The sequence below is a fragment of the Glandiceps talaboti genome, chromosome 1, assembly GCF_964340395.1.
Source record: "Glandiceps talaboti chromosome 1, keGlaTala1.1, whole genome shotgun sequence".
NCBI classification, from domain to species: domain Eukaryota; kingdom Metazoa; phylum Hemichordata; class Enteropneusta; family Spengelidae; genus Glandiceps; species Glandiceps talaboti.
In genome coordinates this window covers 2822275-2894363 of record NC_135549.1, presented here as the reverse complement: position 1 = coordinate 2894363, position 72089 = coordinate 2822275, and the positions used below count along the sequence as shown (strand labels likewise).

Here is a 72089-nt window from a genome sequence, read left to right as displayed (position 1 = left end):
CCATTTTAACTGGGACACATTTTATGATGTGAAACTGAAAAGATTTCATAGATTTTCTACAGATATATAATATATTATTGTGAAATTGTCTTCAAGGTGACTGCAGCGTATGATGTAGTACTAACAATGTCATTTATTGATTTATAAAATATAGGTTAGAAGCCATACTGAATTGTCGGCAGTGAGTTATCTGGGTTGTTTGTAACTGAATATACAACTATGTAAAACTTTGAAATATTTACACATCGTTTAGGTCAGTACATAAGTAAAATCACACTTTCTACCACATTGTGGGACTGTGGTTAAACTTTCCGTCAGGTTCCCTGGGATTTTCCTTCAAAGATTGATACTTAGACAGTTTGGAAATTCAACCAAGTATCATCTTTTGGTTACAGGCAGTCACAAACCTGTGTAAAAATACTGATGCAATAACTATCAGCTGATTGGCTAATAATAAGACTGCCTCATCTGTTCAAGAGCCAACCATGGTTTTGTTCACTTCATAGAAGCTATTTGTAAATGTTATAGTAATTCAGCACTTATAGGTATGTTTGAAATGGTACTGTTTCAGTTGTACTGTACTGATACGGAGCTTGAATTTGGATTGCAGTTTCATTTATTCAAATTCTGAGTATAAATTATATACTTTGATTTAACTTAGAAGGTCAAGTTAACCCACAACTTGTGTTTTGCCAAGTCAATATCAATATTGATGTGAATGTCTTGAAATCATGGATACTATAAACACCTTGAGCAAAGTGCATGTCATTTGGAATATTACCAAAGTTTCATTTGTTTGTAGTTTGTAGTTGGTTGTAATATGCCATTTAGTATTATCTTGGGTACCAAGTGTGGGTAGACATATCTTCAAATTTATTACTTTGGTTTGAAATAGATGACGAGGTTTAACTAGGGTTACCATCCCAGGTTCTTGTATGTATAATTTTATCAGTGGAGTCATAATGATTACATAGGATTGTTCTTTTAGCAGCACCAACTTTTTCTATACCTCTGAAAGACATCAGTTTTTCACACATCAAGTTCAATCAATATCCAAACTTGGCCTTTAAATGACAGGTAAACAAGGAGCTCACAGATAAAGTTAAAATCTTTTCAAGAAACTTGTAATTCTTGGTAGACCTCATGATATACACTTCATAGTTTTAGGTTTGTTACTCTCAAAATGTTTCATTTGTAGGTGCTAGTATTGTTCAAATCAGTTATACTATATGTTGTATTCTTTGCTCTAGAATTTGAACTTGCTTCAGTAACTTCTAAAAATTGATATATTACATTTTGCCACTGACAGAGATCAAGACTGATATCACATCTTGACATTTACAGCATACAATATTACTATAGTTATGATTGACAAAAAAAGAACATACAAAATAACTGTAACGTGTAGACATGTAGACACTCTGACACCTTGAGCAACTGCACATAAAGTTAAACTATTTTCTACATATAATGTATATTTGTGACTTAGGATGGTACAAAGGAAAGCGTGCAGGGACATGCTTTATTTGTTGTACCCCTATCAAAATATATTCAACATACAAACTACATGTTCATGTACATATATTATAGACATGAAGAGTCCATGCTGTGTACTTACTTTACTTTAATACTCATACATTTGATTTCACCTTAGTTTGTGGTTATGTGTTAGTTTTGAATGCATTTTGTTTTGCCTTCAATGTTATCTGTACAAAGGAAAACAAGGTATGTAAGTGAGCTGCTATGATGTCAAGATTTTTATTTTAGATATTAGACTGCTGTGTGAATGTACATTTATATTAATATATTCATGCTATATACCAGTATGATCTGTTTTGTATGTCCTCTCAGTTTGTATTTTTAGTGACTTTTAGATACATAAAGTGACTAGTGATTTTTTTTTTTTTTGTGATTTGACAAGATTGAGATATTCAGCCAATCTGTTGTCCAAATAGTCCAATGTTCATTGTATTTTTTTAGGATATACAATCAAGTACATGCATCTAGTGCAGTCATTCTGCACTATTCTCTTCTGCTTAATTTCTATGAAGTTAGAGGAGCTGATGTGTCAGTTTTTGCAACATTGTATTTGAAGTGTAACATTGTAACTTTGTTGATATAAGGTGACTTAAGAAGTTGTTAACCTGTTGATCTAGGAGGATACAAAAAAAAAAGGTCAAAGAAAAATAAGAACAAACCTGATAACAACAAAGTAGTTACAGCCTCTGAGCTTTTTGACAAATGGGGGGATAAAAACTGTGTACACCTGTTTAGTTATTAAAATGCTAATTGATCACTGAACACGAACCCACAAACCTCCTTACATTGCATAAGTGTTATCTCTGTTGATTGCTGTTTTTGATGTCAATATTTTTTGGGGCAAAGCTAATGTCTCAGACATGATATTTACAGAAATTGAGTTTTAAAACTTATGTTAAAGTTTATTTATAGAATTATATACATGAAAAACATAACATGCAAATATGTAGTATGTTTTGGAAGAGGTTCTCCCATATGTTACATGAGTGTTGATTCTTTTCCATAAAGTTAGGTGTTCCAACTGACAGGAATTGTAGAGCTAGGTAGCCTGATATTTACTATATATACATATGTTTATCGGGTGTCAGTGTTTTAGTTTGGTATTGCAAGGCACCCTTGTGGATTTGTTGTATTGTAATTTAATGAAATCACTGGAAAGTATTTCTTTTACTGACGTTTCTGCCAGGTTTAAAATACACGTAAGGTAGCATGGTTTGCTGTTATTTTATTCAAAGAATCTTTCATTTAACTGTTTTTTTGTTCAAAGCAAACTCACTTGCGGAAAATAAGTAAATGCATTTGACAGAATGATATGAATATTTTTATTCAAAACGAGTTTCATTCAAAATGGCCTCCTAGTTAACCATGCATTATATTCCAACTAAACGCTCTTTCTGAAAAATAAATCCAGCTTGTAAAAGTCTGTAGGAAGAGAGAAACTGCACACTTCCATGGAGTGAGATGGTAAACATCTTGGTGGAGGAGTGCTACCTGTGGTCAGCCTTGGTAGGGATGTGTTGCTTCAATGTAACATTGTGAAATGACTGATAGATAACATGTTTTGGTTTTACCAGTGAACATTATACTTTCCTTGTCATGTATTCTTGTGACTTTATGTTCATTGCTGTATAGTAGGATTTTATGATGAAATCTGTATTTCTATGCATTTCAACAACAGTTTGACTTTGATTGGGTTGCAGGCTGGTTTCCTGCTGGTTTCCATAGCAATATAAGATTGTCCAAATATTGCTGTTTACTTGACTGTTCTGTATGTTTTGAGTATGACACTGTGATTGACATTTGACAAACTGTATTGCTGGCATTAAACTTTTTAATAAATATTACAAACATCTAATGTTGTTGTTATATATTCTGGGGAAACATCAAATACAAATACACACACACACACACACACGGCAGTCAAGAAATAGCTGCACTGACTGTTGTAGTTTCATCCTCCAATTTTACTATAGTAATCGATCTTGACCAAAAAACTACATCGAAATTAAAATTTTGTTGTGTTTGAATTACCCATGCTTGTTAGCGAAATTTCAAATGTACCTTTTCCCGGAATATTTCAATGAAAAACACACTTTTTAAAAAAAAGTGAATCCGGGAGAAAATCACTGCAAAAAACACCACCTTATTTCGGAAATCCGGGAGGTTTCACCTTCAAGGACACCTAATCCATATCCATACACTGCACATCACAGACACTTGTTTCCCTAGATATGTATCAGAATGTTTAAACTATCAGAATACAATAAACTATTGATAATATTGTCGTATTTAACCAACTGTATATATTAAAGGGGTAAAATTACACTTGTTTCACAGAAACGTCGATATTATCGACAGTTTATTGTATTCTGATAGAAACATTCTGATACATATCTCGGGAAACAAGTGCCTGTGTTACACGTACACTGTTTGAATACTATTGTTTACCATAGCAAGTACCCCTTTTTTATGATTCCACGGACCTAGATGGCCGACGAAAAAAAAACTTTTCCATGAAATTTCTAACAAGCATGCGTACCCGCTTCGTCTGGGACTGCCACCCACCGGGGAAACCGTGTCTGAGTGAAAATTATCGTTTACTGTTGAAATTTGGGAAACAAATTGTTCAAAGATTTCTTCTGACTTTGTCATTTCTAAGTCACTCAGACTTAACGTGTGATTATGAATGAAAGTACGTATCGCCAACCATAGATCAGGACCCCTCCAAGATCTATGCACCAACGTATCACATACAGTGTATACACTTACTTTTTTTTAAAAATTAACAGAGCAAGTGACTAACCCATCATTTTCAGATAGGTGCTAATTGCTAAAACAGGTGTCAATTAATGTTTTCTAGGCTTGCTTCTAATATACATCAAGGAGGTTTCCCCTGGTAAACTGTTCTAAACCAAACTCTGTAATCGCACAAAGATTTGATTGGTATGCATAGCCATGTCTGTCAACGCCCATGTCCTTCCTGCGTTCTTCAGAACGTGTGTAGTCATATTACACGGCCGCCCTCTATCATAACACGTCTACGCAGCGCAGGTGGGACCCCAGTTAGAGCTGACTCAACTGTACATCGAGAGAGGGCGATATATCGTTCAGATGAACTAGGATATCCCATTCACTTGGAGGATATCAGCTATAAATGGCGTCGATAATGGCTGGGGATATTTCGGAAATTGCCATTTCTTTACTGGGAGGCCAAACATTAGACTGTGGATTAGACTAACAAACATTACAGGCTATAACCCACCCACCCACCCATCCACCCACCCACCCATCCATCCATCCATGCATGCATGCATGCATACATACATACATACATACATACATACATACATACATACATACATGTACATCACTCCACCATACACTATGTTGCGGTTAGTCAAGTGAATAACATTCCAAAAAGTGAATGCAGATGTGCCTAGCAACAAGACTACGCCCATAGCAACAGAGAAATGGTAATGTATATTGCAAAAAAACAACATGGATGGTTATGCAAGTGAATAAAGCAACAAAGATACCGCTAATACCAACAGTACAATTATGGTGTACACAGACATTTAAAAAAAACTGACACATATGACGGCTACAACATCAATGATGCTATTATTGGTTGTCTCGTACATCTCTACGTGGAAGTTGACCACTGAATAAATTCCTCAGGAAACGGATATCCGAATAAAATAAAGTCGCGCTTGTATACGTCATACAATTTTAGAATATTGTCTTTGCTTATACTGGAGTAATATCGACGAACTAAGTCAGCATTGGAGCTGTTGGTAGCACGCGTATCGAATTTGGGAAATGAAACTGTGTCATCATCGACTCCAGCACGTTTTAAAACATAGAGGGTGTCCTCTTCCAAATTCTCAAACTTGCCAATGACATCAAAGTTTATTGAACACACAGAGCAAAGTTGATTAATCGGTTTCCAATGACCATCAACTTCTGATGTACCTGCCGTGTCTATGACATATTGAACAAACTCTTTGAACTGTACATACTGACGAAGGTTATTTACCTCCTCTTCTGGCATCTTATGTCCCCCTGCCCGATATCGACGTATGATCTTTGTTCCATGTATCTTAACAAAGTTTTCTTTCAACCGATTTGCCGATTCGAATTTGTCTCTGAAAGCCGACAATAAACGCTTGAAGGGATGGCGAACAAAAATGAATTTAAGATAATTTTCCAAACGTTTGTTTTTTTCAGTTTTGTTCAAGTTTTTTAGAAATGGAATTTTTTTGGAGTATTTAGGGCGAACTATGCTGTGGTGCATATTATTAGCCTGTGTGGAATTGATAACACCCAATAGAACTAGCCAAAGCTTGAGCCAATTTGTACTGCCCACTTTAGTTACATAACAGTAGATAAGTTTGGTATTGTCTTCGTACAGAAAATATCTACCATTTTTGGAATTCAGCTGAAACTTCAAGTTTCTTTTGGTATCATTACACCCACTCCTATAAACCTGTAAACGTTGCTGGTAAACATCCTACAAAAAACAAAAGTATTCGAAATGACTGGTTGTGTTTTTATGATGTTACATAGATGACATAGATATTGCTCGATTGCCAAAAAACACCAAATTGAAACTAGTTTCCTTCTCTATTATACTTTCACTGGTACCCTTCAATTATTATTATTATTAGACTTTATTTAATCTCGATAGACTGTTGAGCCAGTGGCTCTTCTCACACAGTGTCGAGAGTGGATCTAACAGACATGCATATTTAACAGATGTACAACAAATTCATGACTTAGTGCTTATTTCCTTCTGATAAGAGTTCTGAACACGGGTTTGCAAAAAATGGAGAAAAGAGGTATAAAGGGTATGATCTCAAATAAAAGAAAACATGTTTTCGGCCTTAATGTTTTGATTACAGTTTAATTACCACATTCACACTAAACATTTACCTTGGTTTCGTCTTCTGTAGAACTCTCTTGAATTTCTTTACTCGGTAGAAGCCGGAACGGTCCATGTTTATTTTTGTAGGAAACTAATACAAATATATAAGGAAAGTAAGTTTACAATAAAATAACAGGATGCGAAAGTACTTTTATAATAACAATGAATAAATATTTAATGAAGATAATGTTGACTTGATTTCTATCTTGTCATTATACTAATGACGCCATCTTTATATATCAAGACGTGACAATCGGTTTTGTATATGACAAAAAAAAGTAAAAAGTAAAGACAACTTCAGAGCCAATCATGAACAAGCTAATGACATCTGCCCCACATACACACTTGCTCTAAAGTAGTAAATAAAAAGAACAGTAAATGCTATAAATAGTAGACTGAGTGACAGGTTTGTTGAGAAAAAAAATTACGCATGGTCGCACCATTTTCGACAGACTGTCCTGACCAGAAAAAAAATCTCTTTTTTGGCAAAATCTGTTCATAAGATACTGCCCTGTCTAATTTGTCAACTAACCGAAATAATCAACCCATCTACGAATCAAAACATACATTCATTTTATATTCAAGAATCATTCCATCTATATATCGGTTGTTCAAGTATCATTCCATCTATATATCGGTCAGTCAGTCAATCAACCTACCAACACTGAGAAGATAACTTAAATTCACTCACTCGGTGTTATATATGCTTCTGAATGCCAGTGACCTCCGTATACAAGAGATAACACTATCCACCCCAGCAACAATGTACCACCAATCACCATGTATTTCAATTGCAGTGGCGTCATCGCAAATCTCTGAGAGTAAAAAAAATTTTTTAAATTTTTTTAAATTTAAAGTTGATTCATCTCACACAAGAAGTTATTCAAATTGTATGATCTATGAATATAATTTATAGAATTGAATACATGTAATCAGTCACTTATCGTTAGACCTAAAACAATAATTGTCTGCTTCCGGTTACCCGACCCCATCTATTTTTTTCACTGAAAAACTAGGTGGGCTTTCATAGGGGTCGGGTAACCTTTTTTATTTGGATTGCACTTTATGAACATAATTTTATGATAAAGCTTTCGATTCTTTGATGTTTTTTTGCGATTTTGCAAAATATATATGTACTGGTTTATTATGACTATTTTGTCACAGACCAGTATAATAAAACATATAAATGTACGCAATGAAACGTTTTCGTTTTACTTTTGTCATGTCATGTCATGTCATGTTTGTTTGTTTGTTTGTTTGTTTGTTTGTTTGTTTGTGTTTGTTTTGTGTTTGTTTGTTTGTTTGTCTGTCTGTCTGTCTGTTTGTTTGTTTGTTTGTTTTGATTAATTAATTGTTTGCTTGTTTGTTTGTTTGTCTCTGTCTGTCTGTCTGTCTGTCTGTCTGTCTATCGACGTTTGGTCAGAGTCAAGTCCTGAGTTCCTCCGCCTGAAGTAGGACAACATTTAATATAACAATACTTTGTGTCGATTTGGAAATTGAGTCAGATTACCTGCAGTACAGTTTGGTTACGAATCTGTAAACACTAGAAGTGTCAATAAATATAATGTTGTTTGGGTATGGAAAAGATGTACCACTGTTTTTCCATCCTGGAGATATATCGCCATTTTGTACAACAAAAAACAAACGAGGTACATAATATGAACATGACACAATTTAGGAAGCTCATCTCCTATGCGTGATTTCTTGTGATTTAATTTTTGTAACAACCGAAAGTATACTCGATACTTGGGTTTTGACCATGGACATGTGAGCATCTAGCACATGATGTTGCTTGGAATGAGGCCATGAGGCCAAACTCAGGGCTTGGACTCAATAAAGGCTATGGTTTAGTTGTACAAAATACTAACATTGTCTCGTATGCAGTTTATGTTTTACTACACACACATGCTACTGATCCTTTCACACCACAAAGGTATTATAGCTACATGAGATTTGGGCTTTAATTAAATTAATTTATTTTACAAATGTATTTAATTCTGTCGATCGTGACAACGGTTACATGTACGTAACAACATTTGTTGATTTATGTGACATGACCTGCCAAAATGGCGCAGAAGTGGCCAACGAACTGTTTTACTATACACATTATATTGAGACAAATATAATACTAACATGACATTTTTGTTATACGTTATCATTTTCAGTCGAATCTATAGGTTATTATAGGGTTATAAAGTTATTATAACTTACCTGAGTTTTGGCTCACGTTCTACACTTTTTGTCATATAACCTTAGCATTTGGGTGTTTGAGACACACACAATTCTTGTTTGAGACACACGCAATCCTTGTTTGAGACACACTGAATCCTGGTCATAAGACCTTAGCATTTAAGCAATAACCCCCGCCGAACTTCCGGGCGGGTATACACGAGATTTTGGTACAATTCGCGACATATAGCACGAGCCGTATGGCGAGTGCTATATGGAGCGAATTGTACCAAATTCGAGTGTATACCCGCCTTCGGCGGGAGTTATTGCTATTATATTATATCAAAATGTGTGTATATTTCTTCTAAATATGATTCTGTGGTTATTTATATGCCCGAAAAGGCGAATTCGCACGTACAGAAAAAGATCGTCGGTAATAGATCGTCGGGAACGAGCATATTTTAATGAGTGGATACGTTCATGTAGCCCCCACACACACACTGCATGAACACAACCATACACTGCATTGCAATGCATTGCATTGCATTGATAAATTACTTTATTTACATCATATAATGCATAACGAAAACGCGTTGAAAACTAGCAACAAAGAAAAGGGGGCAAGAGGTCAAAGAAAGTAACAATTTTGTTTGGATATTTTCATAAGAACAATACAATCTTGTACACTGCTAAAAATAGATGTCTCGGCGTTGAATCGGAGAAAGCGCGAGACAGTAAATCAGAGACACGACGTTACAGTCTACTTTAATTTAATGGGTAACAAATTGAACATTGACCGAACCTGAAAATGTACAGTTTCGAAATAATCCTGACGCACCTTGACTGATGGTTAAAAGTTGAATCGGTGTTGCTTGATTCAACGCGTAACGAGAGTAGGACGCTGAGACGGCTCGTTGCATGGGGAGAACTTGTACCTTATCAGTGATGTTGCAGCCACTGATCGATCGTTGCTTTCGATCGCAAGGTCATCAGTGGAATTATTTGGACTACTGTAACCCAAACTATTGTACAGGATACCTGACACACCTTATTACTCTGGGGAAGTGTTAACTTATTGGTATAAGAACGAACACATTCAGCTTGTATGTACTATTCATATGCTAGTTTAGGGGCCCATTTTACCACTGCCAGCCGTGGTAAAATGGGATTTTACCACAGTTATTATCCAATCAGAATGGCGCATAGTAGCATGATATAATATAATTGACGTTTTATGCTACAATTTACTCTAACACAGAACACATCAAAAGATGCGTTAGTCGGAGGTGACTTCTTCAAAGCATCCTGCTTTACACACTGTTACAATTTCGTGTGGTGTCTAAGACCCACTAACTTCTGGTCTGTCGAACAGAGTAAATTGTTGACATTAACTCTCAAATGCCGCTTTCAACGTTGAAGAGAGCGCTCGAGCAGTCAGTATAGACGTCTACTACGCGATGTCCAGTGTTTTCGGTGACCATCCCGCTTTCCACTGATGTTTCTCGTGTCTCCTTTTTCACCCCTCTCTCGCTGTGTCTTTTCGTAGAGTACGTACGTCCAGTGTCTACATCAAATTTTAAAAAGTGGTGTATGATACGCTCAAACTTCAATGATTCTTCATCCAAATTAGATGGTACTCTGCCGTGATAGTAGTCCTGCTTGCATACGGAGTAAGTCGTCCCTTGAGCGAAACGCGTACACCGTCTGTGAGCATGACTACCGTGAAAGTGACTCTTCAGAATCGCAATATCACAATTTACGACCTGTTTTCTTGGTCGCGGTCCAATGGATGTTTCGCATCTCGTCGGCCATCTAGGTCTGTAGAATCATAAAAAGGGGGTACTTTTTCAGATCACCCTCCGAGAATATGGGTACGATGCCCCATTTCTCTCTCTCTCTCTCTCTCTCTCTCTCTCTCTCTCTCTCTCTCTCTCTCTCTCTCTCTCTCTCTCTCTCTCTCTCTCTCTCTCTCTCTCTCTCTCTCTCTCTCTCTCTCTCTCTCTCTCTCTCTCTCTCTCTCTCTCTCTCTCTCAGTGTAAGGATTAGGTGTCGTTGAAGGTATAGCTCTGGAATTATACGCTACGGGGTTTTGACACGACGTGTCGAAACCCCGTAGCATAGAAATCCAGAGCTAGTTGAAGGTAAAACTTCCCGGATTTCGGAAAGAATGGGGTTTTTGAAGTGATTTTCTCCCAAATTCACTATATAAAAAAAGGGAGGGGGTTCTTTTTCATTGAAATATTAACTGGAAAAGGGGTACATATGAAATTTTGCTAACAAGCCGGGGTACCCACCAATCCATGATCGAGCGACTGCCACTGCTGGGGCGTCGCGACGCGTCGGAGAGTCAGAATTGTACGGGGTGTTGGTCACCGAAAACACCCGTCCTGTAGACTACCCGAACTGTCAATCCGTGTTGACGGCCCTTTGATATGTGCTGTTTTAGAGTAAATTGTTGCAGAAAATGCCCAAATGCTAAACTCTTATGACCAGGATTCAGTGTGTTTCGAACACCTCAATTCTGGTCATAAGACCTTAGCATTTGGTTGTTTTCTGCAACAATTTACTCTAAAACAGAAGACATCAAGGGTTCCGTCAATGAGAGTTGATGCAGACACAAGTTGGTGTGGTTTCGACTGGAGTGTTTGTTTTGTCGCCTGGAACTGACGCATCTTTTGATGTGTCCTGTTTTAGAGTAAATTGTTGCGCAAAACGGCAAATGCTAAGGTCTTATGACCAGGATTGTGTGTGTTTCGAACAAGGTTTGTGTGTGTTTCGAACAAGAATTGTGTGTGTCTCAAACACCCAAATGCTAAGGTTATATGACAAAAAGTGTATCAATTGTGGTAGTAGTTTACAGCAGCTTTCTATAACAAGACTAATACTAATACATGGAGTACATGATTTATTTTGAGACCGTTGACCTTTGAGATAAGTGGCTCAGAAGTTGCCAACGAACAGTTTTGTTATATTATCACATCAATGTTACATCAAGTTATAGCTCTTCATTCCTAATTTTCAATATTTCATAGATAAAGAGGCCAGTTGCCGAATACTAACAAACTCGTTGTCACAGGAAATTAAATCAATGAATTTGAAAAAGTGTGGTTGTCTCCAGTAATGCTATTGAATGTGTTTATGTCTAATTGCTTCGTATTTAGGACATATTACAATAAAATGGAATTCATCTTCGTCGACTTCGATGTCTTGACATCTAGTGCATTGCCTTTGTTCCAGTGCCTTTCTCGTCCTAGCCCATCTGCCTGACTCAATTTCAAGATTATTTGAGGACACTCTTAATCTAGTGAGGGCTTGTCTAAAGCGTTGTATTGTAGTGATATTTAGATAAGATTTAAAGTGCTTGTAAAGTCTAGCTCTGGTCGAATCACCTAGCCTAATATTCCAATTTTGTACAAAATTATCTGACAAGCGCTGCTTGATCGATGAGTGCTAGGAACCTCACCCCATCACCAACACCCTGTTGAAACCAAGCGCACGTCACCCCTAACTCAGCAAAAAGATTCTTAAGATAGTGACCAGTATTTTGTTAATGAATAAGCTTATTATCACGTGATCCGTTTATAAAGCTGATATTCTGTGTGATTACATTTGATATTTAAAAACAATAATAATAGAACAACAGTACGTTCCACCATTTCCTTGTAGAACAGGGATAATATTTCACAAGCTCGCACCTTGCACCATTCTTTCAACCACAAACGCCTTCTGGAGGTAAACTTAGGAGATGTGCCGACCTTGTTACCTTTCCGCATTTGTAATACTGCAATAGCACCTTTGTCTATATTGTACTTATATGCATGTATGTAAGTTTGAAGAAGCACAGTGTGTAAAAATGATCAGAAAGGTTAGGTGTTATGAGTTCAATAATAGTAAAACATGGAATCATATAACAGACGTTATGCCTAAAAAAAAACTAATCCAAATTTGATGAAACAGGTGCCACTCTTTTCCAGGTTTGTTTGTACCATACACGCCTTGGAGTTTCGCCTCGTAAACGGTTCAACTAAACCAATCTCTGTAAACACACAAATATTTTCAATATAGTCATTTGTTGGTATGCATAGTCAATAGGCAAGGATAAAGTTGAAGCCCAGAAAGTCACAATTACGAGAAAAATATTCACTTGTGATCATTATGAATAAAATACAGTAGTGTAAAATGTTCTGATTTTCCTACATTGACAAATTGATTTTTCCCAGCTTTCAATACAATTGCATGAATATTTTCTTTTAAGTCAATATCTTTTCTTTATTTCTGTAGGTCTGAAGGTCAGTCAGAAGAAACGTAGTGTAGCATGATGTAGGCTGGTACACCGCCCTCTATATACTCGGGCGGGAACAAGTTCAGCTGACTCAACTGTACATCGATAGAGGAATGAAGTTGTACATTATACCATCACTAGGATATCCCATTCACTTGGAGGATATCAGCTATAAATGGCGTCGATAATGGCTGGGGATATTTCGGAAATTGCCATTTTGTCCTGGAGGGCAAAATACATGTAGTAGACTGTGGATAAGACTAACAAACATTAGATTGTACATTCATCCATCCTTCCATCCACCTCCCAACCCATCCATCCATACATCCATCCATCCACCTACCTACCTACCTACCAACCCATCCATCCATCCACCTACCAACCCATCCATCCATACATCCATCCATCCATCCATCTACCAACCCATCCATCCATCCATCCACCTACTTACCAACCCATCCATCCATCCATCCACCTTCCAACCCATCCATCCATCCATCCATCCACCCATCCACCCATGCATGCATGCATCCACACTGCCAGTCGCAACGTCAGTTGCTGGTCAAAGTAAAGGTGATCAGAAAAAGAGCAAATATTAACTACCTATGGATCTACTAGGGCAACATATACGTAAAGAAAGAAATTCAGTATGAACATAGTAGTTCTATAAATCACGACGCGATGCAGAATTATTCCATAGAAACTTTGAAAGTGTACGATATCTGTGAATGTAAAGATGTCAATGTTTGTGCAGTTTTCACTGAAAACGTGCACCAATTATTTGTCGCAATATTAAGTAGTCCAGGTGTAACAAACCAGCATTGAACCGTCGAGCTTTAAAGAAATCGATAGATAGGAAACAGAAACTATATATCAATGTTATCAAATCAAATTTTAATCCAGTTGTTTTCAGTAAGTATAAACACTATAGCAATATTTTAACTTCTCTATTTTCAGGAATACGGGTAATTTATTTTATGAGAATAAGGGTAATACTAAGAAAAGGAATATAATTAATGATGTTCTTGGAAGGGGTAATAGAAATGTCAATAGTGTAGTCTCCTGACAAACTTAAAATTTCTTCAGATGAAAAATGAACCTGAATATACCCCACCGCACGCTATCGTGCCGGCTTTCAACGACTTCTTTGTAAATATTGAGCCAAAGCTAGCTTGTAATAAAATAGAACATAATAATTTTAAAAATTAGTTAACAGACCCAATCCCCAATTCATTATATCTTTACCCCACAACCCAATATGAAGTCCAACATCTTTTGCTGACGTTAGATGTCAACAAATCGTGTGGCTTTGACATTATCCCTACCAGACTTTTATCAGATGCTACTGACATAACACAATATCTACACAATATCTAAGCCCTTAGAATATATTTTTTAATTTTTCCTTTTCCTACAGGGTGTCCAGTGCTATCAAAATAGCAAACGTAAAACTAATATATGAGAAAGGATCTGAACATACCCCAGACAACTATAAGCCATTTTCTATTTTTCCCTCTATGGATAAAATTTTGGAAAAAATTTAGTTAGTAATCGCTCGAGGTCATTCATGGATCAAAATAAGATTTTATATGAATTGAACATCAATACGGCTTCCAGAAAAATTACAGCACAAACAGTCTGTGATTAATTTAGTAAACTACCTCCTTAAATAACCATGATGTACTTTTGTCTATGGTATTAAAGGTTTACCCTTGCTGTTTGTTTCAGGGTTATGCAGGAATGTTTGTTCTGACAGTGTCAACTCGATGTATTTGCCAATAAATTGTGGCGTTCTCAGAGCTTAGTTCTGGACCCTACATTATTTTTGTTGTACATTGAATGATCTTCCATTCTTTTTCGACTTCTAATTCTTATTCTTATTCTTTACTGGAATCCAATCAGCTTTCTACAAAGTAGTGGCTGTTTTTCATGGAGCCATAAAATATCTTTAAGAGTACATAAAACACAAAGTAATAAGTAACTCGATGAACAAAACAAAACAAAACAAAACAAAACAAAACAAAACAGAGTATAAAGTCGAGTACTGTCGCTAAAGAGTTCAAACATGTATACAATTCAAGAAACGATTACGAAACATTGAGTACGTGTCGGGCACATGTCTGTTTAAAACCATTCAGAGATTCCAGATCTCTTGTAGATCTGGGAATCCTATTCCAAATATTGGATGCCATATATTTCAAAGAACTTCTATGGCAGTCATTGTGATAGAAATCTACTCCGGCACTAGCCCTGGTTCTGTAATTATCTTTATCTATTTTGGTTGAACTGTTAAGATAATGAGGAGTTAAATTATTGTTGATCTTATACATTAAAACACATTTACAGAAGTAAAATCTTTGCTTCACTGACATCCACTTCAGGCGTGTTAACATATCAACACTGTGTGTTTTATAGTGACATTTCAAAAATAATACGCATGCCACGGTTTTGCAGCCGCTGCAGCCGCAAAATATTGGTCTCACTACTAGCATGGGACCACACAGTATTACAATAATCGAAATATAGAAGAACTAGTGTATTGTAAATGGATACTGCAGATGACTCGAATCGTTTGTTCATCACACTCAAAGCAATATTGACCTCTCACTAGTAAACCATGATTTTAAGTGTCTGATTGGCGTAATGCTAAAACTTGCAATCAGATTTGAACTGAATGCCTCCTGTAAGAGCAAAACTATAATTTTCAGTCGTACAATTAATGTACACACATAGATAAAATCCAAAAATCTGAGCTATAGCCATTATACATGATGTAACCCTTAATTGGAAACGTAACTATATGAAACTCTTTGAAATTTGGAGCTTGCATCGTTAAAATATTGCTCAATTATCGTGGACTTCAGAGCTAAAACCTATAGGGTTTTAGGTTCGATTCTTATTGGAATATATTAATCACTCGCCTTCAAAGCCAAGCTCCTGTGTAGTGTAGTGTAGCGTAGTGTAGTGTAGTGTAGTGTAGTGTAGTGTAGCGTAGTGTAGCGTAGCGTAGCGTAGCGTAGTGTAGTGATATATGTTCCAAATTACATCAAAATTGAAGCTTACATTACACAGATATAGCTTAATTACCGAAATCATTAATCATGCAAATTACCCATTAAAACTAAAACTATAGCTTTTTAGGGTATGTGTGCTTTGTAATGGTTGATGTGTGTACCAAATGTTTGCAGACTTTGAAGAGAAAATTCTTAAGATATAGCTTACTTGCTGCAAATCATTAATAATGCAAGTTATTCATTAAGGTATGAACTACATCAATAAACCCTATAGGACATTTGCGTTTTATTATGGTTAACATACTACCACATTATATTGAATTTGAAGTATGTGTTCCGATAGCCTAATTTCTTAAAACTATTAATTATGCAAATGACTAATTAATGTTCATGGAATATTTCCCAAAATCTAATTTGTTGTTGTCAGCACCATATGGAAGATGTGTACCAGGTTTCATTGGCATAGATGTAGCAGATTTTGAGATATCGTGTCCACAGACAGAGAGAGACACAGACAGACAGACAGACAGACAGGCAGGCAGGCAGGCAGGCAGACAGACAGACAGACAGACAGACAGACAGACAGACAGACAGACAGACAGACAGACAGACAGACAGACAGACAGAGACAGACTATATGTACAATGGAATTTCTGAAACCACGTTCAGGAAGTAGGTTCAGTATATTCTCCTTTCAGACGAACTAATTCCATACTGATATCCCATAATCTTAGGGCAATCTCCTTATCATACGATGCTTCGGAACTTTTCATCTCTTTGAAGTCTTCGAAATATTTACCAGTTACTCCTGCGGAGAAATGGATTTGCAATTGATATTTGTTTGAATTGTCATTGCCTTTAATATTTCGAGGATAGTAATCTACATTGTAACGATAGCTAGTGACAGAAAACAAGTCTTCGTAGAAGACATAGAACATATAATGTGTAAACACTACAACATATCTATGATAGACAGGAACTGGCTTGCTTTTGATAATTGACGTTGAAGGTCAAGCTCAAGGGCAAAAGTCAAGGTCTCCAAAGATAGTTTGTGTCTGATAATATGGGGTAGGCACTCAAATTGAGTCTTTATGCATTACTGTTTTTGAGTTATGCAGTAAATAATGATTTTTAACTACAAATATGACCTGCCATTCAGTAAAAGTGATATGAGCACCAAAATAATGCTTGTATATAGTTCTTTTCTTCAGTATTACTTGTACACACGGTTTAAAAGAATTGACAATATGTAAATACTACAATGTGCCTGTGATAGGCAGGAATTGGCTTGATTTTGATTATTGGTCCTGAAGGTCAAGGTCTCCAAAGATAGTTTGCATCTGATAATATGGAGTGTCTGTGTATTAGAGTTTTTGAGTTATGTAGTAAATATTGATTCTTAATTACAAAATATGGCCAACATTGTCAAATTTACATATATCAAAAACAAATTGACGTGCACATGTTGTCCCACATGATATATTTATCGTTCCGGGTCACTCAAAATTATAGTTTGTTTTGCGTTTAAACGCCGGAACGAAAAATGCTTTTTTCGTGACAAGACCTATTTTAGGAAGATGGTTACCTTTTAAACTCTCGTCCAAGGCAAGAAAATACATCATTTCACCGCCATAGTCTAATGTTTGAGTAAGTCCCAGTAGTTGAAGCAATGGCGATAATGTGTAAGTAATTAACCTCGTCAGCCAAGATGTATATCGCAGAATGGAAGTTGTCAGAATAATTCCTAGTAATTAAACATCATCATAAAAATAATACATTGTGTATCATGTGTATGTCTCACACAAATATAGTACCAATTGACAGTCACATCTAATTCAATATATCTGTATGTCTCACATAAATATAATATCAACTGACAGTCACATCTAATTCAATATATCTGTATGTCTCACATAAATATAGTATCAATTGACAGTCACATCTAATTCAATATATCTGTATGTCTCACATAAATATAGTATCAATTGACAGTCACATCTAATTCAATATATCTGTATGTCTCACATAAATATAGTATCAATTGACAGTCACATCTAATTCAATATATCTGTATGTCTCACATAAATATAGTATCAATTGACAGTCACATCTAATTCAATATATCTGTATGTCTCACATAAATATAGTATCAATTGACAGTCACATCTAATTCAATATATCTGTATGTCTCACATAAATATAGTATCAATTGACAGTCACATCTAATTCAATATATCTGTATGTCTCACATAAATATAGTATCAATTGACAGTCACATGTAATTCAATATATCTGTATGTCTCACATAAATATAGTATCAATTGACAGTCACATCTAATTCAATATATCTGTATGTCTCACATAAATATAGTATCAATTGACAGTCACATCTAATTCAATATATCTGTATGTCTCACATAAATATAGTATCAATTGACAGTCACATCTAATTCAATATATCTGTATGTCTCACATAAATATAGTATCAATTGACAGTCACATCTAATTCAATAACATCCGAGGAGGTATCTTTTGAGGGAATGACTTTCTCTATCTTTCTCCCCCTCTTAAATTGCTTCAGTTATGAATGATTTTTTTGTTTAGTTTTTATTCATTCTTTTGGTTATTATATATTTATTGTATTGTCATCTACATACCTGAATCTACTATGTATTCGTTTAATCAAATAAAATGTCCAGTGCACCTGACACTACAATGTTTTTTATATTTCTATTATATATTTATTGTATTATCTATCTATCTATCTATCTATCTATCTATCTATCTATCTATCTATCTATCTGTCTGTCTGTCTGTCTGTCTGTCTGTCTGTCTGTCTGTCTGTCTGTCTGTCTGTCTATCTATCTATCTATCTATCTATCTGTCTATCTATCTATCTATCTATCTGTCTATCTGCCTACCTATCTCTATCTATGATCTAATGATCTATCTGTCTGTCTGTCTGTATACATACATACATACATACATACATACATACATACAACATACATACATACATACATACATACATACATACATACATACATACATACATACATACATACATACATACAAACACACTTATATATATACTGCAAACTAACACATGCTTCGCGAACATAACTCCACTAATATTATTATAATCCATTCAGCCGAATTGGAAAATACCTCTGGACAAAACTCTTGTTTAGTATTATGGATGTGTGTGTGTGTGTGTGTGTGTGTGTGTGTGTGTGTGTGTGTGTGTGTGTGTGTGTGTGTGTGTGTCGGGGAGATGTCATAATTATGATAGTGTAAAGAGTATTAAACGTTTATGAAAAAACATCTTACCAGGATGAAAACAGTTGCAGGTGATCCCTGTCTGACTAATTCTCCTAGCAAGTTCATACGTAAACAGTACACATGCTAATTTGGAGTTACCGTAAGCCAGTGCCGGAAGGAAGGTGCCTTCTTTGTCCAGCATTAAATTGTCAAAATCTAAATTTGGCACTGAAAAATATTTAACAATTACAAAACATGTGAGATGTCAATCAAATAAAATGTCCAGTGCACCTGACACTGCAATATTTTTTTTATATTTCTAATGCCATAATAATGAAACATGTTTGTACTTTTATAGAACACAGCAATAATATAAACGGATTTACTATCAATATGTTCGGACTTCTGGCATTGTTTGTTTTTATTCATTGATTTTCCTAGATTTCTTATTTTGACAATTTGTTTGGTTATGAACAAAAACAAAACATCTTAACAGCTCTGGACAGAATATTTATGATAATATCATAAGCTAATGTGGGTTTTAATTGAAACGACTGTTTGTCGAAGAGTATATTAGACAGTCTATGGTATTATTGCAGACTTCACTGTATGAACAGCTGCTCAAAGATGACAAAAAATTGTGACGCGTTGCGTTGTACAGTGATCCTAATTTGACAATTGACTAGTATTTTTAAAATTATTTTGCAGACTTTTTATCTATCACTTCAACTTCGGTATGTCGTGACTCCCAACTCACTAGACTATGCCATTCATCACCCAGTCTTGGTTAAAAGTAAACAGAAATTGCCCATTTCGATGATCTAAGAAATTGAATATAACAGAAAAACCCACGAAAAGGAAGTTAAAATTCAGCGACTCAAAGACATTAAATAACAGAAAATAACCCATAAGGACGTAAAAATCTTTTGACAGAACAAACACATAATAACACAAACGATTCCGACAAGGAGGTAAAAAATCGGCGAATCAAGCACATATAAGTACGCGACAACCAGTGTTGGTGTTTGTATGGCAACAATACCGAAACTTATAACTCCATGACAATGAATTATTCAATGATCCAACTAGGCTATTATGCTGGTATAAACTTTACATACTTGCTCGTTTCGTAAATGCCTTTTCTGGGTTGTGTAGAAATGATGACGTCACCACAATTCTGGCCTCTCCATGTTGCTCTTTCGTTCTCTTCAAATCATCCAATAACATATTGGTTAGAAGAAAGTGTCCTGTGCCAATATTTGTAACATTTAGTGTAGAGTTGATTGGTTAGAAGAAAGTGTCCTGTGCCAATATTTGTAACATTTAGTGTAGAGTTGATTGGTTAGAAGAAAGTGTCCTGTGCCAATATTTGTAACATTTAGTGTAGAGTTGATTGGTTAGAAGAAAGTGCCCTATGCCCACATTTCAGTACAGGGTTGATCATATAAATAAAATATTTCTCCGAGCATGTGCAACTCAGTTAGTAAGCACTTTCCTATGATATCGGTACTTCATCTTACTTAGGCACAAATTTATAAGTAAAAAATTGACATTCATGTACTATGGTATTTCATATGAGTTTATCTACAGTGACGTCTCGCTTTTCAGATCAGCGAGGACTGGTTAGCAATGTGTGAGAAACACTTGTTTTGATGATTTGGTTACCCGAATTGTTTGAAATATACCATGAGATATACGATGATGTACTCACCAAGGTGATTGACACCAAAGCAAAGTTCAAAACCGTCTTCCGTTGTACATTGTGTCCGTGAAACCACTCCTGCGTTATTACAAAGCACATGCAGAGGTTTGCCCGTCGACTGAAAGTTATTGACGAACTGTCGAATTGATCTAAGGGAACTTAAATCGAGCTGCAGAACGGAAAGACACTGTAACGTTAGCACTTGGCCTAATTTTTGCAAAACACTATCGAAGGGGTTGTTATAGGTTAAGCGAGTTGTACTATATACATAGTGTATTGTTATTATATCCAGCATAAATCATCAAATTAAGGGGAACATATACTAAAATAAAGCAGAAGTTATAACCAGACTTTGACTTGTCCTTTTATTCAAACTCAAGTTATGCCATACTCAAGGCCATCTGTGTCGAAAAGTTTATCGTACCATATCACTGTAGTTGGACTGATACTTATTTGTACTACGAGCACATAGCCGTGACACAGAATTCCTACGAAAGTATAGTTGGTGTACCGAGTCAATGAGGATACATCAACGTTTTGCATAACAACCATGAAATACACAATACTGATATCTCATAAACTGTCAAAAATGTCAAAGGTATTTCCATGTCATACCAATATCTACAATTATAGGCCTAAAGCAGGGAAAGCTAAAAATGGAGGTAAGCCTCTATGATATGATTTCTTTTAAAAACTTTGAATATATGTTTTACATCAAATATCTTGTTTCTTACCTCCATAAATTCCACTTTGGCGTTATTATCGATGTTCTTAATTCTTCTCACCGCATCTCTACCTCGCTCTTCACTTCGACAGGCTAAAATGACGTCACATCCCTTCGCCGTCATCTTTTTGGTAGCTTCAAATCCAATGCCTGTATTAGCACCAGTAATGATGCATACTTTGTTTTCAAATGTTGTATCTACTTCCAAGGACATCTTTACCATTCAAAATGATTCAATTCAGCAATTTCTACGACAAATGAACATTTTGGAAGAACAGATGTGTAAATATATATCACACGTTTCTGTCGTCATGACAACTAGGTAAGGTTGCCAACTCATCTTTATATCTCTACCTCTATCTCTATCTCTACCTCTATCTCTCTATATCTCTATCTCTATATATATCGCTATCTCTATATCTCTATCTCTATCTCTTATATATCTGTGTTTAAATGTGAGTCTATATGATATGGACTTCCAAAAAACTGCGCAATTTCAATTTTCGAAGCTGACTTCAACCCTAGCAGTTCACCTGTATGATATTACTAACAACTGTTATGCTAACTTTCTAGCCGATAGATAACATAAAACCAATTCCACCCTTACTTGCACCATATGTGAATCTGTGTGAACCACGGTTGATATCGACATTTGGTGCGATAGAAAATACAGTGCCCATCCTATAACGATATATATATTACTGTCGGTTCATCCATGTGGGAAGTTCTTTATCTACGTTAACATGACCAGTATTTCGCCTTTGGTGACCTTATCTGGCCCTCAAACAGCTACTCCGACAACCGTCACTTCAGTCGCTTGAGGACCGATGCATGCGATGGAGCTAACATATAAAGCAGTATACAATTCTGTCCTGACAATGCCTTAAATGTACATATATTTTTGGTCTTGGTTAAACGTCTGAATAAATTGTGAGTAAAACAACTGAATTCTTAAATACTGTGAGTGAAAAGAAGACCTTGGCCAGGGAAAGAAAAACATACTCACACACGCAATAGAGCCATTGGTGACCTGGCGTGCACATAAAAGGTGGACGTCGAGTGATATATAGTAACCGTAATGTATGTATTTAGGCCTAAAAAAAAGTATTGTTTGGTTCCAGTTACCCGAGCCAACCTAGCTTTTCACTGCCGACCCAATTTTTTTTTATGTATTCGAAAAAAAATAAAAACGCAAAAATTGTGTGAAGTCTCACGGTAAATGGTGGATGTGGTAACTGACATCAACTTAAAAAGACAAAATAAAACTGTGCTTCCAATCTGTAATGGCTGTACATCTGATAGGAAGAAATAAATAACACAGAGACCATTTGGTAAACAATGGAAACCTGAACTAGACACTCACACAGAAAAAATATAATAAAATTAAATAAAAAATCTACTTACCCCACCTATTCTAAAATTGAGCGTAATCGGAACCACACAATTTTTATTAGGCCTTTAATATATGGCAACGGTATGTCCTTCAGGTGTATTCAGGCGAAGCTGACAACACTTAGAGGACGCCACAGTCAACCATTAAAGCTAGGCCTCAATTGGTGCACACAAAAAATATGTGCCTCATTAGCATTTCAGAACGTTCAAATATCAATCTCACCTTGTAACATTCCATGAACACAGACAGATAGGAAGTGCACGATTGATGACAAAATGGACGAACATACTTTAATAGCCATGAATTAATCAGAGCGATGCGATCAGGATTCAACTTACTCTTCCGAGACGTTAAATTCAATAGTTTGTATTCGTTTGTTTTCTGAAATCAAAACTTGTGAGCACCAAAACTATTTCTCATATGTTATCAAGATCATAATAAACACAATGTATCTGGTTTCCTGAATCGGGCATGATAAATAAAATCAGTTGAGTTGAATGTATGTATTATATACTTCAAGTTTATTGTCGGAGTGTGTGTCATATTAATATCTGTGTAGTCTACAAGCCAGTATTTGCCTTATAAGTTTATCAACAATTTGTTTACTATGGAACACCACCAGGGAGTGAAAGGTTGCACTGATAAATAGAGAAACTCGCCAGTAGGTACAAAATGCAGTTTTAGCAGCTTGAGACAGGCTAACATTCATGACTGGTTGAACACTATTGTAAGAATAGGGTCAGGCCGGGTCAAGGATAAACTATGCAGTGTCACACTACAGTCAATAAAGTATGGTACGGTCACATAGTTTGATTACGAGTGTCACTCTAGTTTTTAGCACAACTGATCTGAAAAGGTTCAGTAGTATTATAGGCATGGCAAAGTGTCTGTCTGTCTGTCTGTCTGTCTGTCTGTCTGTCTGGATGTGTGGAAGTGTGTAAACAACTTGAAGTCAAAAACTGCTGGACTGATTGCCATGATATTTGTGGGTATATTACCTTGGGTATCTGGTTGGGAAATTGTTCAAATCAAAATGATCTTACCATCAATGTGTGATTTGGGTAAAAATATGTGATTTTTTTGTCAAAACACTTAAACTCCAAAACTTCTCTGCAGATCGGTCTGAAATTTGGTTGGAACAATCTTAGATGTGTTTAGATTAAGAATTGTTCATGACATGATGATCCCATCAGTGATATGCAAATTAGGTATGAAAATCTGTCTTTTTGGTCAAAAATCTATCATTCCAAAACAGATTAGGTTGAAATTTATTGGGGATGATCTGGCGATGTGTAGATCGATGAAGCTGTATTCATAACATGATAATCCCATCAGCGATATGCAAATTAGGTCTAAAAATATCAATTTTTGTAAAAAAAAAAAATTCCTTGTATCTTGAAACTGTATGGTGAATGGGAAGTCCCAAAAATGCAAATACATAGCAACAAATCAACATTTAAGCTTACAGAATAACACGTACGCCTTGATTTTACATGAGCATAAATTATCCTTGGAGTAAATGTTTTTACACATGACATGCAACACAGTGTAATGTGATGATTGTCCTGTAGTTTTCGCGTTATGTTTATATTTATCCTTCCTGGCACAATACAAAGGACGAGGAAAAAAGTTGAAACATTTTCGGTTGTCTGTAGATGCCGTGTGAGAATGACATAATGTACATATAATATTGATTAAGAAACTATATTTAGCTTTCGAGACAGGTGTCTGTTTGCCAGGTGACTCTCAACTGGCAATTACATATTTATAATTTGACAGTTTGTAATTAGTCAAGTTCCGTCTCAGCCCTTTTCCACGCATTTATTCCAAATTAAAACCCAACCCGCGTTTCTCTAATTCGGATGTTATTTCTCTGTCGAATATTTCATTTTGGGCAACAGTAAAGTAATGTTTCCAGTTTCCGACTTGGCCTTTACGGAAGTATTTCCCTCCCTCCTTCCACGATGTATCGTCCCTTACAACCATGGTAACAGTGTCATCACCAGCGGCTCTCATGCTATCAATGTGACACCGATTAACCACTGCATCAATTTCTTCATCCGACTTTGGACGACCCAAGAAACGGACAATTTTGGCCAAAACTGACTTCATATCTCTCTTCATATCTTCGTATGTCACGTGACAAACGTTGTCGTTAACCCTGTACCGTTTCCATGCCAACACGTTGTCAATCCAAGGTCCATACCATACTTTGCCATTAACAAAAGCCTCAAACCATTCATCCCATGTCAAATTCATTTCGGCAAACTTAACGGATTTTACAAAATTGTAGAAGGAGACACATACATCTTTGGGATTTCTCGTTATATATATAATCTTACACTTGGTTTTTCCTTCTTGCCAAGCTTTGTGAAAGAATTGAGGTGGGACATGACATATGAGCAGCCGTGGTGATGGTAGCTGTTCCAACGATGATTTTAGAGATCTAACCTGTTCAGCATATAAGCCTTCCTTCCCCTCCGTACTTTCATAGAACTGACCTAATCGAGCCATCTTCCCTGTACTCGGTAACTTCCAATTCAGATCAGGGTATAACTTGGATATGGCGTTAAACATCCAAATAGTCCCAGACTTTGGGAATGTCTGAACGATTATATCATCATCGCGGATATCCCAGTCGTTGATGCGACGTTCTTTGACAAAGTTTTCATCATGTACACTTTTCACAAAGTAGCAGCCGTCTTGAAAGAACACTGGCCATTTTTCTTCCATGTTTGCAATCGGCGACTTCAGAACAGGTCAAAGTATATTCACAGGTCAGCATGAATTTTAGCTGTCAGTTGATTTGTCAGGACAAAGGGTAAGTGTCGCTCAGGTGATTTATGGGTGGGACTTTGGACACAAATACACTTCATATATGGGCCTTTATATGAATCCGTAACAAAACCTTGCTCAATTTGTTTCAATAGGTAACTTGATAATCGTTCAATCATTTATTTGAGTACACATAACAAAACCCTGGGGAGTTGTTAATGGTACAAAACATAAAAGGAAAATAATAACAAAACTAATAAACTATCTCAAAGAACCATTACATAACATAATAAAACTAATGAACTACAAAAGCTATTCAATGTAAAGAAAGAGAAAAATAATGTATGGTAATTAGACAGATTTATAGAGATGTATATTTTATTATGTATTACAATTATTTTGTAGGTGGTGGTCTCTTTGTATATTGCTTAATTTGATATATTTGCCAAGTGCAATAATTAGATTTGTGTTGTTCATTGTTTCTTTAAATTTTTGTTCTTCTGGTAAGTTTCTAAAATTATCAATATATATATATCAGCTTCATTAAATAGGTCTTGCCTGTGTAAATCATAAATGGGACATTGTAGAACAAAGTGTTTTTCGTCTTCTATTTGTGTTGAATTGCATGTTTTACATAATCTACTTTTTGCTGGTATTTTGTTGTAACAGCCTTTTTCAATTTCAAGCTTGTGGTCACTTAGTCTAAATTTACTGATTATTACTCTTAGTTCAGTATTATTTAATTTTATTGAATAAGGTTCAAGCTTAAAATCTGATTTAATAATACAGAGGCCGAAGTGTATTTGTGGTTATATTTATTTTTTATTAAGCAAATGTTTGTATTTTGGAAGGTAGACGTATTTAAACATCTACCGTGTTAGTCAGCTAGAAGTGAATAAAGTTGAGGCGGTTCGACCAATTCGCTAAACTCACGACACTGTACTCAAAAATACGACCTGCTTGCGCCAGTTGCCTTCATTCTGGTGTCACTATTACACACAACTGCAGGGTAATATCAAATTTACAAGTTTCATGTTACTTGAAAATATCTCAAGCATGTGAGAAATTGGATGTGAAAGAATACCGGCATGATTTTGCTTGCGGGTATTCTTTTTGAGGATCACATGAAGAAAGATGTTCGGTAGGTACTTTTGTGAAAGTACTGCAGTCCATCAGACTGCACAGTTATAAATACAGAAGAGAACGGTACATAGAAATTGATACAATTAAGACTTAGCAGATTTTTAAAGGAAAGTTCATGTTATAGTAAAAAATATATATATAATAACTTTTAATTGAATTCAACACAAAGCGAATACACTAGAGACAAAATTGTTCAGATTTTAAATCTAAACAATTTTGTCTCTAGTGTGAATTCCATATATTGATACCAAATAGATATTTCTCAGATAGTCAGCAAAATATATGTATTTGTACGTTCAAGACAAGATCGTCTGCCAAATGTGAAGGACATCACTTGTATCAATCATTTGTTCCTACAGATTATATATTCCCTAACATGTAACTATGGAAAGTCATGGAGTCAAGATTCAAGTGGATGTCACAGCTTTTTCCTTCAACTGATCTTCTATCTATCTTCTCTTCAACAAAGATCAGTTTAGGTATAATCTGTCAAGAGGATATATGTATCACTTACCAGATCTTCTGACCTTATCGCACTGAGTCCCCAGCATATATAATGGTGGAATTTTACATCATATGCGATATGCAAATGTAAATGTAAGGAAACATATGTCATGTTTATTTTCATCGATTTGATTGATTTGGAACAACAGCTCTTTCCTCCAATGATATAGTTTGAACTTCCTAAGAAACTAACATTTAGGAGAAATTTATATTCCATTCCTGCCACAAACATATATTACATGTAAGTACTTCGGGGTAAATACATTTTGTAATTTCCCACAAAGGTTCCTAGTTTTAGGGATTTAATATTAGCAAATCACATCAGTATGTGATAAAGTAGTCACGCTTCCACTTTAGTGTTATGCTAGCACGGTCAATTTTGCATAATTTATGTGGTAACCCTTCAGTGACACGACCGGCATGCCAATACAATGTAATTACGTGATATACGTAGACAGATTCAACTGACTGTATACACTTAGGACGTTACAAGAGGTAGGAACATGTCAGTTATTTACTCCTCAAATGATGTAATGATCGAGGTACTACGTTGGTCTAAATGGACTTGGAATTTACAACATACTGTATATGAATTATTGCAAAGGGGTATTTTAGTCCCAAATGTTGCCTCGACGACTTCAGGGCATACCAGAAGAGGCGGATGATAAATGTCGTGTATCTGCCGGTCTATCGCCACTTCTAGACCTCAATAGTTGTGACCCCCATCCCACCCTTCTCCACTGGTGACTGTCGTAGATGTAATTCTCTCAGCCAATGTAGCTAGGCCTCCAATCAATCCTTCGTCCGTGATTCAGTCTATATTTTCAATGTTTCAAACGATATAAATCTTTGATGTCAGGTCAAGGAACTGCACATACATATTTACGTGTAATTACCCGCATCGAAACCAAAACACTATTGTTCAAACATAGTGGAGGTTTCACAACCGCTATTTACCAAACGAAGCAAATGGTGAAGTTGCTTAGCTATTGCTCACAAACTACTGCACAAGGTACATAACACTGTTCATCAGCACTCGCAATCCGTCATATCAGAGCAATTCTCATCAAACCCATATATTCATAACTGTGTGTTTGCCTACCCTCACATGCCGGGGCCAAAGGCGTAATATTTACCCGTCGTTGAATAACAAATCATCGAGGTGACCTTTGTATTGCTGCGCCTTTACAAAACAAACAGTTTCTAATACAGTTACCATGGTTACCTCAGATTTTAGGAGTGTATAGAGAAGTAGCCACAAACGACTGCATACTTTTCGATTCGCTCTCTCATTAATATTGGTATAAAAATCTGTCCTTTTCTCAATATTGCTAAACTCTTATTTAACATTTCTTTGCAATAGAATACAGCAATCTTGTCATTCTACATACCTATCATAGTACAGTCAACCGGTTTGTCACTACTTTACACCAAGCGTTGTTTCAATGGCCCTTCAGTTATGATTTCATAATTGAATGTTTTGCAGTTGTATGAGTATTATTACACAAAACGTAAAACTGCTTCAACTTTTATTTTTGGGATGTAAAAACATACCTACATTATACATACACACACTCATGCACATAATGTAAAGCATACTTATATTATAACGGGTTTCACTTCTACACTATTCTGTAGCTTCTTGTTGACAATTTGATTATCATTATTGGTTGCAGCATAAGTGTGTAGAGCAGAATATATCCTCGATTTTCCTATAGCTTTCCTGTTTTAGTATCCGTAAACATAGATCTTGTTGGAGTGGCCCGCTCCTAGATCTTTACCATAGGCATAAGTATTACAAATGGGCGTTATCAGAAAGACAAAAAGATTGCATAATTTGACCACTGGGAGCGCTGTTTGGAAATAGCTGTTTGCCCAGACTTCCTTGTATTGTTTGGTATAGAGAGTGAGATTCCTTTCTTTACTTATAATTTCTGTATTTCCTTTTCACCTCTGCAGTAATCAACCAGAAATGATTACAGAGATACTAATATCCACAGTCGTCTTTTTGGTGACATGGTGGTTGATAAATCGACCAAAACATCTGCCACCAATTGTTGGTATTCTACCGTATCTTGAGGACAACTCAGGATATTGGTGCACTGCTATGTCTCGAAGATATGGGGATGTATTTGCTATGAAGCTAGGTGGTCAACTAGCAATTGTATTAAATAGTTATGAAGTGATACGAGAGGCCTTTGTAAAAAATGGAGGTGTGTTTTCTGGAAGACCACACGACGTCCATTCGATGGTTAAAAGAGAAGGTATGTTCATTTCAACGCTTATAAGCCTTAGTGTGCCAAAGATGACAATTCTGGAGTAGTACTTAAGCTTGTATCAAATTTTCTGACTAGGACAAGCTAATCGTCATACTATTTTTTATTGATGATGATCACAAAAACGTGCTTGCTATACTCCCTGTGATGTGTGTGTGTGTGTGTGTGTCGAGCAACTTACAGTCAGAAACTGTTGGGAAGATTGCAGTGATGTACAACAATGTAGAAATGTGTTTTATGTAAATGAATACTTGAGAAATTGCTCAGAATATTTTTTATTTACACTTGAAAAAAAAGAAGTGATTTTGGTCAATCCAACTTCATCTGAGACTTTCTGTAGTACTAGGCTGACCAGTCAAATACTTGATGTGAACGTTTTTAGGATATTACATGTAATTAGTATCAAGACGTAGAAGTGTTGAACTTCAAGAGATGGTGACTACACTGTGGATATAAACATTGACGACATTCAGTTTGTTATGCCAATTTAGACGATATTTGGTCGCAATATTTAAAACTCCAATATATATTGTCCTATATTTTTTTCGTTCTCTCTAATTTTTCGGTTGAAGACACTATTGCTCGACAGCCAGATAAGAAGTGGAAAACACTAAGAACACTTTACAAAGTGGCATTTCGTCGTTTTGGTATAAATAAAGACGCAGGGGTAATAGAGGTGAAAAGTCTTGCAGAAATCGGACATCTTTGCGGGCTTCTGGACAGCAAAGAAGGGCGTGAAATACCAAACTTTCTGACTGAAGTCAAGAAATTTACCTGTAACGTTATCACATCGATCGTTTATGATGTTAGGTACGATTATGACAGTGATTTGTACAACACAGCACAAAACAACATTTGTGTGGAAACACGCCAGACATACTATATGTCAAAACTACGTAACACTTTCAATTTTTTTACGCGACATTTCGCTTTTATGACGAAGAAAGCAGAAATAGTGCATGACGTTTCACGTGAGATGGCCGCCAGACATATTGAAGATCATAAATATAGCCTTGATCCAAAGCATTCTAGAGATATACTTGATACTTTCCTGAACGCAACAGACTCTGGTGCTGATTTTCGACTGGAAAATTTAGATGCCTCGTCCTTGGCAGGGGAATTTGGTAATCTGCTACATACTGCAACTTCAAGTTTACCTTTGGCAATAACGTGGATGTTTTTGTATATGGCCGATCATCAGCGGATCCAAAAATCAGTGCAGCGAGAGTTAGATGAAGGACATACAGATAATGAAACATGGATACAAATCTCTGAACGCAGACAATTACCGTACACGACTGCTTGCATAAATGAGGTAATACGACATAAAATGTGCAATCCAATTGGAGTTTATCATGCCACCTCTGCCGACATACGTTTCCGAGGTTTTGACATTCCGAAGAATACGATGGTAATTGCAAATTTACACTCTGTACATATGGCTGAACGATATTGGAAGAACCCACAAGTGTTTGAGCCAAATCAGTGGATAGAAGATGGCAAGTTTGTCGTACGAGAGGGATTTATGCCGTTTTCTGTCGGTAAGACGTGGGATTTACTTTGTAATATTAATTCTTTTAAGGTGAAAATGATATGTTAGTACCAGGTACTGAGATTGCTACCGTATCTTTATGCCATCGTCCTCCTCCTCCTCCTCCTCCTCCTCCTCCTCCTCCTCATCATCATCATCTTCATCATCATCATCATCATCATCATCATCATCATCATCATCATCATCATCATCATCATCATCATCATCATCATCATCACCACCACCACCACCACCACCACCACCACCACCACCACCACCACCACCACCACCATCGTCGTCATCATCATCATCATCATCATCACCATCATCATCATCATCATCATCATCATCATCATCATCATCATCATCATCATCATGATATGATACGATATGATATGATATGATATGATATGATATGATATGATAACAGATTTATATAGCGCCTGGTATCCATTTAAAATGTTCACTGGCGCTTTACAAAGTGTCACTTAAATATGCTCTCTCAAAAAAAGTAGGTCTTTAGCCTAGATTTGAAAATTTCAGTACTTGATGCTGAACGAATATGACTTGGAAGATCATTCCACAAGGTAGCAGCGGCATATGAGAAAGAACGATCACCATAGAATCTGAGTCTTGTTCGTGGAGTTTTAAGAGAAACTTTGTCACTTGAGCGGAGAGATCTGGTTGGTTTATTAAGTTCGATGAGTGTAGTGAGGTAGTCAGGTGCGGTGCCGTTCAAAGCTTTGTAGGTAAGAAGTAATCATCATCATCATCATCATCATCATCACCACCACCACCACCACCACCACCACCATCATCATCATCTTCTTCTTCTCAGCATGGATATTCATAAGTGGTTCATAATATTTCAGATAATTGCACACTTTGATTCACAAAGTGACATCGACTTTGTTGACAAGAATTTAATGTCAGAGTGGAGTATGATTTTATGCATCATTTTACTTCATCAGTTTTAAATCATATATATTCTTTTTAATATGATCGATCGTTAACTCATTGTGGTTTCTTTATACATATATCTACTTACAGGACCTAGGCTGTGTGTAGCAAAACAGTTAGCTGAACAAGAGATATTCTTGGTCTTCGCGAATCTGATGAAGCGATTCTGTTTTCTGCCACCAGAGGGCGACGATGGCATCGACTTAAAGTCCACAAATCATAGTTTGCCTACCCCGGTAGTTTCCATGCTTCGAGTTGTCCGAAGATAAAAGTCTTTCCATGCATAAAGCAAACATTATGAACAGATTAAGCTAAAAATCAATATTCAAAATATAGTCAGGACTGCTTGCAGATGTTTTAAAACTCTTTTTACATCCATTCTGAGATGTTACACCAAATTAGTGAATACTATGGTATATTTATATATATATCCAGATATTCAAAGTGAAGACACTTATTTGACCATACTACAACGTAATGATTGGTAACAGGACTTCACATCACTGCTGGAAGGGCTACTACTTTAATTACTCCAATATCATTAATATTCCAATGTTGCCTTGAAAGATCATATCAACTCCAATATCATTAATCTTTTGCCTTGAAAGGTCATATATCATTGCACTTATGCATTATAATCAGGAATATCTCCTTGGTATGAATTATACATATGAAAATTATAAATCAATAAAAGCAGAGATAAGGGCTTTTCCTGTCAGTTGATAGCAGTAATCAATACAAGTGTACTAAATGCAGAAATAAGTCTGACTGGACTTTTTCCATCAGTTGGTAGCAGTAATCAATACAAGTGTGCTAAATGCAGAAATAAGTCTGACTGGACTTTTTCCATCAGTTGGTAGCAGTAATCAATACAAGTGTGCTAAATGCAGAAATAAGTCTGACTGGACTTTTCCTTTAAGTTGATAGCAGTAATCAATACAAGTGTACTAAAGGTAGAAATAAGTCTGACTGGACTTTTCCTTTTAAGTTGATAGCAGTTATCAATACAAGTGTACTAAAGGCAGAAATAAGTCTGACTGGACTTTTCCTTTAAGTTGATAGCAGTAACCAATACAAGTGTACTAAAGACAGAAATAAGTCTGACTGGACTTTTCCTTTAAGTTGATAGCAGTAATCAATACAAGTGTACTAAAGGCAGAAATAAGTCTGACTGGACTTTTCCTTTAAGTTGATAGCAGTAATCATTACAAGTGTACTAAATGCAGAAATAAGTCTGACTGGACTTTTCCTTTAAGTTGATAGCAGTAATCAACACAAGTGTGCTAAATGCAGAAATAAGTCTGACTGGACTTTTCCTTTAAGTTGATAGCAGTAATCAATACAAGTGTACTAAATGCAGAAATAAGTCTGACTGGATTTTTCCTTTAAGTTGATAGCAGTAATAAATACAAGTGTGCTAAATGCAAAAATAAGTCTGATTGGACTTTTTCTGTCAGTTGATGGCAGTAATTAATACAAGTGTACTAAATAAGTCTGACTTGGCATGACATCCCATGCACACGTTAATATGAATGATTGTACATGCCAATTCACACAGGCACAAATGTCCACACAAAAAGTACACATGGTACACATCATGTGTATGCATACATACAAAAACAAACATAGAAATACACTATTCAAAGAAAACATACAAATTCTAGTCATTTTCTTGCATATCACGTATTTATTAGTAATTCTATATAATCAATATTTACATGCTTAATATTATTCAAGTATAAACATTCCCTTCTAAAATATCTTCATTTAATAAATACATTATCAAAATATTGTAAATAATGAAAATTAAAAGTATAGCACCAGTTTACTTTCTGCATTGATTTCTGTATAAATAACATTAAAATAGTTATCACAAAAGGGATCAATAAGAATTCATACACAAGTATGAAAATTACAAAATAGTCATAATGAATAAAACTTCTCCAACGTTGATAAAACATTAAACATTTCAAAGGATTTCAATCAGGAGTATTTCAGTGTAAAATTTGGCACCATGAAATAATGCTGTCACTTTCCCATTTGGATAGCGCCCTCTATCACAGGTTTACCACAAGATAGACATTTGTTTATGTATATGTCCATGGTAGACAACAACAATAGTTCTACTAAAGTTTTGGTAGAAAGATTTTATATGTGAGTTAATGATTTGAATAAATATTTTAGTTTTCTTTCCTACAAGAGTTATATACATGGGAGCTAGTATCAGAACAAACAAATGAAAGAAGTTGAATCAATGTCTGTTGTTTGGCAGATGTTAGATGTGAAATTTACTAGCCAGTTTACTGAGTATTTGGGGAGTGAAATGAAGTAGACTATGTGACAACACCTCAGAAATGAAATACAAGCAGTGTCAGAAACTGGCTATCCATCATTTCTTAATCCATGAGATTAGATTATTTTAAAATTCTGTTCACGCCCTTAGTTAAAAAGATCTGACCCTCTCCTCCTTCAGTGCAAGTATTACTGAACTATTGTAAACTGAACGATAATGAGACTATAATACAGATTTTAAATCAAGCACTGTACTGTGTACATGTGTTAACCAGTAGCGGCTGACAGTTGTACTCTGCACCTTGATGTCATGCACTAAACATGTACTATATTCTACCCCTACTTACAACTCATTCACAACAACCAGTACCACTCTGACCTGTGTATGTGACTTCCTGAATACATAGTGACAAAACACCACCTCCAGGGTAGCTTTGTTAGTCTGATCACGTTTGGTATCTAGACCTACACAAGGTCACAGGATGTACATATGTATATACACAAATCAAAGAAACATTGTGCACTGGTTGTCTATTTTTTGTCTCTCTCTTTGTTGTCTGGTTTAATAGACAACTTAATCTCCTGGCTACATTATTCATCTAACTTGCTGTAGAGGTGCACTGTTTAGCATAGCTCAAAGTATTAGGTTTTTAAAACAAGACTTAAGTTACATCTCTTTGAGAGAGTTTACATGTACAATAATCTACAGTTAAGTATCACTGATTGCTGTAAGTGTTGTACAAAATGTCATTATTTTGATTTGGTTTGAGTTAAATTTGAATGGGTAGACAATCTGACGTTTGACAGTTTGAATTTAAGAGACACAAATCTTAGAGAGAGCAAACATCATGGTAATGTTTAACCTGTCCATACCTGGAGACCAGTGTATCTTTAATAGTTCAAATCAAAAGGCTGATATTGCTGGAGTTGATTGACATGCTCATTCCATGGCCGCTTTAAAAATTATCTCACATTTACAAATTAATTGTTTGTTTGTCAGAAAACAAGAATGTGTGATTCCATATATAGACTCTAATCATACTAAATTTATTTCAAATTTCAAAATGTAAATTATTTTTCAACATAAGATTCCCCCTTGGCATATTTTCTTAGTAGAATACAACAGGTACTTACAGCTGCCTAGTTTTTTTGATTTGGTTAGAAAATGAAAACACTTGATGTTTCCTTCACAATTACTAATTGCATGAAAAATTTAACCTTGAATTAAGTTTGTTAGTATTTGTGTCTATGTATAGAGCAAGAAGTCACCATTGTTACCAGATGAATAAGTCTTGTAGACTTGAAACATTCCATGGACTATTTAATTTCCAATTGTGAGTTTTGTTTATATTGGTATTATATCTTCATATTCATTAATTCAAGTTTGAGTTCATACAATAGTAAAATTCCTTTCATTGAAGGTTTTACCATAAAAATGACAGCTAAAACAGGAATCATTCGCCAAAAGACTACAGGTAACTTATTTACATTTTATAATCAAAGTTGATTATTTGGCAAAATGAGGTTGTTATTTTACTTACTAAAAACACTTTTGCTGTTCAACTTATCAAGATTGTTACTGAGAAATCCAACTGAAAAGTTGAAATAATGTAGACAAACTCTCCCTTCAATCACAATTCTGGTGTGTTCAACAGTAAAAGTACTCTTTTATCTAGCAAGTAAAACAACCTAAGCTTCTCAAATCATCAGTTTTGATCATTAACTGATCAAATGTTATGTATATAGTCTTCTGGTGAATACTTTCTGTTTAGAAGCATTTATAGGCACTAATTAAATTGTACAAAAATTCCAAGTAAAAATATTATAGGAAAATGTCTATATATCTATAATATTACAAGCAGTTAGTAAATTAACTGTGGCCTGGTTTCAGAGTAGGTTGACCTAAATTGAACAGTTTATACACATACAGTAGAAAATGCAAAGGTTCATTGTCTTTTGATTACCTAACTAAATATGCAATGTAAATGAACTTGAAAATAACATGGCTTAAAATAGTATGAATGTCAATTAAATGTATTTTGATGCAAAAAGAATTGGTTGAAATGAAATAGTTTCAACCAATTTGTCAGGAGTACACAAACTATTTTAACACCATGTTTAGATTTGATTGTCATAAACTCAGTAACTACACCATACCTGTATCAACATTACTTATAAATTGAAATGTTTATCAATTTATCAAAACCCCCCCCCCCCATTAACCATTGGTATAATTGATAAAGTCATTTATCAATTTATCAACCCCCCCCCCCCCCATTAACCATTGGTATAATTGATAAAGTCATTTATCAATTTATCAACCCCCCCCCCCCCCCCCCATTAACCATTGGTATAAATGATAAAGTCATTTATCAACCCCCCCCCCCCCCCATTAACCATTGGTATAATTGATAAAGTCATTTATCAATTTATCAACCCAACCCCAAACCCCCAACACAAAACAACAAGACAGTATTAATAAATGGCAATATGGCTACCTAAGAATTCAATACATAGCTTGAAAGAGGACAGTTCCTCTTCTTTACTCTCATCTGTGTATTGCAAATCAAAATATTGAGTTGTCATTATAACACTTCCAATCACTTTACATAAGGTATTATTCCATGGGTTTTGCCATTATGCTTTTTTAGTCCCACTTAAATTACTATTCTTCTCTTTGGCCTTGGAACATAGACATTCTCTCTGTTCAATTGTTGGAGAGTCAGACGGGACCAATTATAAAGTCTTCAAGTTATATTCTAGTAGTGGATTCACAGATTCAGTGTGTAAGTACTGTCCAGTGATGATTACTACAGGAAATGAGATGTAGTTCTAAGGCCAAGAAATCATGCATTCAAGGTTGGATGATCACAGACACAATACTGCAGTGCTACATCTTTGTCTTGGCAAACCTCAAATCTTTGATACAAACTCAGCTGTTTTACCTGTGAATATAAACACATGTAATGAGAGAGATAACAAACACAGCATGGCGGTATTGCTGTAGTAGGTTAGTGTAAGTCAGGCCCATCCTGGCAGCATTTACAATGTAACTAGCAATTTACTTTTAGTCAGCTGTAGGTTTCTGATCAGAGTGTAGTGAAGATGGGCAAATGTTTTAGAAATTGTTTAAGAGCATATGCTACACAATAACTATGTTGATGTATATAATATTAGTCTAGCTCTCTTTTTGAGAGGGTTATGGTGGAAGGAGGGGGGGGGGATATGCTTCTTTTTGGACTGAATGCTTGAATTGTATGTATACTATGCAGGTGTAACAAAAAATGAGTCAATATTCTGAACTCACTTGAAAATTTAGCTAAATGTTTACAGTTTTCAGTTAAGGTGATGATTACAGGGGAAAGTGACAACTCTTTGTACATCAGTGCCTTCCTACTACAACATTTCACAACATATCCTTCAACTGGGTCCACATGCCAACACCAACCAATCACTCTTGATGTTACATTTTGATATGCCATAACAACACAGCCAATCACTCTTGATGTTACATTTTGATCCAATGCCATAAAAACACCTACCAATCACTCTTGATGTTACATTTTGATTTGTTAACAACTGGTAGACTGAATTAGCTACTAAAACTATAATGTGATTTTGTAAGAAACTGGGTTTTCATATTTATTTTTGTGAGTATAAGGATATACACCTAGAGTCCAGTTGTGTGGGGATTTCTTGCTCTTGCCTTTTCCAATACCATGTCTGGCAAATGGCATAACATCATTACGTTGATGACATCGGAATGATTAGGACAAAAGCTACATGTATGTAGTCACTTCAAAAACTAGATTCCAATAAAGTAACTCTACTATTACTAATATTATAAAATGGAGTCAGGTATCAAATTCTATTCTACTTATCTCAGTAGTTACTACATTTTTATCACATTGTTAATATGGTGATGCAACATAAAAGACTGGTAAAGCCATGTCTTAGTTTTTAATTAGGTTTTCTAGATAGGGCCCTACTAAGTGGTGTTTTAAGTACACTTATGGGTAGTGTCAGACTCTTCATATTATATCACTATCTCATCATTAAAAACTGTAATTCTTAAATTCACATATTTGCTATATTACAAACCAACACTCTGTACATTGTCTCTGTTTTATTAAAAATATAAATATTTATGTTAATCCTTCAATTGACAAAATCAGAAAATTATAAAATGTATGTGCTTATACGTAACTATAAATATCCCATAATTTCCTTCACTTAGCCTTAAAATACTTGTAATACTTTGTAACACCAGGGTCATATCAAAACCACACAGTGACAATTAATGCTCACAATGTAAGTATTTCAACCTGTAAACCAAAGACAAAATTCTAGAGCTGAGAATGTGTACCTAATTAGTATATTTACCCGTTTGATATCATGTTGATCATCAATGACAGCCTGCCATGTGGTAGCCTTCTCCACTGTTTGAAATGTTATCTGATATAATTCATTCCATCTTGTATTAGGTGATGGGTTGCTATTTACAAATATATGTAGAATCTTGTGTAGATGTAGCTCCAAACAGGAACTTCTTGTATTCTGTTGTTGAATAGCTGTTTGTGTTTGTTTCTACAAGGTAAATAATAAATACAATAGTATGACCAGTCTTCCAACTAGAACATTTTCACACAGAGCTGAGAGATTAAGAAAACTTTCTGTGGATCTTGTACTCATTGCATACAATTATAGCAATAATGTTTACAGTATTACACTACAGTGTAAATACCAATAGTATGTGTGCTCACAGGTGCAAGTAATCCACTTGTATATATGCAACACTATAAGAATATGTGTCAGGAATGTCTGAAGGACTATACACCAAGATTGCAATTTATTAAGCATGAACCTTAGGCTATTAAGACTTGTTCTAATTCAATTATTAAACAATATAATATATATAGACTAAATTCATGTGTGTATATATATAATATATATCTCGCTCTCTCTTCCTATCTATCTATCTCCCCCCCCTCCTTCTCTCTCTCTCTCTCTCTCTCTCTCTCTCTCTCTCTCTCTCTCTCTCTCTCTCTCTCTCTCTCTCCCCCTCCCTCCCTCTCCTTCCCTCTCTCCCTCTCTCTCTCTCTCTCTCTCTCTCTCTCTCTCTCTCTCTCTCTCTCTCTCTCTCTCTCTCTCTCTCTCTCTCTCTCTCTCTCTCTCTCTCTCTCTCTCTCTCATACACATGTATATATAGATGTGTACAATACTCACTTGTTTATGTTTATTATTGATATATTCTATGGCTATGTCTGTCATACTGAAATGTTTGCTGCCCCACTCTGATGATTCAAGTTTCTGTTGAAATAAAATAACAAAGTAAGGATGAAAGGATTTAAATGGACAATGAGTATGCCAACCTAACAAATAGATGTTTATAAAACAAGGCAGTCTATCTAAGGTATACAAGTCTATAATTTGTTAGAATCCACTAGAGAAAAATCAAGTATCTCAATAATGTTTGGTAAAATTTAAAACTTTGTCGATATCATAACTACGGTAAATAAAGGGAGTAGTACTTAGTACACTAATACACCTACCCCAACATTTCAACAAAACAGAAATTTCACATTCATCTATATCTGTATATCATGTATGCTTCCCATTGTCTAATGTGCACACGTTTTACACTGTTCACCGAGAGAGAAACTTGTGACAGATATAAAGAGCAAATGGTCATTTCTCCTCCACACTTCATAAGAAGCCAAATGTCAAGTTGTAACGGCTGTTTGTGAGTTTGTTTTACCTTGAAGTCCCCTTTTACTCATCTTGGTAGTCAGTGATATACTGTGGCTGTCCAAATTATGATAGCTATAATTCTCCAAGATTAAACAAACCTTGTGGTTTTCTTTACGACTATTGCAATAAAGTGGCTAGGAAACACTCTTAAATAATGTTTATTTAAGTACAAGGATATATTGATAATATGATATCTCTCACCCTCATTGTACCACACACACAGCTCCATGACGGAAGGCCTGCTTCCTCACAACTTCGACTTCTGAGGATCATAAAAAGAAAAGATAAAATCTCATATAAAATTTTTTTTTCACTTGATCATGATTAAATAAGCAAGTTGCTGTATACTTTACAGAGATCAATTTATTGCTATATACTTTACAGAGATCATTTTGTTTGTATATACTTGTGCCATCAATGATATTTTGATAATCCCAACATTTTTCTTAGTTCAACCAAGGAAAATACAAGTGACCTAAGGGGCTTTGTCACTATGAGTTGGACTACAAAATGAGAAGAGACAAAAGTAAGTTCACGAGTATGTTTTGGCTGAATGAAAAAAATATAAGAAAATACAACTATAACTGCACATGAATAATTTATGACAATTGTGCAACTTTAATTTTGACACAAGTTCTAGCAACACAGAACTAATGATGTAGATGCACTTTGTTGTGACCTAGTACAGTCAGTGTATACATCCCATATATTTTGTTTTAGTGCATTAAACTTGGTCTGAGTGTGGTATAATGTAATGTGTGTACATCACATTTAGTCTACCAGTGATTTACAGTGCACTCATATAATGATTGCATACCAGCTGTTGTGGTGTTATTTTACAAAATGTAATTCTATATAAATGGCAGAATTTTATTGCATATAACATTACTGTTTCAATAGCCAAGGAATTTCCATACAAGCAATACAAACTTCACTCTACTAACATAACATGTACTGTAATCATGGTGTCCAAATTTGTCTTGCAGCCAGACTTGTGACTATCGTCTCTTCCTTAGTTAATAAGGTGCATGAAGTGCACCCCGAGCGACGAAGCTGTGAAAATGGCAGGATTTGCTTTCCTACATATAACATGTACTGCAGTGATCAGTGTGCAAATCTTTGCTGTCTAACAGAACATGTAGTTACAGTTTACTTACAAGTTTCAACTTTTTACTACCAGATGAAAACAGAGCTGTTTTAGAGAAAAGGAACATCCTGTACATCATAATACTATTTGGGCTCAGATTAATTTGAGTGTACAAGTGTAGCTGGCTTTGTCATAAATACATTCAACAAGATTTAAAAGCCTGGAAAACAGCTTGCTAACATTTGTTGGCACTGAAGGCACAGGAAGATTGAAGTCCAATGCAAACACAATTACCAATTTGTCTAAGAGCACCTCATTTATAAGATATGATATCTTTTCTTCTTCCCACTCTCAGGAATATATTTCCATGTACATAAGCTTTCTTGTTTTGGTGAACTGGAAAGCACACAGTTCCTGGTTTTGACAGAATTTGAAAACTTTCACCTCTAAAATGAAATACATCCTGCCAAAAGATGTAAGTTGATACATACCTTGAAATAACATTTGATAAAAGATTCTTAGATTGTGGTGCTAAAGTTCCACCAATGTCATCGATGTATGGATAATGTAGTAAAGATTTCATTGTTTTATGTAGATCTGCATGAACCTGTAAATAGAAAGTTATTAGTAAACTAGGGTTGCTGAGAAAATTCAGATTCCAAAGGCTGATGTTTCAAGGACCTGTCTTATTTTAACAGAAAATTCATCAATTTCTATTTTCAAATTTTTGTAACTTTTTCTAAAAACCATATGTGATTTACAAAGGTTATAACACACAAGCAGTTCAAAGTTTTACCTTTGAGATTTTGATCTGTCTTCTCTTGGTTGACAATGTTCATCAGAATGACAAATTTCATAGTTAAAGTTGATCATGAAAGCTCAATGCTAAAAACACTTTGAACTGCTTCTACATTACAAGGTTTAAAAATCATTTAATCTATCAAGCTGATGATTTTGCTTGTCATAAACTTTATGTGAATTCTTACTTTATTTTTCAGTCAAATCATGGACAGTGGAGAAGTTCTCAGTTCTCCACTGTCTATGGTCAAATTAAATGCTTTAAAAATACATGAAGCACTCTACAACATTGTGGTGATCCACTGAGTAAACAGAGATTAACTGAAGAGCAGGCAAATAAAACTTACATGTGTTAAAGACAGTTTAATAAACACTTCACAAAAGGGTTCTTATCAGGCAATTATTGGGGTTAATTGTTTGAAAATGACAAACATACTTGTACATACTAGTACTCAAGAGGTAGGTACACAGGTAATATCAAGTGTAAATAGTTTCACTTTGTCTTTGTTTACTATACATCAGTTCAAGTTTTGGCAAACTTCTCAACCACTCAAAAATTCAAATTTACAGGTATACATATCAGAACTCTGGTTGGTCAGGGCATAGAAGTATAACCCCACTTATTACTTATTTATACTTCCATGTGGGGTTACACTTCCATGTGGGGTTACACTTCTATGTGGGGCTATACTTCCATGGTCAGGGTGACAGCATGGAAGTATGGGGTTATACTTCTATGGAGAGAGAAATGTAGGCCTAAAAATAAGTGTCAACACTAAGTTCATCTTTTCTATCATTGTCATAAATTTCTTTACTCAATGTATCTATTTGGTATTTAAAAACCAAACAAACCAAAACATGTTAAGCTAACGAGGTAGTAATCTGTTAAAAAATAAATACTTGTTCACTTTCACTGATTTATTTTGCCATAAATAAGCCTTTTATTTTCATATTTTAAATTCCTACATCACTAAAACTGTCAGCATTGTCATTCCACCAGGAAAACGCTATTCAACAATATCCTAGTACTAGATAAAAAATATTTGCACACTGACAGAAGTGCATACATTTATAAAATGCTTCAATACTTACAATGTATCTTTGTTGATTTGTTATAAGTGTTTCTAATATTGTAGGACTTTCATATATGATCCATGAAGGCAGCAGTAGAGATAGAAATGGTAGGTATGATTCATAGTGTCCACCGATATGTGATGGATTGGACTTGTATGGTTTGCCATGATCTCCTAATATTATCTGTAACACAAATACACATAAATGTATACGTCACACATACATGTCACACATTGGCCATGATTTGAATCAATCTTCGAAAGAGAACATATCAAAATAGATATATCATTTTTCATAATTCAATTTTTTCTTTATTAACTTTAAGTCTCAATATTTTGTGTCAGGTGATCTTCCATTCACCTTTATAATGTTTGACACTCCACTGACAACAATATGTGATATGATAAAATCTAAGTTATGAATTGAGGATTTTCCACATACGATATGATCACGATGTACAGAAGAAATTCTGTTTGGCTATACATTTCCTACTTTCCTACTTTTCATTTTAGTCTCAACACCGTTCCATGTCAACATGACTGTAGAAACATTGTGACCAAAATATGGGTTCTGGAAGACTAGGGTTGTAAAACAGAAGTGTCCAACAATTTTCAGCAAAAAAACAAATTATAATAAAATCCACTGATGGTGAAATGCTTACTTCATGTTAATTTACATCAGAAAATTCTTTTAAGTTTTATTATTTTTTACTGATTGACAAGGGCAGGCCATATATATGTAAACTTATCTATAGGTTCTTGAATTCAACTATCTTTAAAGCAAACTCAACATTAAGGTTTCTAAAATTTGAGGTGATGACTTAATTCAGTACACTGTAAAACAACTAGAAATAACTATGTATAAATAAACATGTAATCATGTGGTCAAAGCAGGACTGTGCCTATCAAAGACAAAACCATGTCGTTAGCTAGTTCTTGTGGTATGCTAGCCCTTACCCTCTGCAACTGGTGAGCATTTTAACTTTATAGCTGGTACATTTAGCCGTCGACATGATTTAGCTTTGTCCAAATTTGATAATTGTGAGTCCCCTGGGTCATATTAACTGATGAATCACTAAATACACATTTATGATTTACAACTTGAAGTATAACAAACATAAAATCACAAAGTAGCTAACAAGACGACATTAAGAAGATTGAAAACAGTATTCACAACCTATTGTACTGTCAGAAACAATCAAGTCTTGTTTGGTTAGTTTTTGTATGGCCCTAGTATTGACCAGTGCTTTTGTCATTTATCTGAAGGACCCTGCAACTACAACTTTAGTTATACAATAAGTTGGATGAAAAGACAAATTTATGTATGTTGCATAATTTGAACTCAATGTTTCCACAACAATGGCGCGATGGAAGGTCTCTATTCACCAGTGAAATACTCAATGGACCCTGCCTGACTACAGGTGCTGGTAAAGTTGTTATATCATACCAAGCTACAAGTGAGGCTGAACAAGCAAGCTACACTGTAGGAGTGTCAGCCTCACTCACATAGTTCTCTATGCTATATAGTAACTTCACAAACACATACATGACTGACTGGCCTATAAACAACACACGGATGACTGGGTCTTTTTGTTCATGTACACTGTATGAATAACAGTACAACTATTAAGTGAAGTTTAGTCCTGTTTATACCTTGGACCTGTATAAATCAATGCACAGAAAATCTTGGCTCATACCAGAATCAAAAGTTTCCCCTTCATGTTACCAGATGATGTAACTATCTGTTCGCTGTTCAATTTAGCTTTGGAAGTGGCTTTGAAGAGCTTAATAGCTTTAACCTCAAATCAAAGAGTTTTACTTCAGTGTTAGTTTTTATTTATATTCCAAACTTACTACCTCCCTTTAGCTGTATATAAATATCTAAATATTTGGATGAGATAATAGCATACTCACCACAATCAGATTAGGATTATCTTGAGTAACAGTTCTAATGAACTGTACAAGGTCGTAATCCACTTGATTGACAGATATCTCTTCAGCTCTATAATATAAATCAAATCAGATATATAATACAATACTGATACATAAATATATATGTGTGTGTGAGCAAAGCAATGAGTAGAACAGTCCTGATAAATAAATTCAATCCTGACATTTCAAATGAATATTGTTTGACAAACGATACAAAGGCAAGCTTAAATACAAGTAGGTTATCATCTGATATGATCTATGTATGATCTATGTGTTGTGGCATAGAACAAAACACTGCAAGTTCTAATAAACGGTAAATACAGTAAGAAAGATCTAAAAATATATAAATATAAATATATGGTATGTGTGTGTGTGTGTGTGTGTGTGTGTGTGTGTGTGTGTGTGTGTATGTATGTATGCATGCATGCATTATGTATGCATTATGTATGTATGTATGTATGTATGTATGTATGTATGTATGTATGTATGTATGTATGTATGTATGTATGTGTGTATGTATGTGTGTGTATGTGTATGTATGTGTGTATGTGTGTGTGTATGTGTGTATGTATGTATGTATGTATGTATGTATGTATGTGTGTATGTATGTGTGTGTATGTGTGTGTATGTATGTGTGTGTGTCTGTGTATGTGTGTGTGTGTATGTATGTATGTATGTATGTATGTATGTATGTATGTATGTATGTGTGTGTATGTATGTGTGTATGTATGTGTGTATGTGTCTGTGTGTGTGTATGTATGTGTGTGTATATATGTGTGTGTATGTGTGTGTATGTGTGTATGTGTGTGTGTGTGTGTGTGTGTGTGTGTGTGTGTGTGTGTGTGTGTGTGTGTGTGTGTGTGTGTGTTGGCATTGTTCCCTCACAAGATGACATACAAGATTAGACGATTCTTTTTGTTCACAGCTGACCTCAGTATTGTATAACCAATTTTTAAAGAGGTGTGAAGGGGTGGCTTTAAGTCCCCCCCCCCTGAAAAAGAGACAAAGTTGGCAAAACTATTACAAATAATTAAATTGATTAAAAGTTCATTTGAATGAGTACATTGTATATTCACTCATACAGCCATTAGTAAGTGCAATGTCTAACATTGCTCTTGTAGGGATGAGTAAAAATAGCACCAATGGCGTTGTAGCAACACTGTACAGTTTTTTAAAATGTTTATCCACATGCTGAACGATTCAAGGTATAGGAGGTGTTCATTTGCTGAATGATTATCCTGTTGCCTATCCAGCCCAGTTGTTATCTTTGCAATATACGCAATCATTTGGCTGTTGTTATGTGCATGGTCATGTTGCTAGACATATTTGCATACATTTTTTGAAAGTTCATTCACTTGTCTACGAATCCCTGGTGTTACCTTTGCAATATACATGATCATTTGGCTGTTGCTATGGGTGTGGACTGGTTACTAGGCACATTTACATACATTTTTTGAATGTTTTGTTCACTTGTCTAAGAATTCTTGTTATCTTTGTGAAATACACCATCGTTTGGCTGTTTCAATGGGTGTGGGTGTGGTCATGGTTTCTAGGGATATTTACGTACATTTTTTGAAAATTTATTCACTTGCCTATCAGATGATGTTGGTATTTTAGCAAAATATACTGGCATTTGGTTGTCACCATATTTCAGTCTCACTGACCGAGTACATTTTGAGATATAAGTTTTTGACCAAAATTCACATTTTTACACCTAAGTTGCATATCACAGATGAGATCATTATATGCTTAGTATTTCTTCAGTTATACATTTCCAAATGCATCCCATTAAATTTCAGCCCAATCTGCTCAGTAGATTTGGAATTAAAGATTTTTGACTAAAAAGACATATTTTTAGACCTAATTTGCATATCACTGATGAGATCATCATGTCATGAACAATTCTCAATCTACACACCCCCTCAAAGAACGTTCCCACCAAATTTCATTCCAAACTGTTCAGTAGTTTTTGAGTTTACTAAGTTTTATGACCAAAAATGACAACCTGTAATGCAATCATTTTGCTTTGAACAATTTCTTGACTAGACTCAACAAGTAATGTGCCCACAAACAATTGGTCTAGTGGTTTTTGAGTTTAAGTCGTCCACACACACACACACACACACACACACACACACACACACACACACACACACACAAACATACACACACACACACACACACACACACACACACATTGCGCGCACACACACACACACACACACAGAGAGACAGACGAATGGACATACACAGCACATTGTAGCAGAACTGAACTTTATCAGTTCAGTTGTGCTAAAAATAGCACATGGAAACAATTATCCCCATACTTGGCAGTAATTACAGGATAATTAGTGTCTCTATTTCTGGACATTGTTAATATTCACTCACCTGTGGCCAGCATTCAAGTCCATTGCAGCCCATTTAGCGGGGTACTTTTGTTGTAGGAATTCTTTAGTATAGTTAAACAGGTACTCATGTAGCATATGATTACCATCACAGAAACCAGCTAATGTATTGGGGGCAACCTGCAAGGAAAAAATATCAACAATTTCATTCAACTATCTGTCAACCAGAAAATCTGGGGTCACTCAAAATTTCACGGGAGAAAAGATCGCATTGATTTTTACAAACTGATAGTGTATCATTTAGTCACAGACAGTCAATCTCTTTATAGTTTTTATGCACTCATGCATTACAACCATTTCTTGTAGAGTTAACCATGGGTGTAATGTTATCTTGTGTAAAACTCCCAGAGAATGTAAATGTGTGAACTGTTTTCACTATTCAAGCTACAATAAGCTAACTTCAAAGAAGAAAAGCCTGGAAGGAAATAATACTAAACAGTAAGGATTTTGTACAAGATGTAAGGATTGATAACCACCCATTATGTTAGTTTCCTGAGAACCTTTATTATATACACATCGTGAAGTTTATTAAACTACGACATAACATTGCATTTTCTTTCAAGTATTCTTCTATTGAAAATGAAATTTATTAACCTCAATAGTGTTTTCACCAGTCCTCAAAATTAGAAAATGTTCGGGAAGTTGAACGGTGAACACTCGCGACCAGTTTGGATGTAGATAGATGAACGTCTTAACACTCATTAAATAGAGTTTGACAGATTAGGATTATCTGCTTTAGACTATCAAATATTGGATTATCTGCTTTAGACTATCAAATATTGGATTATCTGCTTTAGACTATCAAATATTGGATTATCTGCTTCAGACTATCAAATATTATTACCTCTTTATTTTCTAGTTTCACCCATCCATGTTCCACATGTGGTAGGGTTGGTGGTCGATAATGACATTCCTATAAGAAAGTGAAATACCACATTTAGCACATTTCCTACAATCAGGTTTACAAACACTTTTCAACTCCTCAGTGAGAGGATGATGGGGAAAAAAAGGCAGACTTCACAACTCAGTTAATTTATCTTTTGGTGTACGCAATCACTTTTTTTAATCAATGAATTTATAAAAGCTGCACTAGGTGCAATTTGAAAACTTTTTTGAAAATATTTTGTTAAACTCGTATTGAATCAAGTGTGGATGAACATATTTTGTTGTTGCTGTATTCTGTATGTTACAATAAATCAACTCAATCAAATTGATTTTCGGGTCCACACATAAAAATCAGCACCCTCAACAGCAATCATGATTTCAACCTGTTTCTGTACTGCTTATGGGTAATATCTATCACTAATTAACATGTACAATAGCTCATATTTATAGATACTTCTAATCATTATATATGTGAAGTGGTTGTACCTATTCTATCAAAAACTCAAAAGGATTTTGACGACCAGATTTTGACAGGCAAGTTGACGATAAGTAGGCTACAGGTGGCAAAGTTTACTATAAAGTAGGCTACAGGTGGCAAAGTTTACTTAAAAATATGTGAAAGGTTGGACTTGTTAAGTTTGTGGTGAAAATCTCACTTTATTTCGTTCACAATATTGAATCTTAAACTGATGATGACAAGACAACCAAAGACATAATGGAGAGACGAAGACTTTCACTTTCTTGATATTTTTGGTATTTCAGTGTCACTGTGAAATTTAACAGATATATTATTCAGAACTTTTCTTTACTATCTGCATCACCTATCAAAACTACTCCATACATTTTGAAGTGTGGTAAACATTACCAAATTATTCTGAGAATTTGCTCTGGACAACAATTGGGAAAATTTTCAAAATTTGTAATAGGAGAAGAAACAATAAGCTATGCAATATAGTCATGAATTTGCTTTGCAGCTTGACAATAAGGAATTATTTACTGTCAAATAACATTTTTAAAGAAGTTTAGAAATAAATTACTAGTAGTCTCTTAACCTCTGAGTCAGACTATCGGTTTGCTATAAAATGATTTCCAAACATCATCACCTGTTCACAAGTGACAGACATGACTTGCATGTCAAATACAATCAAACCCATCTTTCATTACTTCTGCAGCTTTCAGACCATTATGTACATCCCCCATGTTACAGAGGAGGTCACTGGATGTATTTGAATGTTTTTGGGCAGACTAGAGGACATTGAATTCTTTGTTCTACATCAGACTATCCATTTACTGTATAATGACCCTAATTCATTCTCTTTAATAACTAATAGACACATAACAGATCATTACTAAGATATACGAGGATAGAACTCATCTTTGCTTTCATCAGTAATTACTTTTGCAGCTTTCAGGTCAATCTGCAAATCTTCCCACGTGAAAGCATCTCACAGATATGCCTTTGTACACTTTTTATGACAAGTTCACAAAATGAATTAATGTCAAATGTTCTCCAGCAGCTGTTCATGAACTTTTAATGCATGGAGATAACTTTCACATTAAATACAGCCACAAATAGATGACAACAGCAGCTAGAATCTTAACCTTGAACTTCAACTTTACAAGAAGGCACTAGATACTCTTCACCAAAGCACAGAAAGATACCATACTGAATGAATCATGGACTACCATACAAAGCATGACACTTCAATTTGAATTTCACATAGTATGTACCCAGCGTGAGGGATGTCATACTAAAATAACAAAAATTCCATCCCGGCACCACAATAAATTTAAAAAGTCTTGTAAAAAATTTAATTTAAGATTCTGGATAAAAATGATCATCCACAACGTGGTAAATTAAAACATTAATATATGTTTTGACATCTTGTGACTAGTCTGTGAAATATACATTTCTTTATTAAACATGAGATTGTTCTGACCATATGACACATCTGGTCTGATAACCATGAACTTAAAGAGAATACATGCAAACAAATACATTGTAAAATCTTATACATACTTGAAGGCCAGTCTTAAATTGCCCCTGAAGAATTGCTTCCTGGGTGGGAAGTTCTTAAATGCAAAATACACTTTTGGGAGTAAAACAATGGCAACACACTTAACAGACTTTTATTTGAACCTGGTATGGGCAAACGAGAGAGTGTGATAGCAATTAGGATTATAATGTGGGTGTAAAAAACAGTTGTATGGCAAAGATATAGAACTAGTTTATCCTGTCTGTGTTGCTGGACTGATAAGATAATACTGATCCAAAACAGGGGAATGTACAGTAATTGTCACTTACTTTGCATGGTGTTCTAGTTCCCATCATTCCACTACAGTAATTGTCACTTACTTTGCATGGTGTTCTAGTTCCCATCATTCCACTACTGTTATCAATACCATACATTGTTAGGTAACCACGTTTGGCTGCATATTGCCATATCCATTCTTTGATCTCCTTGGCATACCTGAATTAAAAGTATTTCATATTTCATTTAATCTTCAAACTTGTAATGGTTCTTGCTAACGGTCTATTGCGCAATTAAACTGTGTTAATGACTTTATAGCAAGAATACCTGTACAATGCATGTAACAGTAACAGAAATTATGTCAACATTTCAATGTACAAACTCTACCACCTAACATGTCAAAATATGTAATCAAGAAAATTGTTTGACTTATATACACGTATGTACCCAAATAGAATTGTCAATTTTATATATGGTTGTGATAAAGTTATATCTTATCTCATCATATCTTACAATACAATACAATACAATACAATACAATACAATACAATACAATACAATACAATACAATGCAATACAATACAATGCAGTACAGTACAGCACAGCACAGTACAATACAGTACAATACAGTACAGTACAATACAATACAATACAATACAATACAATACAATACAATACAATACAATACAATATGCCATAACTCTGGAAGTGTATAACATATATATTTTAAATATCTAAATCTGAAATGAGACTTACATAGCCATCTTGACTTTATCTGAATTCAAATCCTGATAGTGTTCACCAGAAAACATGGGTGTTAGATTTAGTATTGTTGAATCTGACAGTGCATTCACTCTATTAAACAGGAATGCTTGGTGTGAAGCCTTAGTCTGATTATCCACATTTCCACTTCTTGACTCTCCTGAAAGAGAACAATGGAAATTAAGTATTGTAAGAATAATTTTAATTTGAATACTGATCATAATTTTGACTTGGCAAAGTTTTGTCAAATAGCTATGGTTTGTATGTTTGATACAATTCAGGATATCTGTCTACATTTTAAATCATTTATTGCCATGGAATGCAAAGTAAAATACTATCAAGAAACCAGTAGTATGATTTTTGGCATATGCGTATTTCTTTCCATTCTTACATGTACATGACATGTGTTTTATATTTCAACATTTTTGGTTTGTATATAGTGACTCCAAAGCATTCACCATCCTGTTTGATAGCAGAGAACTACTGATGTAGAACTCATTAGAAATACAGTATGTGTGAACTCTATAACAAACGGCCTCCAGGTGAAAGCAAAACGTACACCACTGATGTACATGACTATACTCAAATATAAATACAGTATGTTTAAACTCAAACTGCCTCCAGGTGAAAGCAAAACACCACTGATGTACATGTAAATACTCAAATATAAATACAGTATGTGTGAACTCTATAACAAACTGCCTCCAGGTGAAAGCAAAACAACACTGATGTACATGTATACTCAAATATAACACAGTATGTGTGAAATTGACAATGAATCGAGATATGATATCACCATCCTGCATCATGGGTTGGTGAGAGTATTCAATCCTGATTCTTTACAAATACAGGATGAATTCAACAATCAATAGAGATAGTACTAGTTGTCACCATCCTCCATCACGGGTCGGTGAAAACAAAGTGCTCCTGATGTAGAACTCTTAACAAACAGAGGATGTACGAACTCGACAATTGATAGAGATAGTACTAGCTGTCACTGTCCTTCATCATGGGTTGGTGAAAACAAAGTGCTCCTGATGTAGAACTCTTAACAAACAGAGGATGTACGAACTCGACATTCGATAGAGATAGTACTAGCTGTCACTGTCCTTCATCATGGGTTGGTGAAAACAAAGTGCTCCTGATGTAGAACTCTTAACAAACAAAGGATGTATGAACTGACGGCAATCGATAGAGATAATTCTAGCTTGTCACCATCATCCATCAGGGGTTGGTGAAAGCAAAGTGTTCCTGATTTAAAACTCTTTACAAACACAGTGATGTGAACTAGACAACCAATAAAATTATTTCCTGTATCCAGTGAACATAAAGTGTTCTTGATGTATGAACTCGAAAACCAATACAAATCTACATTCACTGTATGTATCACATGTGGAATGCAAGGTGCTCCTGATGTATGACATACCACTTTCAAAAACAATATGTATGTGAATTGAACAAGATCATTGAAGATAGAAATACTTTCACTGTCCTGTATCACAGTGAAAACAGTGTGCTACTGATACAGAAGAACACATACAAATACAGTATGTATGAACTTCAAGCTACTTGGCAAAGAGCAATGTGATGTAGATTTGGAATTCTAACAAACTGCCACGGTGTGTGAACTTCTTACTATATGGGTTGAACTACTTACATAATTGTGAATCACAGTAAAAACAAAATTTTACTGATGTACAACTCTTACAAATATACAGTATGAATTTCCTCAGCTGATGAAATATTGAAAAGGAGAAAGTATTGTGTCGATAAACATTTTATAGAAAAAATACTTCACGCTCTAAAAGGAATTTGCCAGCCACTCTGATACTGCTATATCAAGCCAATACCTCAGATACTGTAGGTCGTGGGATCAATTCTTTTTATCACATTTGGAATCACATTTAAAAAATTTGCAGTTACTATTTTCACTAGATCATGAAGTCATTTGAGGTCAAAGGTCATGTAAAATAATTAGAAACCAAAGGTCAGTGAATAATTAGATGTGAAATACTGAGAATGTCTGGGGTCAAAACAATATGAGATAGTTTGACGTCAATAACAGCCATGTTTTGAAAATACTATGTTGTGAGTGTACACTGTAGAACCATGAGTAGTTACAGATGTTACTTTGTTGAAAGTCGAAGCAGAAACCTCATGTACTCTGTTCACTTTTGGAATGTAGAAATTTAATAATTGATCCCATGATACAGAGGATGTTGAAGAAAACAGTTAATACGATTTGATATTGCACTTTGATAACCATGATCAGGTTTTATCTCGACTTTCTGTCTTTGCAAACTCTACTTTTAAAACTTACACTATGGACAGTCTCATAATTTCTTTTTGTACATCTTGTCTGCAGAATTTTAGTTTTTAATATTGTGTATGACAACTATCCCAATTGCTGCATATTTTGCAGAAAGGAAACATAATGTATGTGCAATGTACTCACCACCAAATTGAGTGTTAATTGGCCGGCATACAATTTTCAATATAAAATATCAATATTTATTTATTTGTTATATGTACTATGAAAACTCTCTCTACACATACTAACAAAATGATGCTGTTGACAGTTTATATACAAGTTGTAATACTGCAGAACTCAACACATGTTAAGTTTCTGTAACAGTGGACTGACATGATCAGTTTCAATAACAGCTGCTGAATTGCATACATTCTAGGCATAACGGGTATATAACCACAGACGTTATGTTATATACTAATTAAGAAAATGAAAAATGGGGCTGTCATGAATACTGCTGATATTTGCCATCACATGCCAGCTAAATTGATTCCATCAAATCACTGTTTATAAAGCTGTTCTATCCAGGGTCAGCCATGAAGGATGGAAATTTCATCCCGGAATTCCGTTGTAACAGGATCATAATGAGATGAAACTTTGAAGATTAACTATGTATGTATTCTGTACCTGCCTTCACTATAAATTATGTTTGTATGTACGTCAAAGCTGTCCTAAGCACCAACATAACAGCTAAATCATTACACATATGTAATTTCAAACACTATGAACTACTTCCCGATAATACAAAAAACATTCAATGATGGTAAATTTCCATATTTGATAGGAGACACACTTATACTTCAGACCACATCATACATGTTGTGTGGTCTATGAATTATTATCAACTGGTGTGAACAGGTCATCTTTTATATACTCCTGCCATTATCCTCAGAGTATACTGTAGTTGAAATCTTCATATGATTCCTTTGGTGTCAGCTAGGTTATGTTACCTTGTAGGAAATAGTATTGGGATCCATCTAAACCTGGAGGCTATATTTACATTTGTATTTGCACAACTCTTGGCTAAATGTATACTACTGCATATGGTGTAAATTGACTTAATATTTTACTTTTTACATCTGCTTTTAAATGGTAACTAAAAGTCTTGTTTTCTGCATGACAATTGTGAATGCTTTAGTAGCAAGGAGAGAATGAAATCAAGTAAATGCAGGTACATGTATATCTCATGGTCAATTGATCAACCAATGAAACACTGTCATCCAGGTCTGTGCCTGTACTTTACATCAAATCATATATTATCACCATCACACTGCATCATTACCACACCACTCACTGTGAAATATCACATCACATGATGCTACATCACATCACAATATCACACAATCACATCACATCACATCACATCATATCACATCACATCATACCACACCACACCACACCACACCATATACCACACCACACCACACCACACCATATGATACCACATCACATCACACCACACCACACCACACCACATCACATCACACCACACCACACCACATGCCACGCCACGCCCCATCACACCACATCACACTAAACTACATCACATCACATGCATTACATGTATATACAATGTATCTGAATCTTTCAGTTCTTAGGAATTACATGTATCTTAGCATTCATTTTTTAGATGTATGAAAACTAACTCACATCACAACCATTCTCATATGTAAAAATTTCTTGTAGATTTTTGATAATAAACTATCCCTACCTAATCATCTGAACACTGACATCCATCTATACACACAATAATACTGCATTAAAACAAACCTGGTATCTGTCCCAAATACAATTCTTTCAGTAACTTCATAGTCTCTGGAAGACCACATTTTCTATGTGCATGTGCTCTAGACAACGAATCCAATGTTAAAACTAATACTGATAAAGGTTTCCAATGTGGCTCTTTTTTCTTTGTTTTTCTGTACTTTGGCAGCTGTTTTGAGTTGATTTCCTTGTTTTCAATAAATTGGGTATGATAATTATGTACATCACTTTTCCTAAATAGAAAAGACAAAAAAAAGAAGAAGAATATTACACACAGTATAAACTGTATGCCATTAAGATAAGATAAGATAAAACTTTATTTCAACCGTTTAGAAAATTTTACATTTCTAATTTGGTATTTAAAAGAAACAAAGTTAATAATAATCTAAGTAAATAACTAAGTGATAAATATGAAAGTATAGAATAGTTCTAGTGTTTGTCTATTTACTACTATTCAGGTATATGAAAAGAGCAGTTATAATATCCTTATGTTTTGATTGTAGTATATATGTAAATTGCTCTAATGAATCTAAATGTATAAAGTTTGGGTTTACAGTAGTAATAATATTAAACATTTTTTCTCTTTGTTTTGTATATCATTATGTGGCATATCATTATATCAATCAAAACTATTTTCAATCCCCTTCTAATGTTATTTATTTAGTAATATTTACCAAATGCTACTCCTGGGCAACAATTGAGTAGATGATGCCCCTATGATAACTTCATGACTCTATAATAGTGATAAATGATGTTACAATCTGAAGAAGCAGGCAAAGAGGAGATGCCCATGTAACCTAGGCCCTCTCACAATTCTGTTTTAGGCCTAATAAAAAAATTGTGTGGTTCCAGTTACGCTCAATTTTAGAATAGGTGGGGTAGGTAGATTTTTTATTTTATTTTATTATATTTTTTTCATGTGTGAGTGTCTAGTTCAGGTTTTCCATTGTTTTCCAATGGTCTCTGTGTTGTTTATTTCTTCCTATCAGATGTACAGCCATTACAGATTGGAAGAACAGTTTTAGAGTGTCTTTTTAAGTTGATGTCAGTTTCCACATCCACTATTTCTTGTGAGTCTTCACAATTTTTGCAATTTTATTATTTTTTTCTCAAATACGTAAAAAGCTAGGTGGGGTTGGGGTCGGGTAACCGGAACCAAACAATTATTTTTTTTAGGCATTAACTGTCAGTAAGCTAGCTGAGAGACTTGTTGTGATCTAGTGGTCCTTCATCAACTGACTGCTAGAGCAGCTAGATAAAGCCTGGTAATATGACAGCAGGTTGGAAAATAGAATATTTATTTGCCCTTTCATAAAAACACTGGTTATATATATATATATATATATATATATATATATATATATATATATATATATATATATATATATATATATATATATATATATATATATATATATATATATATATATATATATATATATATATATATATATATATATATATATATATATATATATATATATATATATATATATATATATGTATGTATGTATGTATGTGTGTATGTGTGTATGTGTGTGTGTGTGTGTGTGTGTGTGTGTATGTATGTATGTATGTATGTATGTTTGTATGTATGTATGTATGTATGTATGTATGTATGTATGTATGTATGTATGTATGTATGTATGTATGTATGTATGTAATATATATATGAATTAAAGCAATCCAGGCCCTTCCTATACCTATAGTTGGTTCCACTTTTCTAGCGGCTTGTAACCTATTAGCTACTGAACTATTTATAGTTGTTTGAGATGTTATCCTAGCACAAACGTAATTCCATATGTTTTGATGATCTTTTCCGGTCAAAGACCCCAGGGGTTAAATAACTAAAGTTACATTTATATAATATGTTGCCCCCAGCATTACGTTATCGCTTTTAGTTGATACTTGAATCTCCGGATGTGTTATGTTTGATTTTGATACCCTGGCTGTGTGTTTTTCTGATAACATCAATTTATAGCTAATCAAGATGCCTGGAAATTGCAGGGCATGATTTGATTGAGCCTGCTTAGCAACAACAAGCTAGTTTATACTCCCAGACCCAATCACTCCACTAATACCATTACAGGCATCATGTTTGGTAGTCATGCAGATTATAAAACCACCAATCACACACTACTTATACTGTCCTCATCCCCGCAGTCCAATAAGGCACACATGAGTTGGTGGAGTTTGGTAATCATTGTAACAGCAACCAATAACAAGCTATGTTCATACTCTACCCATGAATCCCACCTCCATTGCAGGACATGAATGGTAGTGTATGTAAATGTAGCAACCACATGTTAAGTTTACACTCCCCAACCCCTCCATCTCCAACAGGGCCCGAGTTGATAGTGTCTGGCAGTCATACAGCAACCATGCCACTATATATATAAGTTACAAGTAGCACTACGTTCACACTACCCCCACACCATACCTGGTGTCTTTAAATAATAATATGTATGATAGTTCAGAGATTCAGACTGACAGCCCATGTACCATACATGTATGTATTTATATGAATCCAGCTGAAGAAAATGAAGTGGTTCAAATGATTTTCATTTTATCAAGAATTTCAGAAATCAAAGAGCTTTAAAGGACACCCAAGTTACTTTGTTCCTAGTCTAGATCTACCTATGGTACTGAAATTATCTCTTCATCCACTAAAGAGAGATCTTGAGATTGAACCGATGCCATGGATAGCACTAGACATCTGTTCATGGAGAACACTGTACTTAACACTATTGGCAAACTTTTGCAAGTCTGTACACATAGATTAACACCTACTGTACCAAATAACTCAAACTTTAACTATAGTCTGTTGTAATATTTCACTTCAATGGTCTACTTAAACATTATAATTCCGATGGCTTTACGTGTCCGTACTTATCCTTCCTGTAGGTTCATTAATCACGCTTATAGTGGTAAGCATGACAATACTGATCAAATAGTTTCCTTATATATTTATTCATGTACAGTTTACATTGAATGTGACCTTAAATCTTTCTTCTACGAGAAAAGGTGAAAAGACACCAAACATAACATTTTTGAACATAAAACAATTACTAAATTAGTAATGGCATGAATGGTAGGTGGGCTGGGGTGTGCCATATGGCTAGACATTGTTTCGTTTCCTTCTTCTTTCAGAGTTCATTAACTGCATTCATATTCCAGATAGCAGAATATCCCCATCTTTTTCAAAACGAAACTGGAAGTAATGAAGTATAAAGAGTGTTGTCTGTTTCCCCTTCATTAGATAATGTCATGTTTGTTTAGGGAGAGATGCAAACTCATCATCATTTACGTTTATGACAGTGCAATTAAGTCATTAATTTGTAGCACCAATATAATATTACTTTTGAAAGTTATCCTAACTGCTTCTAGTTAACCATGTATATTAGTAGTGCCTTTCTATACATTGATTTTGGTATTTCAAGATCGAGCAAATTCTTACACTGTGAAGCATGTACTCCAAATCCCCAGCTGTTTGTCACTCACAACCTTTTTTTATACACTTACATCATGTAGAGTGAAGTACAAAACCTCAACTTCCTGGCTCAAGGGCAAAAGACCACTTAGCAATGGAATGTCATTTCTATATGATACACTGACATCAATTCTATATAGCTACAGTTGTTCACATGTGCACCTATTAGCTACTTGTAAAACATACTGGGGTGTTTATAATTCTCACTTTGAATACTAACATTACTTGAAAGCTTTATAGCTTGGGTACAAATATACTTGGAAAGACTACATCATATTGTAGTAACTTGAAACTCTCCATGTGTCCAATCCGTTAAAGGGTCTCAAGTCTCATCACCTGGAGAATACATAAGCCTGTATTATGTACATGCTCTAAATTGCTGTTTTCAATTTGCTTGAGTTCATCGGTTTTCCAGACATCACAGCTCATGTCTAACCTTATCATACATTCCCAGGGTTTAGTTGACTTGAATATTCTACATTTCAATTTGCAAATCCATATTAGACCAGAATGATTATGAGTTACAATTTTCCCCATTTGTTAGTTACTTTTTCTCAATACTGTGACTCACTTTTGCATAAACACCACATACTGAGATCATACAATCAATAAACTTATCAGACAATTTATCATTCTGTTGTAAAAAAAACAACATGTTTTGGTTCATGTAAATGTATTACTCATTATACAAATGTACAAAACTGTATAAGCCAAGTTTAATTGTCTTTGAACAGAAAATATGGAATATATCCCCAGGTCATTCAACATCATGACAACCCATGTCTATGTCATTGGTTTTGCAGAGCTTAAAATATGAATCAAAACATTCCAAATTGGAACTATTTTTCTCAATTTTTTCATCAATCATTCCACAATAGTTTTCTTCATTCAGTGGGAAAATACTTACGACCTAAGAGTTTTGTCACTACTCATCTAGCAACTCATTGAGACAAGGATACTATATATTTCTTGGCTGAATGAAGAAATTTTTTTTTTAAATATTGGGGAATATTATTTAATTAATATGAATGGTACATGTTTGGTATCTTCATTGCATTGGTCAGGGTAACATTGTGGGGTAACCAGCTTTTGACACTAATTGTCTCAGACTATAGTATTGAATAAACTTGGTTGATTGATTAATTGATAACTAATTAGTATCATTAGAAGGATTAAAAGTTAATTCACGTGTATATAGAAAGTAAACAATAGTATTAAAAGCTGATCTTGGTGTAATATTGTTGAGATTCCATGCATGAAATCTTCTAATTGTAAACCATATATACCTACCTGCTGTCTTTACATACAACATCTGCATATGTAGATTTCATTGAAACTGATGTAGGTCCTTCCATGTAATTCCATTCAGGTACCTGATGATAGTGGCCATTGGGTAATTTAGTATCAGACTCCGTCCTCTCAATGAAATTCACTCTTACTGCACCAGGACATTCAATGTGGATGGTACTGAGGAGAGCAAATAAAATACACATAATAACTTTATAGACTTTTGTTACAAAATGTATATAATAGAATAAAAAAAATTAATGTACAAATAATGGAATTTGATTGGTTTTAGCCTGGAACTAATATTTTCCTGTTGTACAGTACGTAGTTTAAACATAAAGGCCATGCTGTCTTGGCATTGTCACAAACTAGTTCATTGTTTATGCTGTAATTTACAATAAACAACACTGTGCTACATACAGGTACATTGTAGGTGTGATTCCCTTTCATACATGTAGGTTGTTTGCCTTTACTTCCTTGCCTTTGCACAACAATAAACACATTTGTAAAGACATACAACACTGTGTCTGATAAAATCAGTCTTGGAAAAACTTCCGGGCAGCTTTAATAGGCCACACAATACAGCACTTTAAAATCCAAGAGAAGCCTAATGTACATTTGTAAATGCTGAATGGTCTACTGCATGGCCACACACAGTTTAGAAGTATTCATATAATGTTATCACACTACACAACATAACAGTGCCTGTTCTGTACATTTCATTTATACGTGCATGTGAACATGTACAAATGGACTTCCTGTGCTGAAGTAATATACTATAAGTTAAATCTACTGAAACCACAGCCTTGGACTGTGGTTAGGTTTTAGTCCCATTAAAGTATCACATGTTGAAGTAAATGCATCAGTCCTAGTGTACATGTAGAACTGTTTCAATAAAAACAATCCCTGTATTTAGATGGAAATGATCCATTGTTTATAGTTACATGCCATCAACTTGCACTTTTTTTTGGTCCTGAAATTCTTGGTGCTACATATACATCATGATGTATAACCCAGATGTATGCACTGCACAAAAAGCAGAGTCTCTTTAGAAGATTTTAACAATTACATGTAAGTACAAGTTTGTGTCATGTTAAAACTCTCAAGGGCTCCCACATCACATATTATTGACATTCATGACACACGTTTCTCCTTAACTTTCAAAGCACCATGTAACCTCATTATGTATCCTCTTTAATTCAAGATATGCCACTGAAGAGTGTGAGGACATTAACTCCTACAGAATCCATTTCCACCAATTCATGCAATGTACTGTGACATCCACACATGTTCCTGTATGTGTGTACATTGTACACATGTACACCAACAGAAAGTGTAAGGGTCACATACCTGGCAGTCTACCAATTTTAGCCTTGATGGAACCTTGCACACATTCAGGAAATTTACTGTGTTTATATTTTGTGAAGTAAACTTCAAGATATGTAGAAGCACCTGGCCTTCTAACAACTTGAATCCCAACCTATGTGGAACCTGGCATACATTCAAGAAATTTACTGTGTTTATATTTTCAAAAAAAACAAAGATATGTAGAGGACACTTTGTATTGATTTAATGAGTGTGCATCTATAGACGTCATATGGTGTTCATGAAAAGTGGTCTTGACTAATGAGGACATGGCTGAGATAGTTTTACAGTACTGTCAATTATCTCTGTGGTTACTCTTGACCAATGTCCCCTTTTGTCTCAGTTGTGAGGACGATCTGATGCAAATCTGATGTGGTGACAGCATCTAAATGCTTTATTTACCACTATTTCCATCGCTTTGTGTCATTTGCTTTTGTTCAGAGTGTCGCCGCTTCCCTGATTTTAATCAGATTGTTGAGTGGAAAGAGTCAAAGGAGTCAGGATCAGCCAGCACACTGATACTATTAATTAGATAGGTTTGTGATGGATGGCAGCACATTACTATTATTTCAGACTCAGTCTGCTAGGCAATACCGTGACAGTTGAAAAGACACTAGAATGCCATGTACAGGTATTGCAAACAGGTATTTTCCAAGGTACTTTTACATTCCACACCACATGATGTATTCATATATTATATCATGTGATTTGACAGATTAGCTGAATGATAAAACTTGAATCAATGGATCATGAAGAATCATTCATGTATATATATGCAAGACATGATTCCCCCACGTTTGTTTTCTTCATAATGTAACTACATGTATATGTACGTTAGGTTACCATCGAACATTTTGCAAATTAAATGATCCCAATTTTAAGCTTTCTAATGGAACACTTTGTCAACTTTAAGCAACACTTGGTCAAAGGGACATTAAAAAGAACTCTGACCTTACTGCCTGCATACAAGTGAAATTAGATATGTTAATTACAGGGATAGTCCTTATATGGGTATAATGTGCTATACCAGGTTGCCTACTTTATGTAATGGGCTGGAGATTCATTGTTCAGCTTTGAACCACACTACCTGTTTTAGAATGCAGGGTGTTGATATGGATACAGTTACATGTTAGTATTACAATGCTTAAATGTATGCTATGTTAACTTTTGAAATGTCAGGTTTCAGGGGCTCTTTGGTCATGTTCCAAAAGACATCAATTAATGTTCCAAATTTGGGCTTGGGAAACAGAATGATCAAGGACAACATTGTTGTACATTTTAGATGCATTATACAGCCTTTGCATTTTTAAAAATGAAATGAAGATTTTGTAACAAATTTAATTAGTAATCTCCCACTCACATATCCACCCTGACCTATACAAGCACACATGCACGCAATGCATGCACACGTATTGCATGTATACACACTGAACCTACATGCACAAAAACATGCTTCACTCTCGAGAAGCTATGTGTATATTGCAGAGAGGGAATGTACAACAACATTAATGCAGTTTTCAGAATACATTATTACAATTCAAACTATACTAAATCTACTAACTTTGAAGTTTCTTATATTTGCCATCCTTTCACGAGCACATATTTTTCTGTTCAAAATCATATTCCTGTAATTATCATCACTAAAACTTAAAGTGTAATCATCTTTAATTAGGAAATCCTTTCAAATTCAGAGATCAATCGGAATGAATAAATTGTGGTGTGATTTAGAGCATGATCTTTTAATTTTCTTTCCAGAATTTGTTTGTTTTTGTGTCACAAATATAGAAATAAAATGATGCACTACATACCAGTGTGGAATAGTCATTATAATTGTATTCGTATGAAGTATGATTATGTATTCACTGCACTGGTGTCACTGTGTCTAAGTTTTATAATTATTAATTATTCATGAAAGTACATGTTTATTCATATCTACTTGATTAATGAAGTCAGCTTCATAGTGAAAATGTATACATGTAGTGTACAGCAAAGTGTGTTAACTGAGAATTAAACATGTTTTGTACTGCACTGTTAATAATACTGTTATGTACAATCATGTATATCCATGCTGAAGGAGAGAAGTTACCCTCATTGCTTCTTGCAAAGGTGGTAAAGTAAGGGTCAACATAATCAGATTGCCTTTACATTTGTTCATGGATGGAATACCGCTAATCTCAGGTCTATACTATTAGATAGAGGTGTGCTGCTCAGGTTCATATACATCTATCCATTCTAAGGATTATTTTCAGCTGACAAGAGACCATGATTAGGGGTTTTCAGCCATTGGGAAGGGGAAGGGGGTATATCAAGGGTAGTGGGTGGGGGGGGTATATACAGTGACATCTTTAAAGGTCGTAAACTCAGAAGGACAATCCAATTTAGAATTATGATGATAAGCAACAGAAGACAGAGGAAAGTACACATGCAAATAAAATAGTTTTACAATTATCAAATTGAATGAAAACTTTTTAGTATGGTAATTACATTTGAGTGATTGTTTACTTAAAGATACTGAAGGTCATTGGTTTTGATAGCAATCTAGGTGTCATTTACTGCAATTGTTGTACAACAATAGTGTACCTACAGAGTTGCAAGTTTACACAGCCAGGCCAAAGTGTAATCACATTGTTCCATTGCATACTTAGTTCACATTCACATTCTTTTCCTTGCACAGAACAAAGACACAGTGATAACAATAGCTGAGATTAGATACACCATACTGAATACTACCTAGGGGTGCCATAGGTAATGTGCTGGAAAAGCCTCCTTTTTATTGTCACATTGGCGATAGATTCCCCTAGCAATAAGGGTTATATAGACACATTGTAAGAATTTCTCTTGTAAAAAGTGTTGTGACCTCTTTGGTTTTGCATGTTCAATTAGCTTAATTAGAAAGTTCCCTACCATTTGTACAGTTGTGGTTCACTCTATTGAGTGACTTTTAAGTAGGGTGTAGTAGGGCCCAACAGTACTAAAATCAAATATTTATGAGAGATTGTCTATCTAAATAGGATATAATGAGGACTCAGCTATCACAGTCTGTCACCAATAATAATACATCATTATACAACTGTACAGTCAAATACCAGTTCTATACATGTACATGTACTTTCACCATAGACAATGGAGAAGTCCAGTGTCTATGCTTTCACCATACAATGTTAGTGTGGGTCATCTATGACCTGTCACTTCCAAAATTGTGGGTCGGGTCCAAAAAATGTGTGTCAAATGACCCAAAAAAACCCTCTGGTGGCAACACTGCTTTCACCAGACTAATGTCACAACTGTGATCCCTTTACTAAGTACATTGTTGATAATACTCACGTTAGTTATTTCATCAAGTTTAGCATGAAACCACTGAACAATGTTAAAATCATTTATATGCATCAAGGCATGTAAGTGACAGTGTTGTTAATATCTGTTACAGTGTGTCTGTGTGTTAGTTAGCAGACAACATAATATCAACAATTGCTATGATAAAAATGTATTCTTTTATTTTGCACCGAGTCACACTCTTTGCGTAATATTACATTATATGTGATAGACATGAAGCAGTTTGGAACTTGTGACTTGCACAATTATTGTAAGTTATTGTTGGTTTATCAACAAATAAATGACATTGTATGAATATACTTTTCAATTATTCTCTTTATTTCCCCCAGACAGAGTGATTCATTGCAGTGTCTGTTTTTTGAAATAACTATCAGCATCTTATGCAAGGAGTATGCAGACAACGTAACATAAAATAGTTGTTTTAAAAATGACTACATGGTCATACATTATATTATCTACCTTTCCGCTCTATGGTGAGACCAGTGATGTTGAACTCCTTGTAATTTATCAGCAATCAAGATTTTACACAAGGCAAAGAACTGTTAAGCCTCTTTATAGGAGACAGTACAAAAAATTATAACATTTTATTAAGTAAAAAAATTGACAAATTTATCCAGCAATTTCTAAGTAGTGCAATGGAACATAGGAAAACATGTTTAACCTGATGGAGAATTGTAATTTTTTATCTCTTTCTTTCTCTAATATTATTTCTTTGAAGTTATTAGTTGCTATTTTAACAAGATATTTTAATTTTTTTTGTATGTATTTGATTCTATGTAAATGCTGCTCCTAATGTTTTTAGTGAGCCCCTGATATAAAAGGGATGCAGAAAATAAATAAATAAATAAATAGTAGAAGTCAAGATGATGCTAAAACATAGATTGCAATCATTTTGATGTAGATCTATAATGTATGAGTTACACAATAGCATAAAGTTGTTGTGAATCTAGGGAACAACAAAGATCTTCATTAACTGGTCATATTGTATGAAGTCCTTGGGTACTCATTTGAATGCATGACTATGCATGACACTATTACTGTATGAGGCTTTACAAATGATCCCAGCAATGGTTTGGTTTGGTTTGGTTTCCTATAAGTTTGTTATTGGAATTCACACTGGACTGACTCTCAGATCTCACCTAATCTTTCCCTCTAGATGTCATGAATTTGGTATGCTAATATCACTGGGAAACCAGTGAATACATGAGATACACACCTAATTAATTTGAAAGTTTAATAGGGTGAACCTGCAATGATTCATCAAACTGTCAATATCAGTAACAATGATTGTTATATGGCCTTCAGGCCTGGTAGATATCTCTTTGAGATAAAGCCAAGTGCAAATCTATCCTACAACTTAGGAGTGCCGAAAACTGTTTTTAATTACAGGATTATAAGCTTGGGTGATTCTGAAACTGTTTCTAATTGCTACTACTTGTATGTTCTTGGTGGTTGAAATGTTATGAGTATATATAAGCTATATTACCTGACACACTGGTATTAGTGACAGACCATTCAACTTTACATGTACTCATTTTATACTTCAGTGACAGTCAAGTGTAATGAGGTGAAACCAACATTACAAGTATAAAGTTTCTTCCACCCCAGAGCATGGTTGTATACAGTGTGCCCTCTTAGCCAATTTGATGTGCCACTGACACACACAATTTTTAGTGATGCACCAAAATTTGGTGTCCCCTATCTCTTACTATGTGGTGACTCACAAGAAATCCCAGTTTTTCTCACTTAAACTCACAACAGCAAAATTTAGCTATCATTAGAGGGCACACTGGTTGTATATCAACCTACATTGGTGTATGTTTACATGCATTGGTTTGATCAGTCGCAGTACTTTGGGTGCAAGCTAATATACTGCTATATGTGAAAACCTGATAAACAGCGTAGGTAAGAAATCTTACCCGACAATCCAAATATCACTAGCTGCGTTAACAAAACAATTGCTAAGAAACAAATTCTCTGTAGTTGCGATACTTGAAGTATATGTTATTTGCCAAATACCATTCCATATCTTGCTGCGAGAGGTAATTTTTCCGATAATAACGGAGAGCCGGAGGCGAGCCGTTATACCGGAAAAATTAACTCGAGCAGCAAGATGTGGAACAGTATTTGGCAAATAACATACTTATACGTCACCTGCGACGATGAATTAATTTTTGAATGTCTAAAAATGTTGTTTCATTTTAAATAAAATCACTTCCGCGTTATACTGTTGAGCGTAGTATCATCCACCACTCCGATAACTGCAATGCGGTTGTTTACGTGTCAGCCTTAACTTTATCATCCAATCAGAGTGCGCGTTTGCTCAGTAGTATGACATATTGTTTACTATTTGCATATCACTCAGCGATATATTCAAACTTATAACCATCAGCTGAAAAATGAGTGCGTCTTTGTTTTGCGTACTGTATTCCATTAAATGTACAAAAATGTTCGTGATATGCTTTCTTGTTCTAGTTAGGCAAAAACTGCACCCTCTGTGGTGGTAATTTTCATATCCTTCATAAATTTAGGAATTCATGTTTACGATCGCGTGACGACCGCGAGTTCGCCGTCACTGGACTTTCGCCATTCTGTGTGAAATGTTTGGCTTTTTCCCTGTAACATGAAAAGTACAGTTCAAAGACTTGTTACAATTTATACAACGGTGATATTTTGTTCGGTTGACAACAAATTTGGCATTGGAAATGCTGGTTATAGCTGTATTTCTAGTTGTCTCCTAGATTTGTTTACAAGGGGACGTGCAGTGATCACGTGATACAACAAGCAAAAATACGGCTGTTGGTGAAAAATACGCCTGTGTATCTGCAGGGCTCTCGACCAATCAGAATGCGAGATTGGTGACAGGTGACATATAAACCTAGTTATTATGTCCAACTATGAAATCCAATAAGCTACGTTATGACACATGAATGATGATGATGTGTTAAACATGGCAACCTCCAATCACGTCACAGTAGAACCAATTTTGCATTCGCGTATAGTTTGTGTTCTGGGAGGAATGGGTTTTAGTACTACAGCATATAATTTTATATATTTTCCATGTTGTTTGGAGAAACACTCCGACAGGCATTGGCATAACATTAACACCATAGGAATGCATGGTATAGAATGGGCGAGACTGGTTTCAACAAATACAGGGCTTTGTTGTTAGTGATATTAAAACACAGAGATTTTGAGTATTGTCAGTCTTATCAATACTGTGCAGCATTCCTGTGGTGTTATGCCCATGCATGCCTGTCAGAGTGGCTGTAATTCTATGTACGTGATACTAAAATAAAACATAATTTCATTGGCCGCAATGAAATCTGGAATTGAAATTGATGAACTTCAGACAGAAACTTTCAGGCTAAAATATATACAAAGTGGCTATGCACAAAAGGTAATACAGCCTTCCTTTACCTTTTAGAATTATTATAATTTCTGCTTGACAGAATCAATTTGAAAGTCTTGTACTCTAGCTAGCAGTAACAGTAAGTTGCAGCAACTTTTGTCAAGTAATGTTTCCTTAATCCTAATCAAAATACTACAAAGGAGATAACTGTAACTGACTAAGACTATGGTGGGAAAAACACTGGCCTATTATCAGAGAATGACAGGATATATGGACTACAAGATAGTGATGAACAATTACCTCAAAAGAAGTCACATTTGTAGTCTCACAAGACCGATTAGGTCAAACAATATGTCAGCAGAAAAGATACTATTATCTTTGAATACATTGCAGACACATCTATCATGTTGAGTGATTTCTACCTCCATTGAGATGTTCTGTACTGAAATCCAAAAGTAGCTGGTTGCCTTTCTCATGACCTCATTTGATCATTCTTAACACATGAAGTCACTCCTCTCTCACATGCATACAGAACTTATTTACATGACAAAGAAATAACCTTTGACCTCTCCCAACAGGTAGACACTTTGATGAATGTGTGAATAGTAACAAACATCTTTTAACCAGGGCTTTTAACCTTCCTATTAAAACATTGTACTAACAGATTTCTTACAACCTTCCTGTTTAAGTCTCACAGGATGTGTCCTGAAATTCAACAGTCACCTGCCTCTGTAAACCCAAGTCCATAATATGTGTTGATAATAAATTGCAAAAGCTTAATAAACTTGTAAAATCTTTGTTATTGTACGTACAATAACAAACTTTTTACGTATGTTTTAGCTTTTTGCAAAGTATTGAGTTACAAACAAAGACTTGGCATATGTTGTTTCACATTGATTTTTCAAGTAGGAAGCCATGATAAAATTGTTTTATAAATTAAAAATCCAAAATAAATTTCAAATCCTCATCCATATGGGCACTTTAAGACACAATACATTTCATATCCACATTGCGATTATACTAGAATGATTCACTGCACAATCAAACTTTGATGTAATGAAATGAAATGTTCACATACATGACTTCTTTAGTAATTGTGTTTGGCAGTTTTTATCCCAATATTTCAAAAAAACTTTGTATAATAAGTGTCTCTTGGATAAGGAACCTTACTTATCAAAACCATGACAACAAAGTCCCTTACATGTATTTTTTTTCATGAACAAATGTTCCACATGTTTTTTCTCACCTTGTGTTTCTGTCAAATTTGGAGAATGTGTCAGCCAGATTGCATTTCCATTTGACATCTCTTAGGCAGAGATCAATAGGTTCTTTTAGGTTTGGAAGAATGCATTGAGAATCACTTTCTGGTCCAATGGCGTCGGTAAAGAGACGACTTTCCAATTCTTTCAGTCGTTTGAATTGATCTTGGATGTTAATAATCTTCTGATTGACCCTTGCCAAATAGGTCTCTGAATCATTGAACTGCAGATCTGGAAGATATAAAAGAACACGAATATGAAGTTGAATTGGAGTTTGTGTTTGTGTTTGTGTTTGTATTTCACAGTGTGAAGCTCAATACTGCACAGTGATGTGGAAATAATGGTACCATCTCTTTCAAACTCAGTGACAGCTAATCTTTGTATAAGATGCACTCTCACAAACCAGTAAGTCATCCGTGTACCCTCTAGTAAAAGACAGGTTGCTCTTTTGTGGGTCAAAATGATTAACAAGTTGTGTTTCTTGAGAGTTACCAAAAAAGATGCAGGAACACTGAATATTGGAGTGTACCAAATAGAAAAATCAGTTGTACTGGCCTCAGACTCCAAAACAATTGGTGGTCTGTCACATGCAGGACATGTCAGATTGGTTCTATGGGCACACTGTCTCACTTTGCACTTGTAGGGAAATTTAAATTCAAATTCATATATAAAGTTACAGTGATTTACATCATCATTCTCAATAAATGACAAACTTTTTATGGTATTTTCTATCCATATGATTGACTGAACCTGCATCATTCTATTACAAGTCTAGAGATGATTTTTTCATTGTAATGCCATGAAGTGTCTCATCTGAGTAAATATAAAAAGTCTGTCTGTATACATGTATGTACAACTTATATATACAGTCATGATGTGGAAAACTGACAAGTCATTGTAGATCAGTCTTGAATAACTCTTAAATGTTTATGACACACTGTATGTGTACAAATGTATGCACATTCTGACATAAAACTTGTCTGCAGTTTATAGATAAAATAGTCTGAGTTTATGTCATGGCAATTATAGAATTGAAAGAGAACAGGTTTTACTACATATACACAGACTTTGCACAGTAGGGGAAGGCAAAACCCAAAATCCCCATACTACAGGATTCTAGGCTGTGCACTATACTGCACATCACATTTTGCCTGTGTACATCGTTAGTTGCCATTGGTACCAAACATTCAGATTTTCAACACTGTAGAATTGCCATGATCATTTTGTTTCTTATTACAGTCAAGTTCAAAATGTTAGAATGTGTTGGTTATAAAAAAAAACTGACAAAAATTAAAAGAATTGCACTCTTGGGTCAAAAGACAGAATTTTACTTTTAACTCTAAGAATCATGTCTACTGGTGTGTAGACAATTCTCAGACTTTTTTCATATTTTCATCTCAGGGGCAAAAAAAACCTGGGTCAGTTGGGTCGTGAGAAACGCGCACAAAATAATGTTGCCCTTACTTTAAGCATTTTGTAATTCACCTCAAGTGCTGTTATGTCAGTATGAAACACTTGACATAAAACAAATATAGCATTCTTAATCTTTTTTAACACTGCTTGTCTAGTACTATTTACAGACAACTTTGTGAAACATCTGAAAGTTTAATCCAAAGAGCTTTGTTTGGTATTTCTTGTTTACTTTTGGTAGGCATCCTTTATACTCTTATTATCAATGTAACATTTGCTTCGTTACTAATCCCCATGTACTTGTGTGTACTACTCTTAACAGATACCCTTGCAACAATATTTAGAATAGGATTATGAAAAGTGAAAACAGTGACCCTGTGATGGACACTGTTTGCACTGTAAAGGTTGAGTAGACAATGTTGTCAGATACTCAGCACTACTTTGCTGGTTTACTAGTGTTATCATAGCCAATTGTTAAGATGGGCTTTAAAAAACAACAATAGTCAGCACCTGTTACAAGTCCCACAGTTGAGTTGCTTCCACCATGGATCTATAACGAGATAGGGCCATGTTTTGATATAGTGTCAAAATGACACTGTCCTACCCCTATCACAAAATCAATGTCATATCCTACATTTACCACTTTTTTTCACCAAGTTACTTTTAAAACAAAAATTCAAAATAGAAAGTTGCATATCTGTCTTTGATTATATCTATTATTAAAATTTCAATACGTGAAACTCAGCCTGACATTTGCTTCAGTCGATGCATGCATTTTATTTATCACACATATACAAAACATGTGCAACCATATCAGGCCCACCCAACAATATAGTTGAAAGTAAATTTCCATGCAGTGATTGACAAGCAGTAGGTCTGGTTGTACATGTAACTGTTACATGTACATAACATTGTATGTATGGTAATATTTCAGTTGTCTCTACGAGGTCCCTCCTTGACCTACAAGTTTATGGCATGTCATACAAGACTGTGATAAACTAGATATCTCTGCCACTCACCATTACATGTGAGTGTTAAAAACAGTCTTCTTTCATGTCATGTGCTAAAACACTAGTACTTTGTTATC

At 34.9% G+C, this 72089-nt stretch overlaps 5 protein-coding genes across 5 annotated transcripts in view; 2 read left to right on the top strand and 3 right to left on the bottom strand.

The window, feature by feature from the left end:
* LOC144437883 (uncharacterized) overlaps positions 1-3383 on the top strand; it is a 20717-nt gene extending 17334 nt beyond the window's left edge. Inside the window, exon 2 of the mRNA XM_078126918.1 lies at positions 1-3383. This exon is cut by the window's left edge and continues 3438 nt beyond it. The gene's annotated coding sequence lies outside the window, so the exon portion shown is untranslated.
* A 1532-nt stretch (positions 3384-4915) lies between these two features.
* On the bottom strand, positions 4916-8977 carry LOC144440052 (carbohydrate sulfotransferase 11-like). Its single transcript, XM_078129289.1, has 4 exons — positions 8675-8977; positions 7155-7278; positions 6472-6554; positions 4916-6049 (listed from the first exon to the last, which is right to left on the bottom strand). Exons 2-4 carry the CDS (start codon positions 7267-7269, stop codon positions 5183-5185), a joined length of 1065 nt encoding a protein of 354 aa, XP_077985415.1. The 5' UTR covers positions 7270-7278; positions 8675-8977; the 3' UTR covers positions 4916-5182.
* A 7616-nt stretch (positions 8978-16593) lies between these two features.
* On the bottom strand, positions 16594-22668 carry LOC144443235 (retinol dehydrogenase 12-like). Its single transcript, XM_078132656.1, has 7 exons — positions 22622-22668; positions 21626-21863; positions 20901-21060; positions 20308-20436; positions 19259-19417; positions 17514-17672; positions 16594-16736 (listed from the first exon to the last, which is right to left on the bottom strand). Exons 2-7 carry the CDS (start codon positions 21836-21838, stop codon positions 16594-16596), a joined length of 963 nt encoding a protein of 320 aa, XP_077988782.1. The 5' UTR covers positions 21839-21863; positions 22622-22668.
* Positions 22669-24829: 2161 nt separating this feature from the next.
* LOC144443225 (amine sulfotransferase-like) lies at positions 24830-25751 on the bottom strand. The gene has a single exon (XM_078132644.1). The coding sequence runs from the start codon at positions 25739-25741 to the stop codon at positions 24830-24832; it is 912 nt and encodes a 303-aa protein (XP_077988770.1). The 5' UTR covers positions 25742-25751.
* A 1120-nt stretch (positions 25752-26871) lies between these two features.
* On the top strand, positions 26872-32726 carry LOC144443218 (cytochrome P450 2F2-like). Its single transcript, XM_078132632.1, has 4 exons — positions 26872-26924; positions 29390-29694; positions 30279-31247; positions 32288-32726. The coding sequence occupies exons 1-4, from the start codon at positions 26872-26874 to the stop codon at positions 32464-32466; spliced, it is 1506 nt and encodes a 501-aa protein (XP_077988758.1). The 3' UTR covers positions 32467-32726.
* Positions 32727-72089: the final 39363 nt, after the last annotated feature.

Bases quoted from the DNA above. Each gene is read 5' to 3' on its own strand.
- LOC144443225 (XM_078132644.1), bottom strand. From the start codon at position 25,741: ATGGAAGAAAAATGGCCAGTGTTCTTTCAAGACGGCTGCTACTTTGTG.
- LOC144443235 (XM_078132656.1), bottom strand. From the start codon at position 21,838: ATGGTAAAGATGTCCTTGGAAGTAGATACAACATTTGAAAACAAAGTA. The intron at 21,061-21,625 runs GTAAGAAACAAG...TCCGTTCTGCAG, and splicing joins CCAAAGTGGAATTTATGGAG to CTCGATTTAAGTTCCCTTAG. The intron at 17,673-19,258 runs GTAAGATGTTTT...TTTAATTACTAG, and splicing joins CTGCAACTGTTTTCATCCTG to GAATTATTCTGACAACTTCC.
- LOC144440052 (XM_078129289.1), bottom strand. From the start codon at position 7,269: ATGACGCCACTGCAATTGAAATACATGGTGATTGGTGGTACATTGTTG. The intron at 6,555-7,154 runs GTGAGTGAATTT...TATTTGTATTAG, and splicing joins AGAAGCATATATAACACCGA to TTTCCTACAAAAATAAACAT. The intron at 6,050-6,471 runs GTAAATGTTTAG...TGTTTTTTGTAG, and splicing joins CTACAGAAGACGAAACCAAG to GATGTTTACCAGCAACGTTT.
- LOC144443218 (XM_078132632.1), top strand. From the start codon at position 26,872: ATGATTTTGCTTGCGGGTATTCTTTTTGAGGATCACATGAAGAAAGAT. The intron at 26,925-29,389 runs GTAGGTACTTTT...TCACCTCTGCAG, and splicing joins CACATGAAGAAAGATGTTCG to TAATCAACCAGAAATGATTA. The intron at 31,248-32,287 runs GTAAGACGTGGG...ATCTACTTACAG, and splicing joins ATTTATGCCGTTTTCTGTCG to GACCTAGGCTGTGTGTAGCA.